General features: G+C 37.8%; 6 protein-coding genes across 11 annotated transcripts in view; 2 read left to right on the top strand and 4 right to left on the bottom strand.

Annotated features, from left to right (window-relative positions):
• The window catches only part of Hsl (hormone-sensitive lipase), a 14787-nt gene extending 7123 nt beyond the window's left edge, over nucleotides 1–7664 (bottom strand). Inside the window, exon 1 of one of the 6 annotated variants that reach the window (XM_067771272.1) lies at nucleotides 7590–7664. The gene's annotated coding sequence lies outside the window, so the exon portion shown is untranslated. Of the gene's footprint in view, nucleotides 1–6371; nucleotides 6510–7373 lie in introns of those variants that run through there. The other 5 variants (XM_067771271.1, XM_067771273.1, XM_067771274.1 and 2 more) reach the window with 5 other exon arrangements.
• A 7661-nt stretch (nucleotides 7665–15325) lies between these two features.
• Nucleotides 15326–19303, bottom strand: Rs1 (Dead-box helicase Rs1). The gene is made up of 6 exons (XM_067771268.1): nucleotides 19093–19303; nucleotides 17884–18105; nucleotides 17209–17823; nucleotides 16260–16992; nucleotides 15636–16182; nucleotides 15326–15545 (listed from the first exon to the last, which is right to left on the bottom strand). Exons 1-6 carry the CDS (start codon nucleotides 19183–19185, stop codon nucleotides 15395–15397), a joined length of 2361 nt encoding a protein of 786 aa, XP_067627369.1. The 5' UTR covers nucleotides 19186–19303; the 3' UTR covers nucleotides 15326–15394.
• A 448-nt stretch (nucleotides 19304–19751) lies between these two features.
• LOC137243477 (small subunit processome component 20 homolog) lies at nucleotides 19752–34831 on the top strand. The gene is made up of 6 exons (XM_067771267.1): nucleotides 19752–19944; nucleotides 20009–22577; nucleotides 22642–25572; nucleotides 25632–27475; nucleotides 27689–28378; nucleotides 34227–34831. Exons 1-6 carry the CDS (start codon nucleotides 19900–19902, stop codon nucleotides 34659–34661), a joined length of 8514 nt encoding a protein of 2837 aa, XP_067627368.1. The 5' UTR covers nucleotides 19752–19899; the 3' UTR covers nucleotides 34662–34831.
• A 7919-nt stretch (nucleotides 34832–42750) lies between these two features.
• Nucleotides 42751–47165, top strand: LOC137243475 (uncharacterized). Its single transcript, XM_067771265.1, has 2 exons — nucleotides 42751–43106; nucleotides 43184–47165. The coding sequence occupies exons 1-2, from the start codon at nucleotides 42894–42896 to the stop codon at nucleotides 44837–44839; spliced, it is 1869 nt and encodes a 622-aa protein (XP_067627366.1). The 5' UTR covers nucleotides 42751–42893; the 3' UTR covers nucleotides 44840–47165.
• LOC137243476 (coiled-coil domain-containing protein 177) lies at nucleotides 46507–50100 on the bottom strand. Its single transcript, XM_067771266.1, has one exon. It carries the CDS (start codon nucleotides 49079–49081, stop codon nucleotides 47261–47263), a length of 1821 nt encoding a protein of 606 aa, XP_067627367.1. The 5' UTR covers nucleotides 49082–50100; the 3' UTR covers nucleotides 46507–47260.
• Nucleotides 50101–50487: 387 nt separating this feature from the next.
• On the bottom strand, nucleotides 50488–53826 carry MED25 (Mediator complex subunit 25). The gene is made up of 2 exons (XM_067771264.1): nucleotides 51409–53826; nucleotides 50488–51339 (listed from the first exon to the last, which is right to left on the bottom strand). Exons 1-2 carry the CDS (start codon nucleotides 53492–53494, stop codon nucleotides 50654–50656), a joined length of 2772 nt encoding a protein of 923 aa, XP_067627365.1. The 5' UTR covers nucleotides 53495–53826; the 3' UTR covers nucleotides 50488–50653.
• Between the last annotated feature and the right edge of the window lie 18263 nt (nucleotides 53827–72089).

Below are 72089 nucleotides of genomic sequence, written 5' to 3'. Positions count from 1 at the left end.
GAAGAGCTTAAGTCTGGGTATAAAGTTTGGCTATTTACCATAGATATGAGATCATCGGTAATTTCAAAGTTATTACAACATTTAGATAAGCGTGTTAACGAGCATCTAATATTAAACAGCGCATTAAGCATTTTAATTTTTAGTTTGTTCCTTAATTTAGTTTTCAGAATTTTCATGCCACTAAAAATTCTTTCAACCTCCGAGTTACTGAGTGGTAATACTAAAAAACTAAATATGAATTCGACAAGTTCTAAAAAAGGAGGTTCGTTTAATGCATTTTTATGTTCTCGGACTTCCGACCAAAATTCCATGGTGGAGTGTACATTTTTCCATTGTATAGTTATAAGTTTTCGCCACTGCATCTCTATTAATGCTATTTGACTTGAAGAATAACTATACTTCTCTTTTTCAAAGTAAGAAAATACATCTGACTTTGAAATTTTCAACGAATTTTCAGCAGAAAAAGAATTAATCTTTTGTAGAGAACTCATATTATTAGGTATTAGGTGTTCACAGGAACTACTGAAATTATTTTATTTTAGAAATTTTTAAAAATACATTCGGAGTAAAAAAGGCTAGAAAAAAGTTACGAAGCTAAACCCAAAATTTCGAGGCTAAAGGCAAAAAAAGGCTAAATCTAGCCTCGAAAAGGCTAACCTGGCAACACTGGAGCGAAAGCTGAGTAAGCAGCAATCAGTTTGATTTAAGCACGCTATCAGTTGCGAAGTATAAGTGTTATTGTGAAGTATTTTCAAAGTAGTCTAATAAAGACCATTTTGCATTATTGAATATTGAAGTTATTTATTCAACAATTTAGCGATACGAACGTTAGTAAAAGGTTGCAAATAAGCGGAGTTCCACTAAATTCGTTACAATATTTATCACATAAACATTTTACGTGTATAAATGTATGCATGGTACGTCAGTACTGTAGACTCATCTTTGCTTTGTCTGGTAAGAGGAACGGGCAATGCATAATATGCATTTTTTCATAGATTTCTCGATAAGAGAAATCTTTCCTATTTGATGATGCAATCTGAATATATATTTAAAACATTTCATAACAAGTTTGAGAATTACCTGAATGGAACTGAATGAAAAATAAGAGTTAAAAAAATAGAGTATAAAAAAATTGTTTTAAAAAGCTTCAGAGTTTGACGGCGATCGAACTCGCGCCACACGATCGCAACCGCAACAACATAGCCGCTGGGCCACTACAACTGCTTCGTAGTTCGTGCCAAATTTTGTATTTAACATTGTAGTGCACACGAATTATACCGTTTCTTTTTTCTTGAACTTATTTTAAGAACATTGTTCTTAATTTAAGAACATTCGTTCTCATTAATAGAACATTTGTTCATAATTTAAGACCAGCCGTTCTCTTTTCAAGAAAATGGTGTCAGTTCAAGAACAAGGTTGTTGTTTTAAGAACAGGTCGTTCGTTTTTCAAGAACAAAAAAGTAAGAACATGAAAAGCTTGAATTGTGTCCGGTGGTGCTGGATTTTAGAACGGCGTTTTTCTCTGAGTGTAGACCATGATTAAATTATGTCGCTGTTTATTATCGAACTCAATGAGCTTATACATGTTGGCAAAATACAACAGACCTGAAAGAAATAAGAGAATCAAAACTCCGTGGGAACTAAAGCCTGCCGTCCGCCGACAATGCAGTGAAAAAACTTGTAGATTCAATAAGCAGAAGCGAGCTGCATGCTGATAAGTGCCGAGAGCTTTTGAGCGCGTGTGTGTTATCAATGCGCAAACCGTTATTGGTACAGTAGGGTGATAGCGTGCTCCGCATACCACACCGAAGGTCCTGGGTTCAAGCCCCGGGCGAAGTAACATCAAACAGGATCGGCATAGGACATGTAGGTCCAGTCCAGACGATTTTTAGAAGCACATCGCAAATTCGCAGAGAAGCTCGGCCTAAATCACGTCGAAGGTAAATCACAACAGGTATTGATTTATTTTCTTAGATGTTTAGCGGCATTTAAAAAATAGTAGGCTTATTAAAAAGTCCAATGGAAATTCTGGGCCCGTATTACGATCAGTGACTGAAAACCATTTTCAGTGAAGCGATAACTATGCAACTGTTAGACTACTTCAAAAAATTTTAATAAGTTATGGATCTAACGAGTACTATTTGTCGCTACTTCGCATATGCCATTAATCCGATCCACCATTCCAGAGCTATTGTGAAATAAAAAAAGAGTTTTGGTCACGGATCGTTTTAAAAAATATTGCACTTTATATAATGTGATAGGGAACTTGGCCCACGCATACATGAATCATTTTCTGATCCGCCAAAATCCGACTAAAGCAAAATTATTTCATGATATGGATGCAATCGAAGTGAATTTGCCGGAAGCGGAATCAGAAGCGAAACTTACAAATTTACCTACTTTAACGGAATCGGAAGAAAAAGTAGTGTTCAATAAACACATATCTAGTGAAAGGAAAATGATAACGAATAAATTATTTTTCATTTTACTAGAAGTACTTAACTCGAGTTAAGAACAAGTAAAGGTGTCTAAGTTCGGGTGTAACCGAACATTATATACTCAGCGTGAGCTTCAATTCCACATTTTATTTCAGATAAATTACTTTTCTACATAACGTCGCTCCGCCCGTTTAAAAAAAATTTCTCCCCATTTCCTCTTACAATAAAACTTAATAAGTGAAATATCATTGATTCAAAACTATTTTTTGCTAAGTTATAACTTATTATTCTAGTCTACGACCCTTTTACTTGTTTACAAGTTGCCGTGGTCTTTAATCGATCCCGTCCATTTTTACTAGAAATATTTTCTGCTATAGGGAAAATTTGTGTACCCAATTTTATTACGATCCGTTAATTTTTCTTCGAGTTATGGCTCCCGAAACATAGAAAATTGCTTAGTCATAAAAGGGGCGGTGCCATGCCCATTTTTTTAATTTGAAGTTTTTTCTATTTATTGTTATAAATGCACTTGGGAAATGAAATACCATTGATATAAAGCTCTTTTTTACAAAGTACAGCTTATTTTATTCGTCCACGACCCTTTTAAAAATTGTTTATATAAAAGTGGGCGTGGTCCCTAACCGATTTCCGTAATTTTTCTTCAAAGCATTCCTTATAGTAAGGGCAACCTCTCTGCCGAATTTTGTTACGATAGGTTTAACGATTTTTGATTTATGATTAATAATATTTGTAAAATTGATTTTATCACAAGTGGGCGGTGCTACGCCCATTTTAAAAAAATTTTTATCAAGAGTCTCGATATCAGTCCGCATGTTAAATTTCAACATTCTATGTGTATTATTTACTAAATTATGAGGTTTTTTGTGTTTTCCAAAATTTTATATATATATAAAAAGTGGGCGTGGTTATCATCCGATTTCGCTCATTTTCAATACCAATCTCTTCTGGCTCCAGATAAGCTAGCGTACCAAATTTGGTGAAGATATCTCAATATTTACTCAAGTTATCGTGCTAACGGACGGACGGACATGGCTCAATCAAAATTTTTTCCATAACTACTGATGATTTTGATATATTGAAGTCTACATCTATCTCGATTCCTTTATACCTGTACAACCAACCGTTATCCAGTCAAAGCTAATATACTCTGTGTGCAAAGCACGCTGAGTATGATAAGGGCATATAAGGGCTTATTAGTGCAAATCTATAAAGATTCTCTATTATGGCCTATTAAGGCCCGGGTTTTCAGTATTTGGTTAAGCTAAGCTTAAACTAAGTTTGTTTAAACTTTAGAGAAATTTAAACTCCAGTTAAACTACTGAGCAGTTTTTCAGTGACAGTTTAAGGACGCTTTTAGTTTTTTTGTACCGCAACACTGTTTTTTTGTTATCTGGATAATTTTTAGATACGGCAACAGCTGAATTTTGCTTACCCAACAAACATGGAAAAAATATTTATACAGCCTTATGCCCGGTTTTTCAGTACAAGTTCAACTCAGTTTGTCAGTTAAACTACGTTTAAACTTATTCTGCACTTTTTCAGTATAATTTAACTGAAGCTTAAGCAGCCGATCTGGCAGGGTTGAACTCTAGTTAACCTATCAGTTATTTGCGTTCAAAATGGCGTCGAATATACCCAACAAGCATTTGGGCTTGAGTACCACTCGAGCTCATGTTGATAAGTAGGCAGGCATACTTCTAAAATCTCAAAGTTGTTTCAAAACAGTGGCTCAACTAGAGAATTATAGCGTACTCAGCAACAGATGGAAATGTTTTATAAAGCAAAAGCTTCTATTACTTAAGTTGAAAAAATTTAATTCCCAACTTCTTGTTCTCTAACTGGACTCAAATGTAAGATTCCATACAAAAGTTTTTTCACGAAAATAAAATAAAATACATATGTATAATTTATTTTTGATTAATTACGCTTCATTACTGCTATCAACTAAGTGTTTATTTCTAACAAAAAACAGCTGCTGGTTTTGATGGTACCACCTTGGAGATTTTTTTCAATTCCACCTCAACTCGATATCCATTGTAGGATATAAACTGGAGAAATATGTTGGATATTCATTTGAGAACTGTACATTTCCCAAAATCTCTCAAAGGTTGGAAAATAATTTAAGAATGGCGGCTTAAGGAATGTTTCGACGTGGGAGATTCGAGAACTATACGTTTTACAAAATTTCTCGAAGGTTGGATAGTGATTGGAGTATAAAGTTGGATATCAACTAGAGAACTATCTGATTTGAGAATAATTAAATAATGATGTTCGATATCAACTCGAGAACTATCTGGTTTAAGAATAATTAAATATTGATGATGGATATCACCTACGGAATTAGATATATATTTCGCTGGAGAAATATTTTGTTCATGTTTGTTGGGTTTGAATTTTGGTTCCGGTGGTAATACTATGTTCAAACAGAAAAATAAATTGAGGCAATTTCGATTTAAATTGAGTAGTGTTCATACAACTCAATTTAGCTTACACAATAGTAAATTGATAGCTGGTTGGTTCATTTCTACAGCAACAACATACCTTTGTTCAGACTCAAAATGTGCGTGTTGGTATTAGGCGAATGCAATGGAGTGAAAACATAAAGCTTTAAAATTTTTATGTGTTGTAAGAAAATGTATTCAATGTTTTGGTTTCATTTTGAGTTTGCCATCTTCCTGTGACAATCCATACTCCAGTGAAATGAAAAAAATAAAATCGGCTAATGAGATGAGCCAACAATATAATTGAGCCATCCGTAAAACTGAAGTTTAAATCTACTCAATAAACACACTTTACAAGGTTGCATTTGCAGTTTGAAACAATTTATTACGCAATATCAATAATACTATGTTCAAACAGAAAAATAAATTGAAGCAATTTCGATTTAAATTAAGTGGCGTTCATACAACTCAATTTAGCTTACACAATAGTAATTTGATAGCTGGTGGGCTCAGCTCTACAGCAACAACGTACCTTTGTTCAGACTGTCACAATGTGCGTGTTGGTATTAGGCAAATGGAATGGAATGAAAACACAAAACTTTGAAATTTTTGTATGTTGTAAGAAAATGTGTTCAATGTTTTGGTTTAATTTTGAGTTTGGCATCTTCTTTTGACAATCCCTACTCCAGTGAAATGAAAGAAATAAAATCAGCTGATGAGATGAGCCAACCATATAGTGGAGCCATGCGTAACTGACGATTAAATCTACTCAATAAACACACTTTACAAGGTTGCATTTGCAGTTTGAAACAATCTATTACGCAATTGTTTTTAAATTGGCAATTTATTATTACAATTTATATGTTAAATTGCGTAATAAATTGCCCAAATGGTATAAATTGCCAATTTGGTGTGTGTTTGTACATAGTATAAGATGAATTGCGTAATAAATTGCCCAAATGGTAAAAATTGCCAATTTGGTGTATGTGTGTACATAGTATAATCTACAGAAAACACAACGGCAACAACATAGTGCTAAGAATATTAAAAAACTTACGTTTTTCTCATAGACGTAAAGCTATAGAGACTCGCCAACGACGGACAGCAATAGAAGTTGTCAAACAGGCGGTAGGTAATTCACATTAACTACTTGAAGATTAGCAAAAAAACGTGGTAATTTCGTTAAAATTTCACAAAAAAGTTATTGAAAACGTTAAAAAATAGTTAAAATGTGGTTATTATATCAAAATAAAATTATTTTGGCGTTGGATTTGGCGAATTTCATGCCACATTTCCCCAATGGTGAATTTCCTACCCGCGATTTGATAGTTTACTGTTTCCCACTATTCGTTCTGTAGGCGGTTTTCTACAGTTCATATACGTTCTCTGGTTTTGCTGGTGATGTCGTTTATTTTTTTGTCGACTTCGAATTTTGCTCAATCCATATTATGTAATTTATAAAAATATTTACCTTTAGGAACTTAAAAATTTGTTATTTCAATTTTCTGAGGACGAAAAATCTAAATTTGAGTTTTCCTTTTGCGTTCGATGTGACAGGAAAAAATCCAACGTGCGATCTTTTAAAGTGACGTCAGCGCCAAGACGACGCTCGAATGTGTTCGGGCCTTTAATATTTTAATGTTTTTTTTCACACGCGACGCTGATGACATCAAAACAAAATATACAAAAAACAAACGAAAATGTTTCCCTTTCTTTCCCCAATCAAACACGCCAGCTAATCAGCTAATTAATCTTTCATTCATTTTTAATTTAACGCTGAAGCCATACAAAATCTGTTTAGCAAATAGAAAGACACAACTATGAAGGTTTGAGGATGGAAAGCGGAAGAAATAAGGGTAATAGTCTAGATGAGGGGTCGACTGCTAATACACTACCAAAAATATCGAGAGAGGTGTCAAACGACGCGTCTTGACATCAGTATTAATAATCCGAAGGCGGAAAATAAAAATTTTAACGCGTTCAAAAGATATTAACGAAAAACCGAAAAAAGACCCGCGGGTACCTCCGAAATCGGGGGTCGGATCCATAGTATTTTTGCGCAGAACAACTCTCTGCGTTGGCGGCCTTCGGCCCTGGGCTACGCCATGCCGAGTCCGGGTGTGTGGTATAACCGTGGCTACCGCCACGGTGATGCACAATTTTTTTTGTGGGTACAAGACAACAACAATCACATGGAAATCGCCAACTTCAAATGCAAATATCTCCGGACAGAGATAAAATTTTTCTTTTTCGCCTTCGGATTATTGTCTCGAGATTAATACGCGTCGTTTGACACCTCTCTCGATATTTTTGGTAGCGTATTAGCAGTCGACCCCTCAATTAGAATATTACCGAAATAAGGAAACCTCCCAAGTTAAAGGACATAAAACAGAAAACAGACTCCAGTCAGTTTGAGACTGGCGTATTTACAACTTTGAGAGATGTTTATATCGATTTTAAAATATTTGCTTACATATGTACATATATTATCCAGCACGTATAGTATATTTGTTTGTTTGGATTTATTTTATTACGCACAGTTGTAAACTTTTACATACATACATACATATTTTCTGTTCACGTCACGCTGTCTCGATTGACCAAAGTACACCAAACAATGGCACTTGAATAATTTTTTCGTATATTTTCCAAAATTTGTTTATTATAAAAAACTTGTATAATTACTCACTGAAAATTTTTAAAGCTTTTTCTGTTTGTATAAATAAAACTACTGCGAAAAACACTCTTTCTTTGCAACAACGCCTTTGTTGTTTACCCAATAAACATTTTTGTCAATGCTCAGTTTGGAATACATTTGAGAATCAGTCCATGGGAAAATTTTAGAATAGCACCCCCCGAGTTCGGGGTTAAACTTAGTATCAAATGAAAGAGGGAGTTCTCCCGATCACAAATATATATAACTTAAAGTGCGCAGACTTATAGTTTACGAGTTATTTGATGTTAAAGTTTGCAAGTTTAGCAAATTTCTATAGCACTTTCAGTTACAATTTACACATCTTTCAAAACCTTTATGCACATAAATATCTATATAAATTGGCAACGATACACTTAAATTTCATTTTAGTATATTTCACATATAATTCTTGCATTGTTTTTACTTAATATAAAAGTTTTTATTAAATCAATCGCGCTTTTGTAGCAACATTCACATTTATGTATATATATATTTTATTGATGACATTACAAAGCTGTGCTGCCACATCTAAAAAACGGAACAAGTGCAGAATCGAAAAATAACTTATAAAGATATCTTTCATCTGATGTATATATATCTTTAACTTTTCTAGTCTTTATTTACCAAAAATTTGAAAAAGCTCTTTTTTGCATTCGTGAACGAGCTGATATTACCTTATAACTCTTATGTTTATTGTTATGTTAGCCGATCCAACAACGGCTGCGCCATGCACAGTAATTCTGCGTAGAACACCTTTCCGCGTAGGCGGCCTTCGGCCGCGCTTATTTAAAATAACCCTGGGCTACGCCATGCCAAGTCCGGGTGCGTGGTATAACCATGGCTACCGTCACGGTGATGTCCTTCCGCATATTACCTTATAACTCTTATGTTTAATGTTATGTTATCCGATCCAACACCGGCTGCGCCATGCACAGTAATTCTGCGTAGAACACCTTTCCGCGTAGGCGGCCTTCGGCCGCGCTTATTTAAAATAACCCTGGGCTACGCCATGCCAAGTCCGGGTGTGTGGTATAACCGTGGCTACCGCCACGGTGATGTCCTTCCGCATATTACCTTATAACTCTTATGTTTATTGTTATGTTAGCCGATCCAACACCGGCTGCGCCATGCACAGTAATTCTGCGTAGAACACCTTTCCGCGTAGGCGGCCTTCGGCCGCGCTTATTTAAAATAACCCTGGGCTACGCCATGCCAAGTCCGGGTGCGTGGTATAACCGTGGCTACCGCCACGGTGATGTCCTTCCGCATATTACCTTATAACTCTTATGTTTATTGTTATGTTATCCGATCCAACACCGGCTGCCCCATGCACAGTAATTCTGCGTAGAACACCTTTCCGCGTAGGCGGCCTTCGGCCGCGCTTATTTAAAATAACCCTGGGCTACGCCATGCCAAGTCCGGGTGTGTGGTATAACCGTGGCTACCGCCACGGTGATGTCCTTCCGCATATTACCTTATAACTCTTATGTTTATTGTTATGTTAGCCGATCCAACACCGGCTGCGCCATGCACAGTAATTCTGCGTAGAACACCTTTCCGCGTAGGCGGCCTTCGGCCGCGCTTATTTAAAATAACCCTGGGCTACGCCATGCCAAGTCCGGGTGCGTGGTATAACCGTGGCTACCGCCACGGTGATGTCCTTCCGCATATTACCTTATAACTCTTATGTTTATTGTTATGTTATCCGATCCAACACCGGCTGCCCCATGCACAGTAATTCTGCGTAGAACACCTTTCCGCGTAGGCGGCCTTCGGCCGCGCTTATTTAAAATAACCCTGGGCTACGCCATGCCAAGTCCGGGTGTGTGGTATAACCGTGGCTACCGCCACGGTGATGTCCTTCCGCATATTACCTTATAACTCTTATGTTTATTGTTATGTTAGCCGATCCAACACCGGCTGCGCCATGCACAGTAATTCTGCGTAGAACACCTTTCCGCGTAGGCGGCCTTCGGCCGCGCTTATTTAAAATAACCCTGGGCTACGCCATGCCAAGTCCGGGTGCGTGGTATAACCGTGGCTACCGCCACGGTGATGTCCTTCCGCATAGTAGTAAAAATATATATTTTCCTTTTTCTTTATTAACTGAAAGGTGGCACGTTAATATTTATATTTGTTTTTTCTTTGTTGATGTGGCAGCACAGCTTTGTAATGTCATCGATAAAATATATACATACATAAATGTGAATGTTGCTACAAAAGCGCGATTTATTTAATAAAAACATTTAAATTAAGTAAAAACAATGCAAGAATTATATGTGAAATATACTAAAATGAAATTTAAGTGTATCGTTGCCAATTTATATAGATATTTATGAGCATAAAGGTTTTGAAAGATGTGTAAATTGTAAGTGAGAGTGCTATAGAAATTTGCTAAATTTGCAAACTTTAACATCAAATAACTCGTAAACTATAAGTCTGCGCACTTTAAGTTATATATATTTGTGATCGGGAGAACTCCCTCTTTCATTTGATACCAAGTTTAACGCCGAACTCGGGGGGTGCTAAACTAAATCGCTGCCCAGTCCATTTCTCACATTTCAAACGTTAGTTTTCAAATGCATTTCAAACAAGGGTAATTGTGCAGGGGCCCACCCTAAAATTGGGCCTTTTTTTTGAGTGAGGTATCAAAAGACGCGTATTCACGTCTAGATCAAGAATCCGAAAGCGGAAGTTAACCTTTTTTACCCGTTCAAAAGATATTAACGAAAAACCGAAAAAGACTTCCGAAACCGGGGGTAGGATCCATAGTATTTTTGCGCAGACACCTTTCTGCGTTGGCAGCCTTCGGCCGCGCTTATAAAAAATAACCCTGGGCTACGCCATGCCAAGTTCGGGTGTGTGGTATAACCGTGGCTACCGCCACGGTGATGCTCAATTTTTTTGTGGGTACAAACACAACAACAACCACATGAAAATCGCCAACTTCAACTGCAAATATCTGCGGACAGAGATAAAATTTTTCTTTTCCGCCTTCGGATTATTGTTCTCGAGATTAATACGCGTCTTTTGATACCTCACTCGAAAATCTTGGCCCAACTTTGGGGCGGTGCCCCTAAACTGCACTACTACACAAACAAATAAGTAAGGCCGAGTTCGGGTGTAACCGAACATTACATACTCAGCTGAGAGTTTTGGAGACAAAATAAGGGAAAATTACCATGTAGGAAAATGAACCTAGGGTAACCCTGGAATATGTTTGTATGACATGGTTATCAAATGGAAGGTATTAAAGAGTATTTTAAGTATTTAGTTCTATAGGTGGACGCCATTTCGGGATATCGCCATAAAGGTGGACCTGGGGTGACTCTAGAATGTGTTTGTACGATATGGGTATCAAATGAAAGGTGTTAATGAGTATTTTAAAAGGTAATGATCCTTAGTTCTATAGGTGGATGCCTTTTCGAGATATCGCCATAAAGGTGGACCAGGGGTGACTTTAGAATGCGTTTGTATGATAAGGGGATCAAATTAAAGGTATTAATTGGGGTTTTAAAAGGGAGTGGTCCTTAGTTGTATATGTGAAGGCGTTTTCGAGATATCGACCAAACTGTAGACCAGGGTGACCCAGAACATCATTTGTCGGGTACCGCTAAGTTACTTATATATGTAATACCACGAACAGTATTCCTGCCAAGATTCCAAGGGCTTTTGATTTCGCCCTGCAGAACTTTTTCATTTTCTTCTACTTAATATGGTAGGTGTCACACCCATTTTACAAATTTTATTCTTAAGTTATATTTTGCGTCAATAAGCCAATCCAATTACCATGTTTCATTCGTTTTTCCGTATTTGGTATAGGATTATGGCCTTTTTTTAATTTTTCGTAATTTTCGATATCGAAAAAGTAGACGTGGTCATAATCGGATTTCAGCCATTTTTTATACCAAGATAAAGTGAGTTCAGATAAGTACGTGAACTAAGTTTAATAAAGATATATTGATTTTTGCTCAAGCTATCGTGTTAACGGCCAAGCGGAAGGACAGACTGTCGAGTGTGTATAAAAACTGGGCGTGGCTTCAAACCGATTTCGCCTATTTTCACAGAAAACAGTTACCGTCATAGAATCTATGCTCCTGCCAAATTTCACAAGGATTGGTACATTTTTGTCGACTTATGGCGTTAAAAGTATCCTAGACAAATTAAATAAAAAAGGGCGGAGCCACGCCCATTTTGAAGTTTTCTTTTATTTTTGTATTTTGTTGCATCATATCATTACTGGAGTTGAATGTCGACATAATTTCCTTATATACTGTAATGATATTAATTTTTTTGTAAAAAAATTTACATAAAAAATCTTTTTTTTAAGTGAGCGTGTTCTTCGTCCGATTTTGCTAATTTTTATTTAGCACACATACAGTAATAGGAGTAAAGTTCCTGCCAAATTTCATCATGATATCTTCAACGACTGCCAAATTACAGCTTGCAAAACTTTTAAATTACCTTCTTTCAAAAGGGGGCGTTGGCACGCCCATTGTTCAAAATTTTAATAATTTTCTATTCTGCGTCATAAGGTCAACCCATCTACCGAGAATAATTAAATAATGATGTTCGATATCAACTCGAGAACTATCTGGTTTAAGAATAATTAAATATTGATGATGGATATCACCTACGGAATTAGATATATATTTCGCTGGAGAAATATTTTGTTCATGTTTGTTGGGTTTGAATTTTGGTTCCGGTGGTAATACTATGTTCAAACAGAAAAATAAATTGAGGCAATTTCGATTTAAATTGAGTAGTGTTCATACAACTCAATTTAGCTTACACAATAGCAAATTGATAGCTGGTTGGTTCATTTCTACAGCAACAACATACCTTTGTTCAGACTCAAAATGTGCGTGTTGGTATTAGGCGAATGCAATGGAGTGAAAACATAAAGCTTTACGTGAACTAAGTTTAATAAAGATATATTGATTTTTGCTCAAGCTATCGTGTTAACGGCCAAGCGGAAGGACAGACTGTCGAGTGTGTATAAAAACTGGGCGTGGCTTCAAACCGATTTCGCCTATTTTCACAGAAAACAGTTACCGTCATAGAATCTATGCTCCTGCCAAATTTCACAAGGATTGGTACATTTTTGTCGACTTATGGCGTTAAAAGTATCCTAGACAAATTAAATAAAAAAGGGCGGAGCCACGCCCATTTTGAAGTTTTCTTTTATTTTTGTATTTTGTTGCACCATATCATTACTGGAGTTGAATGTCCACATAATTTCCTTATATACTGTAATGATATTAATTTTTTTGTAAAAAAATTTACATAAAAAATTTTTTTTTTAAGTGAGCGTGTTCTTCGTCCGATTTTGCTAATTTTTATTTAGCACACATACAGTAATAGGAGTAAAGTTCCTGCCAAATTTCATCATGATATCTTCAACGACTGCCAAATTACAGCTTGCAAAACTTTTAAATTACCTTCTTTCAAAAGGGGGCGTTGCCACGCCCATTGTTCAAAATTTTAATAATTTTCTATTCTGCGTCATAAGGTCAACCCATCTACCGGTTATCATCGCTTTATCCGTCTTTTCTAATGACTTATCGCACTTTTTCCGTTTTTCGAAATTTTCGATATCGAAAAAGTGGGCGTGGTTATAGTCCGATATCCTTCATTTTAAATAGCGATCTGAGATGAGTGGCCAGGAACCTACAGACCAAATTTCATTAAGATATCTCAAAATTTAATCAAGTTATCGTGTTAAGGGACAGACGGACGGACATGGCTCAATCACATTTTTTTTCGATACTGATGATTTTGATATATGGAAGTCTATATCTATATCGATTCCTTTATACCTGTACAACCAACCGTTATCCAATCAAAGTTAATATTCTCTGTGTGCAAAACACGCTGAGTATAATAACCACTGATAGCATTCTCAAGCTAAAAGGCACATTTTTAATATGGAATTTTTCTTTATTTTCAAATTGAGAATTTTTGGATTCTCAACTTTTTTTCAAACGAGAATAAAGCGGAACGAAATGGAATCCACTGTTGTGCCACTTTCGGTAGGCAAATTTATTTTTTGCCTCACTTCACTTTTAACTCGTTAAGATTTATGCATAATGTAGTAAAATATCACTTAATATTATTAAAATGTATAAATACTTCCTTATATTTTCACTTCATGTCCAATTTCACTCAATAAAATCGCTTGTTTACATTTCCAGCTATAGTATGCAGAGATCGACGAATTATCCACGGCACTATCGATAGCATTGCTGTAAAATAAGCATGGTGTACTATGTTTATGTACTATGTATGTACTTTAAAATTTAGACACATTTGCGCAAAGGTTATTATTACCGAAAATATTCCATGATATCGATGGTTTTCAACCAGAATGGAACGAAATGCAAGTATATCTCAAACCATTCTCAAGTTGAAGAACAACGTTTGAGAAAGAGTTGAGAGAATGTTTAGTTTCAAATAATAAATAATGTTGAATATCAAACTGAGAATCAATGTTTTTCTCAACCATTTGAGATATTTGTTTTCAGTGTTTGTTGGGTAGTTGCGCTGATTGCGCAAACAATGAAAATTTGTGGAATGAAGAAATAGAAATGCAGTGCTGCCACACGGCGGGAAACTTTAACTTTGTTTCCTATGTAAATACAAGAGCTCTGTTGAAATAACTTTATTAAGAGGTCTGTTAAAATATGTCATCCATTTTCTCAGATGTTTTTGACACAATGAATCAATGAATGCAGCTGTTTGAAATATAAATAATGTTCAGCGAATAACCCTGCAAAAATCGCGAGTACTCCATGCATGCATGTATGGAGTACTCGCTATGGACCAACAGAGTGCCCCAAAATTTACAATTCATACAAAAAATATGATCCAATTAACATTGCGATGTCCTAGGACTGGACCATATACTCAAACTCCACATTACATCAGAGTAATCCATGGGGTACCCACAGTCCAATAAACATCGTGTAGTGATTACAGTCGTTAAAAACGAGCAATGATCGGCTTACAATATGTTCGTGTAGAAAAATGAGTTGGTCCATTGCTGCATTACAGTGGAGTACAATGGTAAGTACTCCAGTGGACCACATGGTCCAATGATTTTTGCAGGGTAATAAAAGGTAGTGGAGTTCACAAAAATTTCAGGGGAAAATTATTTATCTAACAAGTTTCTCAATAGTGGTGCTAAGATATCAAATCCGGAAGATCTTTTGGCAATCCCGGGGTTTAGGGATTTGAAAATGACAATCCTGGGATCATCCAGAGACTTACCGTTGAATTTTGGTTCAAAAATATTTATGTAACGTATACAAATGTGAGCTGTTTAGCAAAAAACGTATATTAGAAATATATCTCGTTTCCTGTGAAAGCGGATTATTGAAATTTGTAACGCCTAATAAGGCTGTACTTTACCAGTAAAAGAGGATTTTCTGTGGTTTGAAACTTGAAAAAATAAACCAATAAAAGATATTTAAATTTCCAACATGACTTCCCGAATAAATCCCGATTTCCCAGGATTTTTTAAAATGTAATACCGATCTGAGAGCTTTTCATGGCAGAAGTACACAGTGCTTGCCAAGCACTGCCTACGACGCCGTTAAAAAAAATTTCTTCTAATTGAAAAAAACTTTTTTCTAAAATTTTGATGTTCGGAGCGTGAACACAGGATCTTCGGTGTGGTAGGCGGAGCACGCTACCACCACACCACGGCGGCCGCAAAGAAAATATTAAAATTAAATCAAATCAAATCATATGTATTTCATATTTACATAACAAATTGTACAATATGATCACGACCTAAACTATTTATGATTCTTTTTTGAAAATCGTGGACCTCCAAAGTTTTTGCCTTTATTGTATTTATTTTTGCCAGCTTTATTAGCTATCTTCACACCACTTGTCTTTTTCTTTTTAGCAATCTGCGATAGTTTCTTATGACGGTTCGCTTCCGATCTAATGAAATATTAAGAAATAAGAAAAAAAGTTTGAATTCAATGTGTCTAGTAATGACTTAAACAATAGTGCATTTTGCCAGGAACTCACCTCAAACGCAGAGCGCCACTACGGCTCACATCTGTCAAATCATTCGTAAACGCCGATTGACCATGTCGCTTTATAGGTTTCACCTTACCGTACTCATTGAACTGCCTGGACTTCTGATCTGCCACTGCACCTAATTTTCCCGGTCGTTTCTTCAGTTTGGACATTTTAGCACGTACTAGGGATGCCTTTTCAATCTCTCTTATAACCCGTTCCTTTGCTAATTGTTCAGGTGATTTTTTTTTAGGTTCAGGCTTTTTCTTTTTCTTTGCATTAAGCTCTTTTACCGATGGCCCATCTTCACCTTCACCACCATATTCTGGTCGTTTTCTTTTACCCGCACCTTTTTTATTAGAAGTGGCCACAGATTTTGTATCCTCTTCGTCTGGCGTGATGGCCAAACGTGCTTTTTCTTCTTCACGTTGTTTGCGGGATTGGAACCATTCACGATGTTCTGGTTGTGTGCCAAGTAGTTTACGCTCCGTTTTTGACAGTTGCTGCTCCATTTTAGCCAACTGACGTTCAGCTTGCTCCTCGTCCAATATTTGTTCTGTAAAGGTTCATTAAAACAAAAACTATGCGTTTGTATTATGTACAGAAGTAATTTTCAAACAATTTTGAACCTACGTATTTCCGGTTCAAGCGCAATCAACTTTCTCCGGTATTTCTCAATAATTTCTGGGGGTATAATGCGATTTTTCACAGAGTTCTCTGCATTCTTTATGATATCTTTAACAATTTTGCGCTCTTTTTCACCTGCCAATGATACTGAAATACCAGCACGCCCGGCACGCGCTGTACGGCCAACTCGATGAATGTAGTGCTCTGTTGTAATGGGCATAACAAAATTGATGACAGTCTTCACGCCTACAATATCCAAACCACGTGCAGCTACATCTGTGGCTATTAGGACGTCTATTTGTTCGTCCTTGAATTTCTTTAATGACTCCAAGCGTTGTTGTTGGGTAAGATTGCCATGCAATTCGCCAGCGCGTATATTCATTAATCCAAGCAATATATGAAGACGATGCGCCTGCTTTTTTGTTTGGACAAATACCATACAATGATCGTGAAATGTACGACAAATCAAACTGGCTAAAATCGGTTCACGATCACCCTCCTTATCTTCGCGTATACGTATAAATTCTTGACGAAGATTGAATGCTACTTGTTGGTTATTATTAACGAAAACTTTCACTGGCTTGTTGAGTGATACAGCAGCCAAATCTTTTACTTGTTCACTCATGGTGGCCGAAAATAACATAGTTTGACGTGTCTTTGAACAAGATGAAATAATCTCTTTCATCTGCTCAGCGAAATATTCATCCAACATGCGATCAGCTTCGTCAAGGATGAGCACCTGCGGTAGCAAAAATAGGAAATAACAATTAGGTGCTACTTCCTCAAGGAACAAGTCGGTTCCTATCGATTTGAAGACTGCTCAGGTTATGCTTTCAACAAAGCACAACTAAAAAAAATCCACAATTGGCGCCCATAAGACGCTTCAGAGCGCAAGGATAAAATTCATCATATGCATTAAGAGTTCTGAGCATCGCTCTATTCAAACGCAACTCACCTCAATGGAATCCAAACTGAAGCTCGGCGTGTTCTTAATGTGGTCAATGAGACGACCTGGCGTCGCTATAACAATATCCGGGCTCTGTCTTAATACCAGTTCCTGCGCCTTCACATCCAAACCTCCAATTGCTAAACCCACATCGACAGTTGTAAATTGACATAACTGTTTGGTGACTTGATAAACCTGAGCGCCCAATTCACGCGTTGGCACGAGTACTAGTACACGTGTGATAGTTTTATTATTCATCGGTCTGTATAAAAGACGCTCTAACGTTGGCAACATATACGCTGCAGTTTTGCCCGTACCAGTGGCGGCACAACCACAAATATCGCGTCCTAGCAAAGCAATGGGTATTGTAGATGATTGTATTGGCGTTGGATATATATATCCCAGTACACCGATTGCACGCATTAGGGGTCGTGACAAATTCACTTGGTAAAAAGAAGTTATGGACTCATTGCTTTCGATAGCTTCATCGAATTGCATTTTTTCACCTTCCTCTTCTGCTTCACCGTCAGAATTAATGCCTGCTTTCTTTTTTTTATTTTTAGTTGGCTTTTTCTCGCGTAAACGGAGATTATCGTGCTTCAACTCGTCGTCAGAGAGGGGGATCTAAAAGGTGATAGATTACTGGAAAGGTTTCGAGTGTTTTAGTAAAGTGAATATGTCTACCTCATCATCCTCCCTGTCTACAGCTTGTTTAGACCTTTCCTGGGCTTCACGTTTTTTTAAACGAGCTTTAATCTTATCGTCGGTCTTTGTTCGCGCTTTGCGCTTAACATATTTCATAAGATCGTCCCAAGTGTCTTTATTGTACTCCTTTACCGAAGATACAAATTGAAAACCTTTCTCAAAGTCAGCTTCTTTCTTGTGTCGCAGTTTTGTAGGTTGATACTAAAATAAAGATCAATTAAATTTCTTTGTAAATTATGTATATTGTTTTTTTTTTTTTTTTGTATGCACATCACAGTTCCGTGAACGTGCCAAGTTATAAATGTGGTAGAAAATTTCCCCTGAGCCCTTTCTGTGTGAGCGGTTGTTCTTGTAGCAGTGCTTTGCTCTTTCCAAAAAGTGCGACCACTTTCAAATTTTCTTCGGTATCCCTATCGGGAGGCTATGGAAATATGAAGTTTTATAAGTGTTGGACAAAAGAGATACTAGTGTTGGAGGCGTTGATTCATTGTTACGTCCAATTTTTTTGGACGAGTATTAAAAGTACCATTCTGTCTATATCATTACCAAAAAGTTGTTCCCGAAACAGTCAGCCTAGTAACAGAAGGTGCTTGTACCGGATGGTAAACCTTTACATTAGCTCGCAACTGTTATAACTCGTCGGAAGTGGTGTCTAAAAGGCGCCCCCTCAAAGGCAACCCCTCTCAAGGGGTTGCCAGCGCAATATATAGCTTCTCCAACCCAATTGTCAACCTCACCTGCGAGCGGCGAATCCTGCTTCATTAACAGACTAGACTAGTGACCCCAAGCTCCTCAGGGTGAGGAGGGAGGGATGGTCTGAAGGTTTAATATGGTCATATAAATCGTTCCCGAGATGGTCGGCCTAGTACCTAAGGGTGCTTAGTTAAAGGAGCGTACCGGATCTATATCCGGCAAAGGACCATCAACATTGATAACACTCCCCAAAGCCTTCGGGGAGTGTCTTTATCGTTAATACAACAACAACAACAGCCACTTTAGCAGAAAGGTGTTCTGCGCAAAAATACTATGGATTCCACCCTCCGTTACGGAGCGTTTTGGGGTAATTTTTCGGTTTATAGAAATATTTTTTGACAGAAATAGCTTTTTTAGTTCCAGCTTTCATATTTGCGGTCCTATGACCAAAAAATAGACATTTGCTAAATGGCATTTTAGTTATCTGGCTCTTACCTCCACTTCTGCATCGGAGTCAGCAGAGAAATTTTCAACCTCAGCGTCATCTTCTATTGTTGTGATTAAGTCTGCAGTTTTTGTAGATTTCATTCTAAGCGACGTCAAAACTATGATTGCTTAGTAATTTATTATAACAATATAACTCGCATTAATTAATTTTTCACAAACATCAGCTGTTAGCAATTCACTGTGGTTAGCACGTGTTGGATATCTGCTGACAGCTGATTGTTTTCTGTCTGCATTTCAAAGAGTTGAGCTGGAAAAAATCGATGGCAGTCGATATTTTTTTGGTTACACTGAATCTGCACATCGAAATTATCGAACAATTTTAAAAACTTTATAAGTATTCAGGTGTGTTCATGCATATGTTTTTGTGCAAGAAAATAATTTATGGAAACTTTGCGACTAGCAACAAAACGAAATATCGCCAAAGTAATTAACTATGTGTTTTCATGAAAAATTGATATCGGGTGAGAAATTATCGAAAAAATAATTTATCGAAACTCGTTTCCCGTGTCTCTATATATAAACATACTAAAAATGTCACTTAACACGTACTCACATGCATGGTTCAATTATATAATATATAGTTGAACCATGCTCACATGTCAACAAAGCCTCACTAAACATACGCTAAGCGCAACATGTGCGCTGCTTGCAACTGTCAAATTCCTTTTAACCTGGCTGCATTTGGATGGGCTGGGAATGTGTTGATACAATTGTTTTCTTTTCCTCCGAGCAAATATCAGGAACAACTTAAAACTTCCTGAGTTAAATAAAACATATATATGAAAGTAAAACAAAATGGCTGAGATAACGCAAAAGTGCAAGGATGAAAACACCTTCCGGGTAAGCCAAAATCACAACCATTTTCTCTAAGTTAAAGCACCATAAAATTTAAATTTTATTTTAGTTCAAATCTTTTGCTGATCGTGTCAGTGAAATTGATATACGCCGTTTGGCGCTCTACCGCATTGGCCATGAAAATGAAGATCTTCCGGAGGAGGAAAATGAGACACACTTCCATCAAACGCTAAAGAAATGGATTGTACTCAATCTAACCGATGAATTTGGGCAGTTCAGCCGGAGGTGCATTAAAATTGTAACATTACCGCAATTAGTACATCAAAAAGATTTCGTTATCGATTTACTGCTAGAGCGGTTATCCACTGCCACCACCTTATCACTGCAACCGTTGTTGGAGCTACTCTATGTGTTAGCTCGAGACTTGCGCGAAGACTTTTATCCATGCTTTCAGCGTGTTCTCGATCGGCTAATATGCCTGTTGAATACTCAAGACGCAGAACAGCTTGAGTGGACGCTGGTTTGTTTGGCTTATCTATTCAAGGCACTTAAACCATTTTTAAAGAAAAATATTGGCGTAGTCTTTCATGCAATATTACCGCTTTTGGATGAACAACGGTACGAAGAGCATGTCACAAACTTCGCAGTTGAGTGTTTCTCTTTTATTGCTCGCGATGTGCGTGATTACGGCAAATTTATTGACTTTCTGTTGGATACTGTGGCACGTGAACATGTCGATAGTGTGGCGGGGTGTGGACGCCTGCTATTTGAAATAATACGCGGCGTAAAAGGGCAGTTCCACTCTGTGGCCGGCGATTTTTTACATTTTTTATTTGAATGTTTAGTGGACGAGAAACGTGGTAAATGTAGTGGCGACAAGCTACAACTATTGGGTGATATTGTACAACGAACTGTACAGGATTTACTGAATTTCGTGCTACCCCAAAATATGTCGCTCTTTTGGGAAAAACTTTGTAATGTCACACAAAATACAATGCTAGCCGGCGCTGGCGCAAGTAGTCGGCTGGTGCTTATTTTACCTTTATTCATCATAGCCGCTGATCACCGTAATGGACGTTATCTATGCGAAATGGATATTGTCGTGCCAACCATATTGAAAATGTTGGATTACTGTATTCAAATGCCAACAACAAAGGCGGATCTAACATATGCGCTCAAGTTACTTATAAAATTGGTGAGCAATGTTTTGCTAGCAAATAATGTGAATCTAACACAATTAGATACCAGTCGTCTTATGAAAAAAACACTTAGCGTGCAGAACCGTGAGACTTACGGTGAATTTGTGCTACTCGTCACTGCGCATGCACAATTCGAATTGCTGGTATTACCATCTGTGGTGGCGAACCTTGAGCAGTACTTTGATGCAGGGGCATTTGAACTATTAGCCCGCGTTGTTTTGCAGAAACGTCCTCTAGCGGGCAATGCTTTTGCACTGTCATCATGGAAGCAATATACGTTATACATCAAACAACAGAAAACGCTTGAAAAACTACAGCAAAAACTAAAGGAGCTTCATTTTGAAGAAAATGATTTAAAGGAGGAATCATGTGGTTTGTTGGAGCAACTTTTTTTGCTGATCGTAATACCACATATTGCTGGGATAGACACACAAGCATTAGAAAATCGGCTGAAAGCATTAATGATACAAACCCTGGACAGTTTAGGTGCACAAGATAGCTTAGCGCGCTCTTTAGCCATATTTTCTTTATTGCTGGAAACACAAATCCATCTAAAATTCAAAAGTGATGCGAATTTTCTAAATCGTGCTATCGAAGACTTACTACCGCATGCTACCACAAATCTGCAAGCTTTAGGAGCACTGAACCAATTACTAACTGAAGTTGACAAGTTTTCCAACACAGAGGCTAGACGTATTTCTGAACTTTTGGCGCCACTACTCAGTTCACATGCACATGATGTTCGCCTCTTAGCTACACACTGCCTCAAAACATTGCATGGATCAATAAAGCACGCACATCCATACAAAGTATTATACGCTGCCGAATGTATCGAGCCTAATATACATAACTATCGCGAGCAACTCCTGCAACTGCAACAACTAGAGATAGGAGGTGAACTGTATCGCGCCATAGAAAAGGAAGATGAGCAACAACGTCCTATCTATAAGCAGCATATTTTGCGATTTTTGCTAGGCATGTTGCATCATAATTTTAAATTTGTTTGGGAGCCGGTACAAAAATTAATCGAATCATATGCCCAGGTGGTGAGCGTTGCAGACTTTTGGAATATTTATCAAGTGGAATTGCTGCATACCGCTACGCAGGTTGATTACACTGCAGCTATAGCACAAGACTACAATGTTATGGCGGCAAATATAGCCTGTTGGAGGCATGATGTTTTGAATGAATTGTTGCCTGCCGCCCTGGTGCCTAAACAAACACAACAACAATTACTTAACTATCGAAACCTATTATGGATGCGTCTGCCAAAGTTTGGTCAAATAGCACTATTGAAAAATCGTGATCTCGTAAGCATTTTTTTGAAATTCGTAAATGAGGAATATAGAGCACGTTTGGAAAAGCGCGAACTAACCTGGGATCTTACACAAATATCGTCTCGTGAAACGCAAGAACAACTCGCTGAGGTAGAAGTTTTAGATGGCGATGATGAGAGGCATGAAGACGATAAGACAAATGGTAAGATCTCTTTGGTTTTAGTTTTAAATTGAAAATCATTTCTGCGTTTCTCAATTTCTTCCAGAGCGTCCACGCAAAAGCTTACACCACAACAAGCAGCACAAGGATCAGCAAAGTTTCATAGCCAAAAGTATACTTCAGACCTTACAAAATAAACTGGGGGTATTTTCTGCACAACCCAATCCGCGCTCTCTTTATCGTGAACCCGAACTATACGCACTTTATATGGACCTCTTAGCCGGTCCCAATGCTCAACTCCAACGCGCTGCGCTCGATTGCGTTCTCAAATATAAAACGAAAACTTTAATGCTGCACAAAGAACATTTGTACGCTATTACGGATGAAGTCAAATTTAAAGAGGAACTAATTAATTTCAAGTTAGATGAAGTTGTCAGCGCTGAACAACGTCCTGAGCTCATGAAAATACTTTTACGAATACTCTACGGTAAAATGATTACAAAAGGTACACATCGTGCACTGAGCGCACAGGCGCGCAAGTCTTTGATTCTACGTTTTCTGGGGCAATGTACAACTGAAGAGATTTTATGGTTTCTAGAAATGGCTTTTGGAAAGTATGCAAAATATACTGAAGCTGGCGTAGCGCTAGAACAGATACCAGTTAAAGTGCAGATGGACTTCGATTTACATGCTGCATGGTCACCAAAAAAGCTACAAAGCGTCGTAAATTTGCTCGAACTGATACGTAAAGAGTTTGGTGGTTTAATGAAGCGCGATTTTCATATATACTTGCTTAAACTCTTGATATTTGTTGGAAGCGCTTGCAATTCAGTTTTATTATTGTCAGAAGATAAACGCGCGCTTATGCATCCTAAAATGATTGTCGTCTACAAAAATGTACGCAACGCCGCATTACTAAGTTTAGTCAATTTCTTTGCTCATATCGATGAGTTTGAATGGGATCTGATACATGTGCGTTGCTTAAGTAACATCTTTATTTGGCCTGTGATTGAAAAACTACCCCAAGATGCAATTCATTCACCAACACCATTACTTCGACTGCTTCTGCAGTGGGGAGAGAAACCGCAGCATTTCAACTACCTAGCGCAATATCAGACGATTGCGCAAGATACGTTACCTGTACGCAATATATTTAGCTATGTAGTAACGCTGCTGCTAAATGAAAAATCAAAGCCAGCGGTGCGACGTCCAATTATGGTTTTAGTAGAACGGCTCCTGGCATCCGCGCAAAATGATGAAATGGGTAAAGAGAAGTCAGTAATAAGTGGTTTGCACATCATCAAACCATATATACCTGAACTGCTAAAACGTTTACGTATGAACTTTAGCACGCGTTCCGCTAAACAAGCCATCGATAAACGTGATCTTAATATACTTTCGTTGCTGACGGCGCATGTGGATGATGCGGCTACGTGTGATAGCTTACTACAGTTACTATTGCCCATTCTTATTGCCAAGTCTCAACGCATCTCTAGCGAAGAAGTAGTAACACAGGTCATAACAACGCTTGCTAACCTTATAAAGCAACTCGATACACCGGAGATTTATTTGGTTAAACTTGCACCACTATTTGAGCAAACGCAAGAGGTTAATGCACGCAAATTGCTTTGTGAATTAGTCACGGAAATCGCCCGGAAACGGCACAAGCAGGCGAAGCAGTCTGAAGATAAAACGCTTTTGAGCTTGTCGATGCGTCTGCAACGCACTGCGCGCTTTGTCAATATGCTAAATGCATGGGATAAACGGTGGGTAGAACAACCTGATTACGATAAGCGACTCGATGCGCTTAAAGAAATTGCACGGTTGTTAGACGCCGAAAATGATGGTGTGGACATTGAATTGGGTGTTCTTACTATTTATAATTGTGTTTACTTCATCAAATACGACAAGGACATGGGATTGCGCGATAATGCCGGCGAACATTTGCGTTTTCTTATACCGCGCCTAGCTCAGCGTTATGCTACTAAACCTTTCGGAAAGGCCTCTGTGGACTATTTAGTGGGTGATGTTACCATTAATTTGCTGAGGCGCCTAATTCGCGACCACAACGATAACGTGCGCTACGAAGGCATACGAATATTAGGTGCAATGGCGCGTCAAGCGACTGCAACGCATCCGGTGCTACAAGATTTGGCCCCGCTTGGTGATGGTAAAGATTCCGAAGTTGATTTCTTTGAAAATCTGACACATTTACAAACACATCGTCATGGCCGCGCGTTACTAAAGTTCTGTGTGAATGCGCAGTCATTAACTCGCCGCCCATGTACGCGCACACTAACAGAATTCGTGCTTCCGCTTGCCCAGCGCTATTTGCTGCAAGAAAAACATGCTGGAAAGCATACATTGATAGATGCGGCAATCGAAACTGTAGGTGTGGTATGCCAACTACTACCATGGCAACAATATCATGCTCTCCTGCGCTACTACCTAACAAAGTTACGCAGCGCGCAAGAGTATCAACGGCAGTGTGTGCGAATAGTGGTCCGCATACTCGATGCATTTCATTTCGATTTAACGCAGGCACATTCAGATCCTCAAGAGCTACAGCAGCTAAAGATTAGTTTAAGCAAAGATGACGAGTTAACAGAGAACGAAGAACAATTAGTGAAGGGGAAAAAGGAAGCAGAAGGTGATAAAGATAGTAAGGCAAAAGATGATGAGGAAAATGAAAACGACGATGAAGATGAGGACACCGCCCTTGCTTCTGAATTGGCAACAACAGACGCTGAGACTATCTCAGATAGTGCTGTCTCTTCCGAATCCATTCTCAACGCGCCAATGTTGCTGTCAGCCAGTGCTGCAAAGAGAATAATGCTAACCATAACAGGCATGCTCATACCAACCCTAAATCGTGCGATCACCGAAAAAAGCTCTTACGATAGTAAACATAAATTTAATCGAAGGCGTTTTAGTGTTGAACGCGAAGAGGAAGAAATAATGCGTGTCCCCATAGCTCTTGCATTGGTCAAATTGATACAAAAGCTGCCGATGGACTTAATGAATAGCAGTATCCCAGGTGAGATAAGTTCATTATTTCAAACTTTTCTTTTTTTAATTAACTTAAAATCCTTTCAGGCATATTCATGAAGGTATGCACATTTTTGCGCTCACCTCTCAAGTCCGTGCGTATGCTCACGCGTGATATTCTAAAGAAAATTATGCTCACACTTGGCGCCAGCTATCTTTCAATGCTTATGGACCACTTGCAATCCTTGTTGACACGCGGTTTTCAAGTTCATGTGCTTGCGGTCACTGTGCATGGAGTACTAGATGCGCTGCGTGATAATCTAAAACCATCCGACATTGAAAGTTGTTTACACAATCTACTCGATGTTGCACTCAACGATATATTTGGTGATATTTCCGCTGAAAAGGAAAACGACAAAATAGCTGCACACACACCAGAGGCAAAACCGAGCGCTAAAAGCTATCTTGTATTACATATACTAGCACGCAATATTCAGGAAACTTGTCTACTTGATCTCCTTATGCCCTTTAAAGATCATCTAGCGCGCACGCATTCACGCAAAGTTACCATTAAAATACAAGACTGTTTCGCCAAAATCGTAAGCGGTTTGGTAGAGAATGCTCATATATCGCGTGAAAGTTTACTTATTTTCATTTATGGCACAGTTTCGGAAAGCATCTCTGATTTGCTACCTGGCACGCAAAAGCGCACACTCACCGAACAAGAAAAGGAGCGTATGCGTCGTGCACGACCCGACTGTTTCATTATACAGCCAGCACCGCGTACGCGTTCTGGTGCTATTAATAAACGTATAAAATCGAATGCACAAGCAAATGCCCATATTTTAATTGAGTTTGGTCTGGAATTGCTACAAATTGTATTGAAACGGAAAAAGCTTTTAGATGTTGATTATCAGCCCTTCTTGAATCCCTTGCTGCCACTGTTACGTGATGCGCTGAAAAGTACACATGTGCGAGTAGTGACTTTTGCATTGAAATGCTTTGCTGCTATCTGGAATGATGCTTACAAGCTATCGGAACTGCAACAGCAATATCTTGGCGATATTGTCGAACATATGTTTGAAATATTGAAGAACATTTCAATTTTTGGTGCCATCAAGCAAGATGAAAACTTGCAATTAATAAAATCGTCGTATAAAGCTATTGTGGCTCTATTACGCAAATGCACCGATTACACGGCGACTCAGGAGCAATTGGAACAATTGGTTCTCTATGTCGAACAAAATCTTCTCGAAGGCGAAAACCAAGCACTCTCGTTTTCATTGCTTAAAGCGCTCATTACAAGACACGTTCAGGCCGAACCTCTACATCAAATAATGAAACGTATTGGCGATTTATCAGTAATTTCACAATCAGATTTTGTACGTAATGAAGCGCGCAACATACTTCTCACTTACATAATGGAATATTCACTTAAGAAGCGGGTCGATCAAACTTTGAAATTCTTTACGGTGCAATTGTTTTACCCCGTGCCTACGGGACGCCGCTCAGTTATAGAATTCTTGCACACTTTAATAAAGAAGTTTCCCTTGAAAATGCTTTCCAAACAAGCTGATTTCCTTTACATTTCACTTGGACCCCGTTTGGTCAACGATGATGATCCTGGCTGTCGCAAAGCCATTGCCGAATGTATTGAGTTGCTAATCATACGTTTACCGAAAGCTGACAGGCAACGCTTATTCGACATGACGCTATTATTTTTCGATGGGGGTAATAAACCGTCTGTGGTGGAAATGGCAGCATCTCTTTGTTCACGCTTTCTTAATGCGGAAAAGCAGTCGTTTGCAACGCGCCTTAAAGTCTTACTGCCATTAATTGTTGCACGCCTTACATTGAATAATCCAAGTGCCCCGGGAAGATTTGTACGTGCACCAAAAGCGCTTGGCTTTGATGTGAACGAGGAGAAACTTAAAAAGCGAAGAAAGTATCATGTAAGATTATAAGGCCCACTTTCAGAACGTCAAAGTATTTTTTTTAGCTCAGAGTCAGCTTAAAAAATGTGTCGAAAATGTATGAGTTTGACTCGCCTTGCCAGGTTCAACTCTGAGTTAAAAGGTTTACTTGCCGTCGACCTAAAGCATTTGTCTATATATATATGAATACATTAACTTAAAATAATAATTAACTTGTTTCGATCTCTACAGCAACTGAAAAATGGCCACACGCAATTCGAGGAAATAATTCTCACCGAAGAGGAAGTCGATAAAAAGGCCGAGGAGCACCAGCGCGCAATTGATCATGAAATCATACAAACGCAGTATTGTTTGTTGAAAATTTTGGATTACTGCCAAGTGGAGCTGCTAAGCGACAAGAATTCAGAACTCAATCATGTAGTCGATGAGTTGGCTTATGAATCACAAAAGTTACTCGGTCATGAGCATGTATGGGTTCGTTGTAATGCAGCTAAGATTATTGCGAGCATTCTAAGCCATTATAACTACAACTGTGTTGGTCTACAGCTTTCAAAAAAGCAACAGGAGCCCACTAACACAAATGACAACAACATTGACGCAGATGCGCCTAAGTTTGATTTTATCTATGCCAATCCTGCTTACGATATAAAAGCATTGGTATTGGATTTGTGCGCACAAGTGGTACCCGGTGATACCCAACAAGATATGATCGATGAAATTGTGAAGATATTACTCTTTATAGCCAATATGCTACGGGATGTACCTTTTAGCGTAAAACAAGAGAAGCAAGATAATGATGAATCTTTAGAACGGACACAAGAGAAAAATGCGAGCACAAAAATTAATTTGTATTGGTTGGTGCGCAATATACGTTTTCTGATTAACAAGGAATTGGCCAAAGCGCCACATTCTATCATAGTGGTAAGTAATACTTCAATCTAAAATATTTATTTATTTATTTATTATAGCATTTTCAGGTCAAATAAAACTTTTTTTCATTTTAAATGAAACTTTTCATTTTAAATGAAACTTTTTTCATTTCAAATGAAACTTTTTTCAAGTCAAATGAAACCATACTACTAAGGTAATTGTCGATATATTTATATCGTACTTTATAACGCTATTTATCAAATTTTTCTTTAATACAACTATTTCTAATTAGCCACATTGAAGGCAAAATTTTTGCTTAAATTTTCTTTGTAAATTTAAGCTGCAGTTAAGGTCGGCTGAGTTTAACCTTGCCTTTTTATCGTTTCAATTTTTTAATATTTTATTATTTTTTTTTTTTTTAAGTAGCAGGGTTATACGCTAGGCAACTTATATACTACAGTTTAACCACCCACTGAAAATAAGCACCTATATTTTTTACTTGCATCTACTCTTATATATAAAGCACATTCTTCTTCTACATATACTTCGTTAATAACGTAGGAGCAAACGTAGAGAAAGCAACGTAGAGAACAAAGAGAAGGATCCAAAGAGCATGATGTGAGCGTATTTCCTATTCACTGTCTGACACCAACTAACACATCGGTTGAATCCTCTGTATTATGCTTTTCTCTTTTACCAACGTCTTACCAAACAACATAGAACGATAGCAAGGTATTGAGAGAAACATTACTATATAGTAGGGCATGTGGACTGTAGAGAGATCTTTTTTAACTATGCTGAAAAACATAACTGTAAAAAGTGATCTTTTCTACTCTATGGCGCAGTTACATTGCACTTCACTTATTTGGGCCTTTTAAAACATATATATTTTTATTCCATTATTTTTCATTGTATTTAAATGTAATACTTAGAATATATATATTAGAATGGGTCGATTTATTAACCGATATCGCGCCATCGATTTTTCGATAGGATTTGGGGTCAGGAAAAAAGTTTCCCTACGCATACCCAAAAAAATAATTTTCGAGCCTGCGAAATTTCATTTTTCTTTTACTTTTTTTGACTTTGATTTTTAAGGGTTTGTTCATGACCTACTAAAAAATTTTTCGGAAATTAAGTTTCCTTTAAACTATTATATAAAGTACGATATAAATATATTGACAATTACCTTAGTAGTATGGTTTCATTTGACTTGAAAAAAGTTTCATTTGAAAGGAAAAAAGTTTCATTTAAAATGAAAAAAGTTTCATTTAAAATGAAAAAAGGTTCATTTGAAATGAAAAAAGTTTAATTTGAAATGAAAAAAGTTTCATTTGACTTGAAAAAAGTTTCATTTGAAATGAAAAAAGTTCCATTTAAAATGAAAAAAGTTTCATTTGACCTGAAAATGCTATATTATGGTCTTTAAGACCTAGTTTAGGTTAAAATTAAAAGATTAACATAAATACTCATGTCACATTTAGTGACGTGCAATATAAAACAGTTTTTCTTTGAACTTACTACTATTTTCACAGTCTTTTATCTCAGAAGGTAACTTATTGTACATTTTATACCCTAAATATTCTAGAGACTTTTTGGCGCACTCAGTTCTTATTCTTATTCTAGGCAGTCTTATATTATTGCAATTTCTAGTTCCATAATTGTGGATTTCATGATTATAATGTATTTTACTACTCAGGTAATTCGGTAACATTCCTAACCTAAGTTGGTGTATAAATTTCAATGTGAAATAACTAACTGACTGTTTAATACTAAGCCAGTTTAATCTATTGACCATTACAAATTTTGGCGTTCTTGGAGGACATATTAAAATAAATCGCATTGCCTTGTTTTGCTGTGTTTGAAGTTTCTTAATATATATATCATTACTTAATAGCAGAATAGTAGGACAATAAATAAAGTGTGGTTCAATAATTGAACGATAAACCAATATTTTATGACTTTGACTTATGTGTTTACATGTTATATACATGAAACCTATTTTCTGTGCAATTTTCCTTTCCAGATAAGTTACATGCTCTCCAAAATTTAGATTATCATCAATCAAAACTCCTAAATACATAATTTTCAGCGTAATATTATTTAAATATTGTTACCCATGATATTAGTGTTTTTAAAAAATATCATGAACTTAGTTTTTTCGATCTTTTTTTTATTTATTTTTTTTTTTAATTTCAGTTTTCTAAGGCATAACCATTTGTATAGCGAGTCCAGGTCTTCTTGTACTTTCAGCATGGCACATTCTACATATTTTTCACTTATGATAAGCAATGCATCATCCGCAAATAGACGTATTTTACAATATTTTAAGCATCTTCTGATATCATTGATATACAATGTAAACAATATTGGCGCCAAGACCGAGCCTTGTGGTAAACCAATGTTAAGATCCACCACTGATGAAACTTCCTTTCAAATTATCGTTCTCTGCTTTCTGTCGCTTAAATAACTCCGGAATCATTCCACCGCCTTTCCTCTTATACCAATTTTAAGTCCAAGAATACAGACACCGTAAATTGTTTGTCCGCTATGTCTTCTTTCCAATCTGCAATTACCATATTCAACGCTGTTTCACAAGAATGGCTTTTCCTGAATCCCGATTGTTCTAGGATCATCACATTGTGCTTCTCTAAGTATGCCACAAGGTGATTCTTCACCACTGTCTCCATAATTTTTTTATCTGTAGGTAACGTGGTAATTGGACGTAGTTCCTCAGGTTTCATTGTATATTTTACTTTTTCCACAGGTATTATTGTTGAACTTTTCCAGTAACTAGGTACAGTACCGCTGTTTAAGGACTCGTTAATTAGATCTTTGTAGAAATTAGCTGTATATATCATGACATCTTTAAAGACACCCTCCGATAAAAGCTTGCGCCGACATATTTGTTTTTAAGTGATTTTGTGATAATAATAATATCGTCCACTACAATGTCAGTAAATTTAAATGTTTCAAATGGATTACTGTGATTTGCGCTTCTTTCATCCCCATTTACAATTTCTTCAATGCTATCATTAATTTCAACAATACAATAAACAAGTAAGGAGGGCTAAGTTCGGTTGTAACCGAACATTACATACTCAGCTGAGAGTTTTGGGCACAAAATAAGGGAAGATCCCCATGTAGGAAAATGAACCCAGGGTAACCCTGGAAGTGTATCAAATGGAAGGTATTAAAGAGTATTTTAAAAGGGAGTGGGCCTAAGTTCTATGGTGGAAGCCTTTTCGAGATATCGCCATAAAGGTGGACAAGGTGACTCTAGACCCCAGCGGGTTAGGCGATCAGAATATACCCGCGGTAGGTATGCCTGTCGTAAGAGGCGACTAAAATACCAGATTCAAGGGGCTGTGTAGCGCAACCCTTCAGGTTGCCAGCGCAATATATAGCTTCACCAAACCCAATTGTCAACTTCACCTATACGCGGCGAATCCTGTTTCACTAACAGACGAGGCTCTGGCGACCCCAAGCTCCTCATGGAACTTGGTGGTGGGGAGGGAAGGAAAGGCCTGATGGTTTAATGTGTCCACATAAATCGTTCCCGAGATGGTCGGGCTAGCACCTTAATGGTGCTGTGGTACCGGAGCGTACCGGATCTGTATCCGACAAAGGACCATCACATCGATAACACTCCCCAAAGCCTTCGGGGAGCAACCTTATCGCTACAACAACAACAACAGGGGTGACTCTAGAATGTGTTTGTACGATATGGGTATCAAATGAAATGTGTTAATGAGGGAGTGGGCCTTAGTTTTATAGGTGGACGCCTTTTCGCGATATCGCCATAAAGGTGGACCAGGGATCAGGGGTGACTCTAGAATTTGTTTGTACTATATGGGTATCAAATGAAATGTGTTAATGAGTATTTTAAAAGGGAGTGGGCCTTAGTTCTATAGGTTACGCCTTTTCGAGATATCGACCAAAATGTGGACCATGGTGACCCAGAACACCATCTGTCGGGTACCGCTAATATATTTACATATATATGTAATATCACGAACAGTATTCCTGCCATGATTCCAAGGGCTTTTGATTTCGCCCTGCAGAACTTTTTCATTTTCTTCTACTTAATATGGTACCCATTTTACAAAGTTGTTTCTAAAGTTATATTTTGCGTCAAAAAACCAATCCAATCGCAATGTTTCATCCCCTTTTTCGTATTTGGTATAGAATTATGGCATTTTTTGAAATTTTCGATATCGAAAAAGTGGGTGTCGTCATAGTCGGATTTCGCCCATTTTTAATACAAAGATAAAGTGAGTTCAGATAAATCGATTGTTGCTCAAGTTATCGTGTTAACGGCCGAGCGGAAGGATAGATGGTGGACTGTGTATTTAATCTGGGCGTGGCTTCAACCGATTGCGCCCATTTTCACAGAAAAGACTTAGTGTCATAGAAGCTTTGCCCTTTCTAAATTTCACAAGGATTGGTGAATTTTTGTTCGACTTATGGCATTAAAAGTATTCTAGACAAATTAAATGAAAAAGGGCGGAGGCAAACCCATTTTAAAATTTTCTTTTATGTTTGTGTTTTGTTTCAACATATCATTACTTGAGTTTAATCTTTCCATAATTTACTTATATACTGTAAAGATATTAAATTCTTTGTTAAAATTTGACTTAAAAAAATTTTTTTTATTTTAAATTGCGCGTGTTCGTCATCCGATTTTGCTAATTTTCATTTAGAACACATAGTAACGATCATGCCAAATTTTATCATGATATCTTCAACGACTGCCAAATTACAGCTTGCAAAACCTGTAAATTACCTCCTATTAAAAGTGGGATGTGCCACGCCCACGAAAAATGACACTGGAGATGGAAAATCCCGAAGCTAAGTTGTCTTCAAATACAATTTTACAAGGAATGACAGAATCGTTCCAATATCCATCAATTATCTAGCCTGTCGGAAAATCAACAAATCAAAATGAATTGATACCGAAATGCTTATCACGCCCCGGGATGAATTCGGAAAATTTCTTTGGCACTGTAGTACGTCAAGGATCGTTTTGGATTTGTATTGGGGTCAGTTTGGGACCTTTTCGGAATTGTTTCGTTGTTTTTAAAATCATGCCAAAACTGTTTGAGGATAGTTTTTGTGCTGATTTCAGGATTATTTTCAAGCCATTTTATAATTATTTTTGGGGTAATTTAGTCATTTTTTAAGCACTTTGGGCTGCTAATGGATCAGTTTCCAAGTTACTGTTTCAAGATAGCGAGAACCCCTTTTCTTGTCTATCTGTGAACGAGAATTCATCAAAACCCCACCACTCTCTCTGGTACGATTCATCCGCAAATGCAAACATCTTGTCACCCAGACATCCCGTTAGTATTTCGTGAAAATTTCTTTCGCTATTTGGGATCAGTGCGATTATTGAAGGCGGTAAGATAGATAGTGCAGCGAATAAAATCCCAAAAACTTCGCTGGCTAGGTCATTTTATGCGAATCAACGAATGAGCTCCGATAAGAAAGTATTTCTAACGCCACCTTATCTCGTTATCTCGAAACTGGAACAGCTGACATGACTGGTTATGAACAGACCAAAATCACCTAGGAGGTTAAGGTTGTTGATGATTTTGGGTTCTTTTCAGGAGTACTGCGAATTTATATCCTTTCTGGCCTAGTTTGGGATGATTTGCGGATTGGTTTTGGGGATATTATAGGAATCACTTCAAGACCATTTGGATATGATTAGAGAACTTATTCATTTTCGGGATCATCAATGGACTGTATCGGGACTATTAGCGTTGTCATTCTGCACTTCTTCGCTATAGTTTCGGGGTTGTTTCATAGACCAGGTCTACAAGAAAAACTAGCTACAGTGCCCAAGTATTTTTAAGTGTAAAACAGTGTAACATTTAACATTTTTTTTACTTTACAGCGTTCTGCACTGTTTAATCTAATTGAGGGTCTCATCACATTGCTGAACGTGGAAACGTTGGTAAAGCTTGCACCACTGCTGCTCGTCTCTTTAGTGCGTGAGATGTCTGAGGAAGATCAAAATGTTGATAGCGATTTACGCCAACAAGCTTTACGAGTAGGCAGTCGGTTGCGCAAGCGTATCGGTACTGACCTATATGATAAATTGCGTACACGCTCACAAACTACTCTAATGCGTCGTCGTGCTGAGCGCAAAAAATTAATTGCACAAGAGAAAATTCACGATCCTTTGCGTGCTGCAAAACGCAAAGCTGCTACGCAGGAGCGAAAGAAATCAGCAAAGCGATTAAAAGCGGACGTGGTACGTGGCAAAGCTGCGGATACAAAACTGAAGATGAAAAAACGCAAGCGCAAAGCTGAGGAAGATTTATTTTAATTTCTGTATTTAGTAGTGTATAAGTGTTTTTTTTAATTTTTAAATATCTACATTTAGAAAAATAAACCACGCTAAAGGTAAAGCTTGTATAACCCAATATAAGAAAGTATCAGATAAAACTGTGGAATGCACGTTTTTTACGTTTTCATGGAATTGTTCTGGATAAAACGTTTTGTGTTTACTTATCACTTTGAAGAAAAAAGGAGGAGAAAAAGGACTGTTAGTCAAAGGGCGCATTGACACTTAACCACCTACTTTATTTTGGCTGTCACCTCATCTATATATATAACAAGTAAGGAAGGCTAAGTTCGGGTGTAACCGAACATTACATACTCAGTTGAGAAAATAAGGGAAAATCACCATGTAGCAAAATGAACCTAGGGTAACCCTGGAATGGATTCGTATGACATTTGTATCAAATGGAAGGTATTAAAGAGTATTTTAAGAGGGAGTGGGCCATAGTTCTATAGGTGGACGCCATTCAGGGATATCGCCATAAAGGTGGACCAGGGCTGACTCTAGAATTTGTTTGTACGATATGGGTATCACATGAAAGGTGTTAATGAGTATTGTACAAGGGCGTGGGCCTTAGTTCTATAGGTGGACGCCTTTTCGAGATATCGCCATAAAGGTGGACCAGGGGTGACTCTAGAATTTGTTTGTATGATATGGGTATCAAATGAAAGGTGTTAATGAGTATTTTGAAAGGGAGTGGGCCTTAGTTCTATAGGTGGACGCCTTTTCGGAATATCGTTATAAAGATGGACCAGGGTTGACTCCAGGATGCGTTTGTACAATATGGGTATCAAACGAAAGGTGATAATGAGTATTTTGAAAGGGAGTGGGCCTTAGTTCTATAGATGGACGCCTTTTCGAGATATCACCATAAAGGTGGACCAGGGGTGACTCTATAATGTGTTTGTACGATATGGGTATCAAATTAAAGGTATTAATGAGGGTTTTAAAAGGGAGTGGTGGTAGTTGTATATGTGAAGGCGTTTTCGAGATATCGACCAAATGAGGACCAGGGTAACCCAGACCATCATCTGTCGGGTACCGCTAATTTATTTAGATATGTAATACCACGAACAGTATTCCTGCCAAGATTCCAAGGGCTTTTGATTTCGCCCTGCAGAACTTTTTCATTTTCTTCTACTTAATATGGTAGGTGTCACACCCATTTTACAAAGTTTTTTTCTAAAGTTATATTTTGCGTCAATAAACCAATCCAATTACCATGTTTCATCCCTTTTTTCGTATTTGGTATAGAATTATGGCATTGTTTTTCATTTTTCGTAATTTAGATAGGGGTCATAGTCGGATTTCGGCCATTTTTTATACCAATACAAAGTGATTTCAGATAATTACGTGAACTGAGTTTAGTAAAGATCTATCGATTTTGGCTAAAGTTATCGTGTTAACGGCCGAGCGGAAGGACAGACAGTCGACTGTGTATAAAAACTGGGCGTGGCTTCAACCGATTTCGACTTTTTCACAGAAAACAGTTATCGTCCTAGAATCTAAGCCACTACCAAATTTCACAAGGATTGGTAAATTTTTGTTCGACTTATGGCATTAAAAGTATCCTAGACAAATTAAATGAAAAAGGACGGAGCCACGCCCATTTTGAAGTTTTCTTTTATTTTTGTATTTTGTTGCACCATACCATTACTGGAGTTGAATGTTGACATAATTTACTTATATACTGTAAAGATATTAACTTTTTTTTTTTAATTTGACTTAAAATTTTTTTTTTAAGTGGGCGTGGTCGTTCTCCGATTTTACTAATTTTTATTAAGCATATATATAGTAATAGGAGTAACGTTCCTGCCAAATTTCATCATGATATCTTCAACGACTGCCAAATTACAGCTTGCAAAACTTCTAAATTACCTTCTTTTAAAAGTGGGCGGTGCCACGCCCATTGTCCAAAATTTTAATAATTTTCTATTCTGCGTCATAAGTACAACCCACCTACAAAGTTTCATCGCTTTATCCGTCTTTGGTAATGAATTATCGCACTTTTTCGATTTTTCGAAATTTTCGATATCGAAAAAGTGGGCGTGGTTATAGTCCGATATCGTTCATTTTAAATAGCGATCTGAGATGAGTGCCCAGGAACCTACATACGTACCAAATTTCATCAAGATACCTCAATATTTACTCAAGTTATCGTGTTAACGGACGGACGGACGGACATGGCTTAATGAAACTTTTTTTCGATACTGATGATTTTGATATAAGGAAGTCTATATCTATCTCGATTCCATTATACCTGTACAACCAACCGTTATCTAATCATCTAGGGATTTTCCAAATAGATGCCTTGGGCAGGATGTATACGGTACATCCCAACAATACTGAATGTTTCTATTTGCGAATGTTGTTGGTAAACGTTCCAGGACAAAAATCATTTCAGGATTTAAGAACAGTTCACAGTCATTTTTGTCAGACATATCGCGAAGCATGTCGGCTCTTGCATGTGTTAGAAGATGACACTCATTGGAACGCAACACTTCATTATGCATCGATTTCATCTCATCCACAGCAAATACGAATGCTATTTTCGATTATAATATCCAACATCACCAAATTGAACAATCAACAAAAGGATATATATGACAAAATCATGCAAGCTTTTTCTGATAACACTGGTGGATTATATTTTTTGGATGCACCTGGCGGCACCGGAAAAATATTTGTGATTTCATTGATCTACTGAACTATTCGATCGCAATAGAAAATTGCTTTGGCACTCGCTTCTTCTGGAATTGCTGCAACTTTATTGGATGGAAGACGAACAGCTCATTCAGATTTAAAATTGCCACTGAATATACAGGTGGTTGAAACACCAAACTGTAACATACCCAAAAATTCAGCGATGGCAAAAGTTTTGCAACAAGCAGCGGTCATTCTATGGAATGAGTGTACAATGGCAAACAAAAAATAATTAGAAGCATTAAATCGTACGATGCAAGATTTACATGGAAACCGAAGGCTTTTTGGTGGTGCTTAATTTTATTGAATGAAATCAATCACATTCTGAAAAATTGCCAGGTGTGGTGACAACATACAAGTCAGTGGATAGCGCAATGAATCAAGATGACGGAGTGAAATATCCAGTTGAATTTTTCAATTCATTGGAACCGTCTGGTATGCCACCGCGTTGTTTAAATTTGAAGGTCGGCTCATCAATTATTTTATTACGGAATTTAAATGCACCAAAATTGTGTAATGGAACAAGACTGAATGTAAAAAAGTTGATGACCAATTTAATTGAAGCAACAATACTGACCGACAAAGCGAAACGTGAAATTGTGCTTATACCGCGAATCCCACTGATACCAACAGACATGCCATTTGAATTAAAGCGTTTGCAATTTCCAGTACGCCTGTCATTTGCCATGTCAGTCAACAAGACGCAAGGACAAACGCTTCGAGTATGCGGATTGAATTTGGAGGAACGGTGCTTTTCGCTTTGCCTGTTCCAGAGTAGGCATTCCAAATTGTTTGTTTATTCATATCCCAGATGGAAAAACGATAAATGTAGTGTATCCAAATGTTTTGGATTAAGAATTGAAATAAAGATTAAAAAAATTCTATAAGATGTTATTCACATTCGCGTTTTCAATCTCGTAGTGAACGGTTCGCTGAAATTCCTTGCAGCTCAACCATATGGAAAGTTGGGCTTTATAACATGTGGTTGAGTACAAATCCAGACCGCAAGGAATTTCACAGCGTTACGCGTGAGTAAAACGTGTTTCGTGTCAAAATCAACATTTTCAACAAATAAAATTAAAAACACTAAATAATTGTGCGTGTTATGAGTTCGTCGTAAAAAAAAGAAGGCAAATTGTGCAAAAAGATTATATTGCTATCGGGCAAAAATCTGAAAAAAAAACATTAAACTAAAAATATGCATTTTGTGCAAAAAATACATATAATTGCTATCGGGCAAAATCAAATTTAACATTAAAATGTTAAATGAAAAAATATAAGTAAAGCTTTCGTTTTACATAAATTCATACATATATGATAAACGGAACATATTTATTTATTTATTTATTTATTATTTAAAGTCGACGACAAACTATGGTCGACTGCATAATATAAAAGATATATAAATATACAACTCAAAAGATAAAATTTAAGATATATCGAGATTTCAACAATGTTATATTACAAACAAAGAAATATTAATGAACATTACTATTTAATTTCAAAATATAATAATAATAAAAAATATGAGTAGAAATAAGATCTTATGCCGAAATCTTATACTGGCGGAATGCATCAGATTCCGCTCAGCATGATATCGGAATGCAGTGGATTCCAATCTCCCTGTTGGAATGCAACAAGATTCCAATCAGCATGTCATGGGAATCCGGCAGTGCTAAGAGTAGTGTAATGAGGATACGCCATCACAAGGCATAAAAAAGTAACATGACCTGTGTTGTTGGAATGCACCGGATTCCAATCAGCTCGATGCCTGACCCATAAGATTATACTGCCGGAATGTATACGATTCCGGTCAGTGACTCATGAAAAAGCATGTTTTTTACGTTGTTGGAATGCACCAGATTCCAATCAACACAGTACTGTCTTGTTCCTTCTTAATGATACATGTTGATAAATTTTCCTCCATCCTTAAGCGAGATAGTTCCTGTTTTTTATCGAAGGAATAAAATGCCGGCAAATCAAATTAGCTTGCATCTCTTAAATTAGATAGGCAAGTATTGCATTACGTATAGTGGCAAAAGTACATTCAAGACTGATGCAGCTATACAAGTCATTGTAGTGCGCGCACCAGATAAGAAGAGGATTATTTTTAGCAAAGTTTCGTCGACAAAGGGGTAAATAGAAAGGAACGTAGTGTCTGGATACTCTAGGGGGAACCGCAAAAAACAAGCGGCTGAGGAGGTCCGCGGAATCAATTTCTCCAATAATGAGCTTATGGATGAACAATACCCCCAGTAATATTCTCCGATTTTCCAGAGTGGGTAAGTTAATAAGAAGAAGTCTACTTCTGTATGGAGGAAGGTGGAGACTTGAGTCCCAATGAAGGCCGCGCAATGCAAATATCAAAAATTGCTTTTGAACTGACTCAAGACGCTTTATATGCTTTTGAGAAACAGGGGACCAAACGCATGAGCAATACTTGAGTATTGGTCGAACGAGCGATGTGTAAAGAACCTTAGTGAGGTACGGATCATCGAACTCTTTAGCCCATCTTTTAACAAATCCAAGTAGATCATTTGCAATAGATATACGCTCCAAAGGCGTACCATCTATTACATAAGATTAAGAATGCTGGCTTCACTCGGTGAAATGTCATATGCTTACATTTAGAGCAATTTAAAGCTAGTAAATTTGTTGTGCACCAACATTGGAACGAGTCCAAGTCGGCCTGAAGAAGATCCAAGGAACTCAAATCGGTAGGACAGTAAGTGTCGCAAAGTTTTACATCATCCGCATACATTATAGTATGGGAATATAACATTGTTTGTGGCAAGTCATTAATGAAAAGGGCAAAGAGCAAAGGGCCTAGATGACTTCCCTGGGGTACGCCGGAGGAAACTCCGAACGATTCCGACAGATTGCACTTGAACAGGACTTTTTGGGTCCGGTTAGAAAGATAGCTTTTCAGCCACATTAATAGGTGAAACGGAAAGCCCAGTAAATCAAGCTTATGAATAAGCAACTCATGGTTGACGGTATCAAATGCTTTGCTGAAGTCCGTGTAGATGACATCCGTTTGCTTGTTCGCTAAAAATCCTTCCATAACTATAGAGGTGAATACAAGCAAATTTGTAGTGGTTGACCTTTGACGAATAAAACCGTGTTGGCATGCAGATAAAAGACTAGAACACTGATATTGCAGTTGACTGGTGACAATCTGTTCAAAGACTTTAGGAATGACTGAAAGTTTAGCAATACCCCTGTAGTTTTCAACTTTTGACCTACTACCTTTTTTATGCAGGGGTATAATAAAAGACTGTTTCCAAAGTGCCGGGAATGACGCAGATCCCAGAGATAGCTCAAATAATTTTAAAATAGGCTCATACATGTTTTCGGAGCAGTACCTAAGCACGCAACTAGGAACACCGTCCGGTCCCGGAGAAAAGGTGGGCTTCAAAGATTGAAGACTCTGAAGAACAATATTACCATCAATAGCAGGATTCCTAATGTAATTTGAGCTATCTAAGTGATAGGGATATTGACCGGAATGAAAACCACTGGATGAATACGTGGACTTAAAGAACTCAGAAAATAGTTCAGCAACGTCGTCATCAGTGCAAGCTTTTTTACCTCCAAAGGTTAATGAGGAAGGATATCCAGAAGTTTTCCGCTTTGAATTTACGAAACTGTAAAATTTTTTTGGATTTCTAAAAAATTGGGCTTTACAACAACTCAAGTAATTTTTATAACAAAGCTGATTAAGACGGTGAAATTTAGAACGAGCTATTAGATATTTAGATGCTCCAGATTTCTTGAACCTCTTATAAAGCCTCGATTTAATGTTATTAAGTCTGATAAGTTGCCTTTAAAACCAAGGGGGCTTATTCGAACATAGGGTATAGCGCGTAGGAATGCAGGTATCAAAGAAGCCATCAAGCGTACTGTAAAATATAGGGATAGCCGAATCGACATCAGTGCAAGCATAGAGATCCGACCAATCATGGGAAGCCAACAGATCATTGAGCATAATGAAATTCGCTTTGTAGAAGCATCTAGATCGGGGACGAGACTGTACTTGAATCCTACGGGGTAGGCTGATATCAAGTGATATCTCTAGCGTAGGGTGAAGAGGGTATTCTGGAAGGGATAAAGGTGGTATTCGCGTAAGGGCAGTACCCACCGAGCCATCCACAAATACTAAATCCAGCATTTTATTTCCACTATTTGGAACATTGTTAATCTGTAAAAGAGATGAGTCTAACAAGGAATTGAGAAACTCATGTTGAGCAGTGGGAGTTAAAAAGTTTGAATCACTTATATTAACCCAACTAACTGTTGGCAAGTTAAAGTCACCAACAACAACAAGTCGATCGTTATCTCCCAACTGCGAATGCAAATCACAGATGGCCGAGCTATGACTAGCATAAACATCCATATCCGAACGAGGTGGTATATACGAACAGCAAACAATTACGCTATAGCTACCGAATGAAAGCCTAACTGCTATGAATTCGATATGAGAGATATTGTCCAGCGAAATCAACTCAGACGATAGGTTAGATTATATAACGGGATAGGGATTACCTTATATAACGGGATAGAGATTACCTTATATATAAACTGCGATAAAATAGCGATAATATACATATAACTCCACCAAAGGACAAAAAGAACAAATAACGGGATTGAAAATTTATTATATATTAATGTACAGTCATGTACACATAACCAGAATGAATATAAACTCTTTAAAATATATACCTGAGACGACGAAGATACTTTTACAAACCGAAAAATAACTACCCCAATTGGATAAACGTCAAATTGAAATAAATAAGAGAAATTGAATATAACATGGTGTGGTGCCAAGTAAAAACCAACCCTAATTGAAAATACGAACAATTATAATAATTAATACCAAATTGCAAGCTGCTACACATGGTTCTGGCCACCTTGGTACTACCATTGTGTATTAGTGGAGCTAAAATTACATATACAACAATCTGAAAAAAGAACCATCCGACATACAACCTGGCGTTATGGACTAGCGTCCGTGCCATTCAACCAAACCCAAAAAAAAAAGATAAGATGTTATTCTTTTTCCAATATTTCTATTGGTGTAGCGAAGCATACCGGGGTCCCGCTAGTGTTTCTATATATTCGTCAGCGCAAAAGGGCGTCATATGAGGTTGAAATTTAGGGAAACTTTTTTGGCTTAATTTTGACCCAGTCTAGCGAAACTGAAGTACTCTGCATTTCTTCCTCTCTCAACTGTATTTAATTGCAGCTGGCTACATGTTTCTATACTTTCGCCAGCATAAACATTTTTAGCGACATGTTTAAGGTTACCTGTCTTATCGACTTATGTAGAGACTGCCTTATTGATATAAATGTCAGATTTCAAGCCCAATTGACAAGTTTGCTTCTCTCAATTGTTTATTAAACAAAAAATTGCATTTAGTGAAAATAAAGCGGTAATTACAACAAAAACAACGCTTTTACGTTTTTACTAATAATTCAGTTTCGAAAAGCGCGCAAAATTTGCGATACGCAATGCTGCGCTGCATTCGTTTTGGTGAAGTGTTATTGGATGAAACTTTTAGGACGTTCCTTATTTGCAATCAATGTCGGACGGAATTTGTGGAAATACCAGAATTTCGAGTACATCTTGCTACCAGCTCTTGTGGACAGCGGCTCTTTAACGACGATGTGGTCGCATTGAAATTTGGTGCGGCACAGGTAACAAGAGCCGGCAAAGATAAAACAGTAAGTAATGCAGCGAGATGGGACGCCCTATTTTATTTTAAAAACATTTTTTTTAATGCATTCAATTTTTTCTGCAGTATTTGTTGTATAATCCAGTAGATGTGCAAATAGCCACAACGGAACCAGTGACAACAACAAATACGGATGGTGGCGACGATGCCTACCTGGACTTGATGAAAATTGAAGAGGAATTGCTTGATCCACGTTGGTACACCGATATTGGAAATGCCGAAGTTGAAAGTCCCCAGCAGACATCATCGATACAAACGTCAGTACATAATAATAAAACTTTAGAGTATAAAGAACTCGTAGAGGCTGTGGGACCTTATGTACAATTCAAAGAGAGTGTACCGAAAGCAAAGCAAAATATTGTGAGACGACTTTCAAATAAAGTCAATAGACCTGCTGTGGCTGTCCCTACCACAACCGTTGCTCACCCACCACCTCATTCTACTGGTGCTATGACCAAAACCTCGGTGTTACCAGCGAAACGTGACACCAGCACCGATAAATCATCAACGCGTTTATTAAATCCAGCGGTAAAGCGTAAATTAGATTTATCACCAAAGCAGGTGCACTTCAAAGACAAGGTTAGCGTCAAATATTTAATAAATGAAGATTGTACAAATGCAGTATATAATAAGCGCACTAGATCACTGGGTAACGAAAATAATGAAAAGGCATCTATGGGCGATAGCTCAATTCTTAAACGCCGCAAAACAATAACAATACCAACGGACGCTGTTAATATTCAGCCAGATTTCCAAGGGCAATTCGTCAGGGCCACCTCAGAATTACGGAAGGCACCCGTGGAAAAAGTGGGCACAAATGCCGCAGCGGTAACAAAGCGAGCCATCACAGAGGCCAACTCAAAATCTGCGAAGACCAATAGCTTGCTCTCCTCTGCCGGTAATTGCAATACAAAACCGGTTTCCAACAATGCAACTGTATTGAAGCCTGCTTCACAAGCAAACCCTAAAATCTTAGTGCCAAATACAAAAATAACACAAAAACAAATTAATGGCACTAAAAGTCAAAATAACAATAATGCATCTTTGCTTGTTAAAAACCCCATCACATCCTCTAGAGCAAACATGAATTGTACGAAAAGTGAAATACCGTTGCAATCTATGAAGCCTACATCAACAGCAATGAAAGCGCCTACTTTAGTCAAACAGACAATCGCACCAACCATGACAAGACCACAGCAGCGCTCTATCACAACAGCAACCAAACCGCCGATAGTACAAACTAGTTTTGCGGCCAGTACTCAAAAAATACCGCACGCGTTGGCGCCATTATGCAGTAATATAGTTAGTAATCCTGCAGCCTTAGTTGCTTCAGGATCGGCGCCTAAAGATGTGCAACAGCAAACTAATGATATACTGAACAAATTGCAAACGCGTGGCTTGCAAGTGAAGCGCACACAGCCACCAATGCCACCACCGACTAAGCTCGTAATTGCTGCAGGCCAACAACATAACAAGACCATGGAACTATTACAAAAATTACAATCCAAAGGCATGAAAGTGAAAATACTCAACGGTAAGGAGACAACGCAACCAACTGGCGCAACAACGACGCATACACATGTCAGTATTAATTTGCCAATTACGGGAGTAAACACAAAAATAATGAGCAATGTAGATAATGTGAGAAATGGGGCAATAGCCCCTGGAACACAAAATCAAACGATTTTAAATAATAAGTTGATTATTAAGAAAGTCCAATAGTATTAGAACAAATACAAAAATGAATCGTCATTGTAAACGTGTATTTGTCTAAAACGGCGCCAAATTTGGGTTATTTTCAAAAATCAGATGGAAAAAGTTTGCCTATTCTCGCAAGAGGCAAAAAATTATACACTTTTCTAGTTTAAGTTCAGAAATTTACAATTCAAGTTCAGAATTTCCAATTTAAATTCAGAAATTTACAATTTAAATTCAGAAAACTACAATTCAAGTTCAGAAAATTAAAACTCAAGTTGAGAATTTTCATTTCAAGTTCAGAAAATTACAATTCAAGTTCAGAAAATGACAGTTCGAATTCAGAAATTTATAAGTAGGGTGTTAATTTTCAAAAGTTATTTTAATTAATTAATTGTATACCTATATGTTACTTGCGGATGTGTTGATGCTTCGTTGACCATGTTGCCAAAATGGTGGCTTTGGTATAGTGTACCCCAAGTTTTCTTCAAGGTGTGTACATCCCGAACCATGAAATCAAATAGAGGATAATTCTTTCCACCAAGTGCACGATGACGCTACGGCCAAGAAAGTTCTTCAGTCGAAACAGCAGTTTGGAAGCAGTGGAAGGGAGAGACCTCCACAGAGTTGCGAAGGTGGGGGAAGACTTGACCTCTCATGGTGATCCCAATCGCCGTCAGTTACGCGAAACAGGGAAAGCTGGTATGATTTATTACGAAACTGCCAAAATCGCGATTAAGTGCCAATTCATGATGAATGATGATGATGGCGGATAAGTTGAGATATTTCGACAAATGGCGCCAAGATCTATGCAGACAGTACCTATACGTTACTTCTGGGAGTGTGGACGCTCCGTTGACCGTTTAAGTGGTCATATCTTCGTCATCACTGCTGTCATACTCAGTGCAGATCAATGGTTGTGACGCTAAGAATATAGGTGGATGCCATTGCAATCTTATGAGCGTGAGTTTTTTTCTTCGCCATCTCGCAAAATTGATTTAAACGAGTTAAGATGTTCAATGCTTCCTTAACACATAGATACCATTTTACATACATTTATTTCCATTGGATGAAAAAAATACTCGACAAATTTTCTGAACTTGAATTAAAAATTCTAAACTTGAATTGTAATTTTCTGAACTTGAATTGCATTTTTCTGAATTTAAATTGTAATTTTCTGAACTTGAATTGGAAATTTCTGAATTTAAATTGGAATTTCTGAAATTTAATTGTAATTTTCTGAATATGTATAGTGAATTTCTGAATTTAAATTGGAATTTCTGAACTTGAATTGTAATTTTCTGAACTTGAATTGAAAATTCTGAACTTGAATAGCAAATTTCCCAACTTGAATTGTAAATTTCTGAATTTAAATTGTAATTTTCTGAACTTGAATTGTAATTTTCTAAACTTAAACTGGAAAAGGTGTAGTAATATTTTTTCGTTCGAAAATAAAAGTAGAAATTTTTTTAAATTTAGTCAAAAGTAATTTTTAAGTTTGATAGCTTGTCCCATTTGCTATAAGCAAATCAGGCGAATATAAAGCGAAAAAAGATCGACATATTTGTTACGTCTTAAACCTGTCGGGAATAGAATAAATTATGTACCCCTTTATTCATAAAAAAAATTAATTACTCTTAAAAATGACATTTTCGTACAAACTTCAAATTTTATTTTATATGAATAAGGGGGAAATCTTTAAATAATTTAAGTATTGCGTTTATTTTCTTTAGATCAAATAATTTAATTGTTTTTTAATACTAAATAAAAATAAAATTTTAAATTTTATTCCCGAAGAAGGAAAACTCAAATTTTTAATCTTGACAAACAAAATTATAAGAAAAATTTTTCGGTTTCTTTTTTAACAAATCAAATTAAGTGACTGGAAAGAGTAATTCAGAGTTTAACTTTTATTTTAAAGCTCATAACCATTACGGCCGCTAATATGTAATTATTTTAGAACAAAGAAGTCCTTTTAGAAAAAACTGAGTGCCGTAATTAATTTCAAGTATATCTCAAATACTTTTCTTTGCATAAAATTGTGTTTTGTTTTTATGTCATATTCGATTTTTAGTTTTTAGAATACATAGTTTTATATGTATTGTCTTAATTTAAGCAATCAAGAATGCGTAAACAAATGTTAATTGCTCTTTGTGCTTTATATAAGATTTTTACCAGATTCACTCACTCAGCTTTTACTGCATAAAAGTTGCGTAAAACGGTTTTCAAAAAAAATAAAATATAAATATAAATAAACAACAAACACCTTTTTGGCCTAACCCTGTCAGAGCTACATATATACATATGTGTTTCCTAGGCATACTGAAAATATTCGCTGAACAAAAAGGGATTCAAATGAAATATCATATATTAACAACCACTATTCGAAAACAAAAAAGTAGCTTTTATTTAGTTAAATCATTTATGTATATTTCCCAACAAAAACAATTAAGATTGTAACGACTGCTTGGAGTATGGTCTCTCTAAAAGCACTTTACTTAACATTGCTGTATTTCCTATACTCACTGCATCACTACCTACACCGCTCAGGCCATCCACAGCCCCACCACCATCAGGCGTCACCGAATTGCGAACTAACTCCCGCAAACTGGCAGCAAGTTTTGCCTTACGTGTAATCGCTTGCTTTCGACGCTGACGCGCTTCAATGAAACGTTGTGATTGTTCACGTTTCTGTTGTATATGGTCTGCAAGCTGTGCGCGACGTTGCCGCTCAAGCTTCTGTGCTTCAAGCCACTGTTCCTCATGCACCAATCCTTCCATATAATTATCGTAGCGTAAACGGCGCAAATAACTTTCCAACATTTCTGTACGTATTTGTTCGGCGCGCTGCAAACGTTCATTTGAACGTGTACAAATCTCTTCTTTCTTCAACTGCTCATCTACTTGTTGGCTCTCTTGTTGCACAGTTACAGCCTCGACGCGCCTTAACTCATCACAACGACGCTGACATGTCGCTATACCGCGCTCAACGCGTAGCGCATCAAGCCGGCGGTTGGTGTTCACATCTTTCTCCTCCAATGCATTACGTAAACGCTGCAATTCACTTAAATCACGTTGTGCAATCTCATTTAGGCGCGCTTTTGTCAATAAATAGTCTTGGAATTGTTTATCACGTATGGCACGTTTATACTCCTCCATTTGCGCACATTTGAATAGCTCACGTTCATATCGTTCATTCTCCCAGTATTTGCGCGCCAACCATGCATTATCCTTGGCTATAGCGCGCTCACTACGCTTGTGTGCCATACGGTTCAGTATTCGTTTATCGTGTGATGGAATTTGTTGGTAGGCGGCACGTACAGTTGGTGCCAGGCATAAGCTAGCCACGGAGGCACACAGCTTTTGTGATTTCAAGCAGTTGTCATCTGTAATTTTCTCGGGTTTAGCTTTAACAGCACACCGTGGCAAGGTATGGGATTGAGTTGAAGCTAAAATTTTCGCCGTGTCGTCCGGCTTTGCGCGCGTCACTTCACTTTTACCCTTCAGGACACTTTTGCCGCTCACTTGCAATGATATAGTGCTAATGGCATCCACATCGTCGTTATGTGCGCTTAGTACGTCCTGCAAAATTTTACAATCCCGACCCTTGTATTTAGTATGTTTTGGGCGCGTACGTTTCAGTGGCGCCAACAAAGGGGTAGGCCTACGACTACGTAGACTACACACACTTCTGGAACGATTGACGGAAGATGAAGAGCTATGCTTCGGCACAGCGCCATTGCTACTGGCGGCGGTGGGCGCAGGACTAGTGCGCCCCGAATGTATTGGTGTATTTTTGGCGCTTTTGGATTTGCGAATTATTGCGTTTGTGGCATGTGTACTGGAAGGCTTTGTTGATAAGTTATAATTGGTTGGAGATGCTTCGCTTGCATTTTTGCGTTTAGTACTTTTTGATTTACGATTTAAACGTTTTTTGCTTTTATTATTATCAACGGAAGTGCAAGGCGTATTTTCGGTTCTTGTTGGTTGCTTTTTTAGACTTAGTGCACTAAATTTTGTTGTTGGTTTCAACTCATCACATGCTTTGGTTTCAAATTGGCATGAAGGCAGCGTTAAACTTTTATCGATCTTTCCACAAGTCTTCGCACAAATTAGTGGATCGGAATCGGAACTGCTGCGATGCGAACTATAACAATCACAATGGCATATCTCACAGCAACTGTCATTCAAATTTAATAAGTCTAATTGAGCTAAGAGTCGCCAATGCTCCTCTGCAGCAGACGAGCGTGCAGTAGCCCGTGCCTGCATTGGTTTACACGCTTGCTCATTAGAATTCTGCACTATTCCTTTTTTATCTTGGCACTTAATATTTTAAGCTGTTTTTTTTTTTTTTGGTTTTTGTTTTAACAGTAACATTTGCTAATGATTAGCAATCCTTTTGTTCTTCCATTTGTTCCAAAATAGCTATGTAGGTCACTTTAACCAACCATTGAAATACTCTAACCAATCGATTTCCTACAGTCCGTTAATTTATTGTTGTCGTCTTCATAGGCCATCCAAATTGTACTCTTTGCTTACATTCTATTGTTGTGTTGCGCCGTTGGTATGGTTTCCATGGAGTTGTGGTTAATGACAGTTGATGTCATTGTATGCGTCGGTATTTGGCTGAGGTGAAGCAAGCTAATTTCTTTATATGTGTATGTAATTGGATTTTAAATCGAGGAAACTTTGAAGGAATTGCAGCCAAAGAAAAGATAATCGTAAAAGCTATACCGGAATGTATATTGTTAACGTATACCAAAACATTTTTTAACTTAAAATTATTATTATTATTATTATTGGTTAGGAACTGTATGAATATCAGAACTAACTAAAAGAGCATTGGCTACTCAGGCCATCAGCTCAATTTTGATGATTAATTTGTTTTTTTGTTTTTTGTTAAGATTTTGGTTCTTTAAAAAATCATATCTACGATTTTGATGAATTTTGCAATTTTTTCATTATTTTCCTGGCTAGGTGTATTTAGGATGCTGTTTAAGTTGTCCGTGTTGAAAAGCGTTATTTTTAAGTTGCGATGTTTTGTACATTGGTTGAGGATGTGATCCAAGGTTTGGTAGGTATTGCAGCTTGTACACATTGGTTGGTTTTCTTTTTAAGATATGTTGGTGAGTGTTTGTAGTGTGTCCAAGTCGGAGTCGTGAGAAGATTCTAGTTTTGAAGCCGTGAATATTTGTTGGGTAGAGTGGGACGGTCCCATCTTTGTTGACTATGGAGTAATGATCGTATCTGTTGTTTGCTCGTGATTGGCGTAGTTCGTCCATTATGATGCATCTGATGTGTCGTTTTACATCTACCTTTTCGGTTTTTGATGTCTGTATTATTGGTGCATTGCAAGCAAATTTTGCTGCTTCGTCGGCGTATTTGTTGCCACTGATTTCTGCGTGTCCCGGTACCCATAGTAGTTTTAGTTTTTTCTTATTTTTTATTATTAAGTCTCTTATTTGATTAACTGTTTCCCAATTGTTGCAGATTGGACTTTTGACTGCTTGAAGCACCGACAGACTGTCGGAGCATATCACGTGTTTTGTTTTGAGTGTAGATGAAGTTACATTAAAATTATTAAATCTTACATCAATTTTAACTAAGAGGAAGGGTTTTTGTGTCAATATATTTAATTTTTATAAGTGTGGCTACGTGGAAAATTAAAAAAAAAATTCTTTTCTAGGCGGCTACTTTTAATTATTACTTAAAAAAATGCATTACATTATCAATTTTAGACAAATACTAAATGAAAATTAATATATTTCACATGTGTTCATACATATATATAAGCAAAACACATACACACAAAGATACACATGTACTTTTCCTTGCGTCAATTTACATAAAATCGAAATTGCTCTCATCATATGGACGATTGCCACCCATTGGTACACCTCCGCTTGGTCCTCCTCCCATCTGATTTGGTGGTCCACCACCCAGTTGGGTACCGACCGGGCCGCCTGGTCCACCGACAGGTCCACCCCCACCACCCATTTGCGGGCGAAATTGATTTGTAGGGGCCGATTGCTGTTGCAAAAGTAAACGTAAGCCCGGATTATTACTCATCATTGGTCGCACCATACGCTGCTGCTGCTGTTGTTGTTGCTGCATTGCCGCAGCGGCTGCTGCAGCGGCAGCAGCATGTGGTGAAACTTGTTGCATTTGTCCGTTTGGACCGCTCATTATTGGCATTCGTTGCTGCTGTTGTTGTTGCTGCTGCTGTTGTAACATAGACATTTGTTGCTGATGCTGCTGCTGCATCGAACCGCCGCCACCCATTTGGTCAGCCATTTGCATACCTATAACACCCGGTGGTGGACCACTTCCACCCGCCAAAGGCCCACCTGGTCCACCAGGTACAGGTCCACCCATTTGCATATTCATTTGCTGAGCATATTGATTATAGTTTTGCTGTTGTTGTTGCTGTTGCTGCTGTTCCATTTGATGTTGGACATCCATTGGTGTAGGTTTTTGTTGCTGTTGTTGTGTCATCACATTTGGAGGTAGGGAATTTTGCATTTGATCTATAAAAGATTTAAAAATAAATAAGAGTTTTGGAAATGTTTAGTACAGATTTCGATAAGTGTACATACTCATAGCATTCTGCATTTGCTGTTGTTGATGTTGTTGCTGCTGCTGTTGTTGATGTTGCTGCTGCTGTTGTTGTTGTTGTTGCTGCTGCTGCTGCTGTTGCTGTTGTTGCTGTCCATGACCCATCTGCTTTTGTTGTATAACTTTTCTAAGACGTTCCACAAACATTGTTTGATTATTCGGTATAAATCCAAGAAAAGCGTTTTTTTCTTGGGTATAAAGTAAAATCAAGACCTTAATGTCACATGCCGGACCACTCGGATTTGTAAAATGTACACATCCTGCAAAACCAGTTGCCATTACTTTTGAGAGTGTATCCAAGGCTTCACATGGTGTTGGCCTGAATACAACCATTTTAGATTCCTTTAGGAATTGTCCGCCTATGTTGCCAACGAGGTGTTTTGGCATTAGTTGCATTAATAATTTTGCTGGCCAATTATCTGCTTTTATTTCTGGTTCGCCATCTTTAATATTTGTAGCCACACTGCATTGTAAGGTACGTGTGACCTTTTGTTGATCTGGCTTAGTTTTTTCATTCCACTCAAGTACACCAGACCAAATCTTTTCACGATCTCGTGGTTGCTGTGTTGAGTCATTAGCACCTGCGCCAGTTGTCGTCGAAGGCACTGGTTGTTGCATTTGACCAGGTCCGACACCACCAGGCGCGTTCTGATTGGTCCCTTGTCCACCACCACCAGGTACATTGCCCATGGCTTGCTGCTGCTGCTGTTGTTGTTGCTGAGCTTGATTTTGTTGTTGCTGTTGTTGTTGTAATTGTTGTTGTTGCATTTGTTGTAGCTGTTGTTGTTGATGTTGATTAATCATTTGAATGCGCATTTGTTGTTGCTGTTGTGTCATTAATGAATTCACATTTTGATTTGGTGGTATACTTAGCTGTGAAATTAACGCCGAGTTCGGATTTTGTCCAGGACCCATTGGTCCTCCTTGCTGAGGTCCACCCATCGGTCCACCAGGTCCCATACCAGGAGGTAATCCACCTGATCCCGGCATGAATGGACGTGGTTGACCAGGTTGTTGTTGCTGGTTTGCTTGAAATAGCCAACGGTTTTGTGCATTCATATTAGCATTTGGCTGGAAGTTGGGGTTTTGATTGGGATTTTGATTAACAAACTGTTGTTGTTGCTGCTGATGTTGTTGTTGCATAATTTGCTGTGATGCTAAGTTAGGTGGAACACCAGGGCCTTGTTGCTGTTGCTGCTGTTGTCCTGGGTTCATACCACCAACGTGCTGTGGAGCTTGTGAAAGTTGATTAGGCCCCTGCTGGTTATCCATTTGCATTGGTCCACCTTGCTGTTGCAATTGTTGGTTACCGCCAGCACCGACTGGTGCCACCATTTGATTTGACATGACGCCGCCAACGCCCACATTAACTCCATTGGTGTTTGGACTTGGTGGGCGCTCTTTAAGATGGTAGCCTTTCAAGAGCACTAAATGTCGTATATTTTTAGCATAATTTTTTGCAGCTACTGGCTGATCACCATCCGCCTTCATAAATAATTTGAAAAGTATGGGCATTTTACGTGGTGCTATAATTGAGAAGTTGATTTTTCGTTCATGAAACAATGCCGCCAGTTGCTCGACAGTTTTGGCCATATGTTTCCAACATTCCATTACCGGTGTTGAATAAGGTGGACTATTGCAGATAAGTATGCAATGGCGCTGTACATTTAATGCATCAATCATCAATCGCGAGCGTCTCTCCTTCATGTCCTCGAAGCAACAGTGAGCTGTAGCTAAACCTTCACACATATTTGCACAAGAATCCATACCACCTCCAACCAAAGGTAGATGCTCAATAGTTTCCAAAACTTGTTTGGGCCATACAAACGGGCCATAAGTAGATACTGCAGGATCTAACAAATTGGCTGCAGTGCGATAAATGACTATACCGTATTGTGTTGCATGTCTTTCAGATATTAGATATTCGCCATCATCTACCTGCCAGCCTTTAGTAAAGTGTTCAATTGTTGGTACAATATAATTACCCTTCAACTCACTCATATATGCACCATTCACTGCTGTAGCCTCAATAACGAACACCACGTCAGCAACTACGTCTAATTCCATGGTTTTATTTAACTTATACTTGTTCTTTGCACAACTATTGTTAGAATTGCGGGGTCATTATGTATTGTTGCAAAAAGATAAAATGATTCAGAATTCTTCCATTATTCCTTTGCAAGCAACTAACCCAGGAATAGCGATGTTCAACAGCCAATAACAAGCAATTGTTTCAAAGTCATGCTTAAAGATTTTAACAATTTAATTCTCAACACCCATGTTGATTCCAAACGGGGTAAAATGTAATTTATGCAAATAACACAAATCCTGCGAAGTAAAAATATCACGAAGGAAAATATCTTTTCCGAACAGCTGATTGCGCCAGAATTCATAACCTATGCTGCCAGAGATTTTGAGTTGTTGGTTTGTCATTTTTCTACGAGTTCAGCCGGCTATCAAATAACTATCCTTAAATTTTAAAAGGGTTCTTGGACTCATGATGTATTTTGGAACGATTTTCCGTCATCCCTTGTCAAATTGTCAAACAAACCGCCCTACAAGACAGGTATCCGTTCCCTAATCGATTACTTAATCGTCACCAATAACTTGTTCACCAATTATCGTCTTAATGACTTTTACATTGCTGTCGTGAAAAAGGTAACGCATGCGCTCTCTCAAAATAGTGTACGTGTGACTCGCTTTCTCGCTCTTACCTATTGTGTTTTCGACATTCCTTCTCGCTCGATGTTATTTACATTTTTAAGTTACTTCATCAGTTATGTTTTCGTTATCGCTAACCAAAACATATGCAACAACAACAACACGGGTAACTGACGTATCGGTTACCCGTATCGGTTACCTTCTGTCAATTCGCTTTTTATATGAATGAAACGCGTCCTTTTTGTTTAAATAATATTTACATTCGGACTTTAATCGTGGAGTAAAGTGGATCGTCCCGCGTTTTTCTTTAAGTGTTGCGTGTTAGTGACTGACAAGTTTTGTGTGTGACAAATATATTTAGAACTGTTCTCAAGTTGAATTTATTGTGTACGATACATATATTAAATTGGTATTTTGGTTGTGTGACAAAAAATATATAGTATACTTTTGGATAAATTAATAAAAAAAAAAAAAAGAAAGAAGCAATTTATTACAGTGCCCAAAGAAAAAAAGGCAAAGGTGTCTTACAAGGCACCTAGAAATCTTAAAGACACTATGGCGTCGCCGACCCGACGGTCGGTGACGTCCACGGATGCAAAGGATGTACCTAGTGCAACCGGAGCTAACAAAAAACCTAAAATAGAAAAAAATGAAAATGTAACTGGTTTCTTTGAGCTTAGTAGTGAGGGTTTGGTGAAATATAAAGGTGAGGATTCCATGTGCAAGGCAATGTCCAAAATCAATGAAAAATCGAGTGTTGCATCCATCAAAGCAAATGAAAATTCTAATGTTAATTTCAACATGGCTCAAGCCATGGATATAGAATCGAAATTTGGGGATGATGAAAGCAAAAAAGGCGCCAACAACGCCAAAAATGGCGGGAAAGAAGAAAGCAACAATAGTAGTGTGACATTAGGCAATGCTAGTGGTAGTGTAGAAATGGAAGGAAATGAAACAGACACAGCTAAGGGCACGAACCCAAACATAAGTACAGTTACAACCACAAATATAGGTAATGCACAGAACAGTGCAAGACAAAAATATGAGGACAGACCATTAATACAATACCCTCAAAATTTCCAAGGTGAAATTTTTGTGCTAGTAGACTCTTCGTCACATGCCACATTGAAAAATGAAAAAATGACAAATGGTCTCACACTATTCAGTCAAATAAGAGACTTGCGTATAAAAGACATTGACCACATCCAAGCCATTGGAAGAACGTTATATAAAATTATCTTCAAAAGTACATATCATGCTAATAACTTTGTTATAGACCAACGTGTCATCCAAAGAGACTTGAAACCATTCATTCCAAGAACTGCCTTGGAAATATATGGAATTGTAAAAGGAGTCCCACTCTGCTTCTCAGATGATGATGTTGCCAAAGAAGCAATCACGACTATACCTATAGTGTCGGTGAAACGCTTTACACGAAAAGACCCCAACACTGACAAGTATATTGCGACTATGACTTTAAAAATTGGTTTTTCAGGAAATAACATTCCTACCCACATTATATACAACTACACAAAGCTAAATGTTGAGTTTTTCATCCCACCCCTCAGACAATGTGAAAATTGTGGCAGAATTGGTCACACAAAGATGTCGTGTAAAACGAAGACACGTTGCTTAACATGTGGTAAAGCTGAATGTCAAAATCCAAAATGTGTATCTAACACCTGCATTCTATGCAACAATCAGGGCCACTCTGCCAGAGATAGGAATATATGCCCACAGTGGGAAAAAGAAGCAAAGATTGCCCGCGTCAGGGCTGTCAAGAAGCTAACAAGAAAGGAGGCACTGGATTTGTACTACCCTCGTGGTGGTAACAGATTTGAAATTCTTGAAGTTGAGGAAACAGACTTCCCTGCGTTGGAAAATGAATATTCAAATATTGTTGATAAAGACACTGAAATAAATAGAAATTTCACCAAAAAACAATATAGCCATGTGGCCAAAAAGGGCAATGAAAGATACAAAACCCCACCTCCCAGAGAATCTCCTCCCAAAATAGTTAGACAAAAAAATCCAATTAATCCTGTATTCAACTCTCCTGAATACCAAAAAGGATTAGTATCCCAATTTGAAAAGTTCATAAATAATTAATTAAAATCTCCCAAAAAATATCTCTAGAACATAACAATTCCAACGCTCTTGAAGAAATTCAAGGCCTCAAAGGCCAATTTGAAGCAATAATTGCTCAAAAAGATACCCTCCATATTCAACAATCAAATCCCTTCAAAAATCATGAAAATAATGCAATATAATTGTCAATCATTAAAAGCTAATATAAACACAATAGAATTTTACCTAAACAAATACAATTTTGACTTCGCTTGCTTAAGCGAAGTATTTTTATCCAGAAACACATCTCATAGAAAAATACTCAATTATAATTTATGTAAAAAACATAGGAATGATGGCTATGGTGGCGTAGCCATAGCTGTCAAAAGAGAAATCAAATTCCGCAAAATTAATTTCAATAGTGAATATGATGTTTTAATTATACAAACAAAAAACTTAAGTCCAAACATAATAATTTGCAGCGTATACTTCCCTCCAAATATAAATACCAGTAACTTCACTGGTGAAATTTCCAGAATTTTAAATTTTTTAGAACGATACAACAATGTTTTTTTAATTGGTGATTTTAATGCAAGATCCACTGCTTGGGGTGACACATGTGAGTCAAATAAGGGAAAGCACTTAAATCATCTCATACAACAATCCAACTTTACCAATATAAATGATGGCACCTACACATTTAAAAGTGACATCCGTACAAACAACGGATCAGTACTCGACTTATGTTTCGTCAATAACAATTTCATATACAAATTTTCTGTAGATCAAACCAGAATTGGAGGAAGCCATCACTTTCCTATTACAATAGAAACTAACAACGTTAGTACATACATCACTAAATTCATTTCCAAAAAAAAACTTATCAAGTCACTAAGTGAACTCGAATGCGACTCGTCTCTAGGTGTTTTTGAAGAAAAAATCAAAGATGAAATCAAAGATGCTACATATGTTGTTAAGAAAAACAGAATCCCCAAATCTTGGTGGAATGAGGAAATAAACAAGTCATACAGACTTCTTATTGTGGCATTCAAGAAGGCCAAACTCATCCCCAATCCCGAAAATTTTGAAAATTTAATCACAACCAAAAAACAATGGAAAAAAGATGTGAAAAGGGCAAAAAAAAACAATTTCAATAATAAAATTGAAGAATTAGATCTGAGTAAAGGCAAAGGTGCGTGGAAATTTGTAAAGGCCCTTAGAGGTGACTTCAGTCAAAATATCTCTCAAACATGGTGTGATAACTACAATCAAGATTTCTTGAATATGTTAAATGACCAAGTACCAAGTAACTCTGTAAGACTTGCAATAAACACCGAAGTGGAACCAAACCTTGACTTAGCTTTCACATTTGAAGAAATCCAACTAGTTTTGGCCAATAAAAAAAAGGACTCTGCTGCGGGTATTGACGGCATCTCATACAATATGATCAAAGCGTTACCAGAGCTGACACTAAACAATTTAAAAACAATACTAAATGACCTTTTCTTATCAAATCAAATTCCTGATCATTGGAGAGCAATTAAAGTAGTTCCGATTCCAAAAAAAGATGCTGATCTCAGTCAATATCAAAATTTCAGACCGATTTCCTTAATACCTGTACTCTTAAAAATTATTAATTCATGTATAAAAAACAGATTATACAACTTTCTAGAAACCAACAATTGCCTTCCCAAAAATTCCTTTGCTTACAGGAAAAACAAATCATGCTCTGTATGTCTAAATTACATCCTACACAATATCAGTGTATCAAAAAATGATAAAAAACATGTAATTCTCTGCTCCACCGACATATCCAACGCATACAACTGCGTCAACATAAGCGCTCTTAAAGATATGCTTTCTGAACTACAAATTGATCAGCTATACATTGAATGGATAACAAACTTCCTAGCCCTCAGAACTCTTAATATAGGCAAGGAGGTCATTAATATTTACAATTATACATCCATTTACACACATTCATCCATTAATACATCCATTTATACATCCAAACTTCATGATACTACTAATACCAACACTCAAATATATCAATTCGCAGACGATTTTTTCTTTGTTGCTTCTGGTGAAACCATAGATGCCGCCAAGATAAATCTACAATATACCCTAAACCGGTTTGCAGACAAGTGCTCTGAACTGAACCTAAGCTTCAATTCAAGTAAAACAAAAATTATGCACCTAAATAGAGGCCCGATAAAAGATATTCAAATTAGTGTTCACAACCAAACACTACCACAAGTTCAAAACTTAAAAATATTGGGAAGAATCATAAACAGTTCCCTCACAATCAAAGATCATTACGAGTCTGTAATTAAAAAAACAGACAACAACATTAACTTTTTCAAATATCTCACCAATATTAAATCAGGGCTACATCCACAAAAAGCTTTAAATATTTATAAAACGTTAATTAGATCAAAAATAGAATACTGTGGTACCACGGCATCCAATAGCCCTAACTCAAGTACCAAGAAAATAATTACTTTGCAAAATAAATTTCTAAGAAGGTGTTTAGGAGTCACCCCTTCCACACCCATTCCCTTGCTTTATGCAATTGCAAATGAACTTCCTGCCTCTGAACGTGCAACGTGGCTGACAGCTAAAGAGTTGGTAAAAATTTTTGCATATGATGATCCTATCAAGGATTCCATTTGCAATAATGCTAGTCTCAATTCTAGCTACTCCAAAACCTACAATCATTTCTCTGCGATTCTTGACAGCCTTGACGTGGTGAATCCCCATGTACTGTGTCCTATTTCTGACCTGGTGGTACTAGATAAATTGTTTTCTGGAAAGAAAGCAAATATGACAAGTGAAAGTGTTCAGGCCAATTTCTCAAGCATTCTAAACGACTACAAAGCCAATCTTTTTCACATAATGTTCACCGATACATCTCTTTCACACAACACGACTGGATGTGGCATATATAACTATTCCTCGAATCTAGAACATAGCTTTAATTTTAATTTTAAATCCTCATCTATTTTTGGCGAATTGATGGCTATACAAGAAGCCATCAACATAGCCATAAATAACAAATGTGATAAACTGGTGATATTTACGGACAGTTTGGGTTCGTGCCAAGCACTCCTAAACCCAAAAGCAACCAATAGCATTGTATATAATATTCATCAAGACATCATGAATTATAGTTTTAGACAGATCCACATTGTCTGGATACCTAGCCATAAAGGTATCCCAGGCAACGAAAAAGCTGATGAAATAGCCAAAACAGCAACGATTAATAGTCCGAATAAAAATTTTAAACTTACAATTGACGAAGCTCTCAAGCTAATAAAAACTAATATTCATGATGACTGGTATGAAGAATTTTTAAATTATGCGAGTGATAAACTCAACTTATTCGCAACAACATACCCCATTAGAAAAAACAAAACTTGGTTCAAAAACATAGATATACCTACTACAGAAATTAAAACAATAAATAGAATCCTCACCGGTCATACCTATGACAAGCAATACTTACAAAAAATAAAGGCAATCAACTCGACACGGTGTAGCTGTGGTCAAACAGACAGCTACTATCACCAAACCTTCCTATGCAGAAACCTAAATGATATAAGATCTGAATTCAATTTATTTAACAACAACTTCAGTTTTGAAGATATTTTTAGTGGTAACAACACAACCAAAATTACTCAACTTGCCTCATTTTTAAAAAAGGCACAAGTTAAATTCTAAAATCTGTGATCAAAAATTACAAGAGCAATATACACTTTTGTATACTTTTCTCATTTTTAATTATATTATTGTAATATAAAACTTCAAGATACCAATATCGATAATTATATGTATATGTACATACAAAACTTTCATTTAAACGAACATGCCAAAATGGGCATTCATACGTATCCACTGATCTCATTCGCGATACAGTATAAATTCAAAGCACTTAAAAGTCAACATATGTGCTTTCGCTTTAAGACAAAAACCAAATCAATAAAACAGATATAAAAAATGCAACCCTACTTAGTACATGAAAGCTATCGTTCAACATACAATCTTTGTAATTTCGTTACAAAGGCAAAGCAATCATTGTAAAGATTCATCCTTGCAAAAATAAACCAACCTCTACAAAGAAAACAACAAACGGAAAACAGGAACAATCTGAAGACAACAACAAGCTGAAGAAAAAACAATCTGATATATAACCTGGCGTTATGGACTAACGTCCGTGCCATTCAACCAAACCCCAAAAAAAAAAAAAAAATAATATTTAATTCATAAATAATGCATGTTTAAAATAGTTTTTACATTTAAAATCATGTCCTATTATTCTAGTAATATTTACATATTTGCATTTTTATATTCATAAACTATATAAATACACTATTCATGCGGTGGTGGTGTTGCTCATTATCAGTTTACAGAGTCATATTAGTTTGGTAGGTATAGTAAGATCAGACGTAGCGGAATATAGGCAGCATGTCAGGAGCATCACCAGAATCCAAATAAGCACTGTAATTCATTTCGTCATTATAAATAACTTGTAGATGCCACATAGGTGTAACCATACTCTGAGGATATTTCCGTTCAGATCTTGTAGTGTACAACGAGCAAACTTTTCATAAACATGCACACGTAAACTTGTATTTGTTCTAAATTCTTCACCACATTCGAAAAAAGATGTTCTTTCATCCATTGTTTTCTCATGTTCCTGTGTTTGCGTAGGTACCATTGTGATGCAAGTTCTTGATTACAATATGGACAAACAGTTAATTCTAGACTTTTCGTTGTTACATCAATTGTTTCAGCGTGTTGTGCATGTATACTAAAATTCATACTTGAATGTGCTTTAGTCCCAATGGCATAATTTACATTTTAAATACTGACTATTGGGCATATGAGAAATCTCATGGTCCAATAATTTGTTGAAGCTTCGTGTAGCTGTATGAAAATCCAACAATTTTTAAATTGTAAATGTTCTAGCTTCTCTAGACGATAATAATAATAATAATTTACATATAACGATGTACCAGTGGCTTTTTATGCAGCTGACGCTGGATGAAGCATTGGATTTTGTGTTGCAAAGTAGGCGACATATGTTGCTGTTGATGGATGCGCATATTGCGAATATGTTGGTGGTTCACTTGTCATTAATTGATTAGAAGTTTCAACTTGTTGCGATTCTTGTTGTTGCTGCTGGCTGCTGATGTGGTGTTAACGTCTGTTGTACAAAATTTATTGTTGGTGTTGTTATGGTGCTGGAAAGCCTTCCGATATTGAAAGTCGTTGATTAGTGTAATCTCCACGTAGTGAACTACTCCCACGGCCGCGTCCCCGGTAACTATTACATTTGAAGGCCCTTAAGTTACAGGCATAGTTGACATCGCTTACATAACCGGTTGACTCTAAAGTAAAAACCAAAAAAAATATTAGAATCAGTGTTAATGAATAACATGTTTAAAGTAAGCTCTTACAACAACGTGATTGGCGGCTACATCCTGGAGTGCAGGATAGTGGTTCACTAGTCATTAATTGATTAGAAGTTTCAACTTGTTGCGATTCTTGTTGTTGCTGCTGGCTGATGATGTGGTGTTAACGTTTGTTGTACAATTTATTCGGGTGATTGCACATATTGTTGGTGTGTTATGGTGCTGGAAAACCTTCCGATATTGAAAGTCCTTGATTAGTGTAATCCCCACGTAGTGAACTACTCCTGTGACCGCGTCCGCGGTAACTATTACATCTGAAGGCGCTTAAGTTACAGGCATAGCTGACATCGCTTATATAACAGGTTGACTCTAAAGTAAAAACCAAAACAAAATATTAGAATCAGTGTTTATGAATAACATATTTAAAATAAGCTCTTACAACAACGTTATCGGTGGCTACATCCCCGTGAAAGTAGTGTGGTGTTCCTCCTTGTATAAACGTAGATACTGGATGTGCTCAACCGTGCAGTTTTCTTCTAATTTGAGCAAATGTATGTTCTTACAGCCACAGCTGGAATATTTGGGATATTTCTATCCTCACATCGTCAAAATCAAATTACCTAGAATGAAAAAGAAACTCATATCAGTAAGAATAGATTAAAAGTTTTTAATATAAGCCGAAAAGTGTTCCATAAATAGGGCTCCACACATAGCTCTTTTCCAAAGACACAAGAGAAATTTCAGATAACTAGAATCAGGACCTGGTAAAGTAACTTCAAAGGCGATTTAGTCGTCACTACTTCGTATGCGCATTTCTCTGCGCTCCCTTTCGGCATGCATCATTAATTTCGTCATTACTATAAAGGCCATCTTGCTCACAGCAATCCAACAATCTATTTGTCCGCAAATTCGTGGAACTAAATTCCTAATGGAAGGTTCCTCTCCAAAAACTCTGTTTACAGACAGTCTTTCGCCGTGAAAACGAGGGCAGTGAAATATTACATGTTCTGCGCTTTCCAATTCGGACGGACAGCTTGGACAGAAAGGATCCTCCTCTATCCCACGCTTATGTAGATATTCCTTGAAGCCACCGTGCCCGCTCAATATCTGTGTGAGATGGTAATTTAGTTTGCCGTGTTTTCGCTCGTACCATTCCGCTATATTCCGGACTAGCATGAGGGTCTAGCGCTCTTTTCTCGAATCTTCCCACCGTTCTCGCCACCTAACTATTGTTCGTGACCTTGCGCTTTTCTTAGCATCTTCAGATGGTCGGCTGAATCCAATGGCATACAGATCGGCCATTTCACCTGAAAGTAGATCTACTGGGATTTTCCTGGATAAAACATGGATCGCGTCGTCGGAACAGCACATGCTATTCGTATAGCAGTAATGCGGTAGGCTGCTAGTATATCTTTTTGGTGGACCATTTTAGATCTGTGCCATACTGGTGCTGCATATAATATTATAGAGCTGGTTACGTTGGATAATAGCTGACGGGTAGCTTCGCTTGGGCCGCCGATGTTGGGCATTATTCGCGTTAGGGTTCCACTAACTCTAGAAACTTTATCCCACACCGCCCTGAAGTGCTCCCTAAAAGTTAGTTTTGAGTCAATGATTACTCCTAGATATTTCAAGGAGGGCTTTGAATTTATTTGATAATCTCCTATGGTTAGGACCAACTCTTCCACAGTCCGCTTTGAGCTCATCAGAACCACTTCTGTCTTATTGCTAGCCATCTCCAGCCCCGTGTTCGTCAACCACTCCTTTATTCCTCCCACGGCGTCATTACATAATGCTTGGAGCAGATCAAGTTTCTTGGCCACTGCTACTACGACAATATCATCTGCATAGCCGACAATTTCCGTGCCTCCGGGAAGGTCGATTTCTAGCACCCCGCCATACATCGCATTCCAAAGAGTTGGACCTAGAACAGATCCCTGAGGGACACCGCCCGTAGTGTTGTGCTTTCTTAGTCCCTCATCTGTATGAAAAGGGAGTACTTTGTCGCTTAAATAGCTACAAATTATTCGGAGCAGGTACGGAACTTGTCTTGGGACACCCAAAGTGCACTCACGCTTCTCATGGCTCCAGCGGGTTAGCTGCTTCCTAGAACTTAAGCCACTTGCTGCTTCTAGATCTGACATCTGTCAGCTGGAGTCTTAGCCCGGCAAGCACAAGGCACGAGCACAGAATGAAATCGATCGTTTCTTCCTCCAACCCGCACTTCCTACATCTGCTATCACTGACCAAGCCTAATTTAAAGGCATGTGACGCCAGAAGGCAGTGTCCAGTAAGAATACCCGTCATGAGTCTAGTCTACAATTTAATGATAATGAAAATATAAGAATCAGTGTTTATGAATAACATATTTTAATTAATCTCTTACAACAACCTGATCGGTGGCTACATCGCCATGTAGGTAGTGTGGTGTTCCGCAAATTGACATTAGCAGTAATATTATTTACATAAACATAGCTTGGTATTTGTGCAGGCCTCAATATAGCATACATTGGTTCAGTTCGGTGTGCACCAGCCACTGGTACAAACACTTTTGAATGCATAGCTTTCATATAGGATGGATGTCCAGCAGTGCTCCGGTTGTGCCAATATGTAATGGGCTGCTCCGTCTCTTGGTACGGCTGTATAGGTATAGGCGGGTGCAATGTATTACTAGGCTCAAGATCGTATGGTACATAGATGGCTCGAAGACGCCAGAGGGAATTGGCGCCAGAGTTTTCGGACCCAGAACCAAAATATCAGTAACTCTAAAAGCACATCCGAGCATTTTCGAGCGGAAGTATTCGCCATAAGTTAGTGCGCTAAGCTGAACCTTCAGCGCTGATACCCCAATGAAACAATTGCCATACTCAGTCAGGCCCCACTAAAGGCATTTGCGGCGTTCGAAATAAAGTCAGCACTGGTCCTTCAGTGCGCATAAAAGCTAAATCAATTAGGAGCACACAACGTAGTACTGTTGCCCTGGGTCCTATGCCACAGGGGAGTAGGGGGTAATGAGCAGGCGGACTCAGTGTTTAATTTATTGCGTCCCTCCCACAAATTGTCATCCTCCCAGCAGATCCTTGCAGCGGGTCTGCGCCATACTCTCCTCTTCCGGGAAGGTATCGACCCCAATCCGGGTCCTTCTCCTGACCCCAGTACTGAGAAATGGGTTTGCTGCGTTTGCCGGAAAAGAATCTTTTTAGGACGGTCATATATATAAGGGCCTGAAATATTTCAATGAACTTCCTAATCACAGAAAAAGTAATAATAACTTCAATACTTTAAAAAAAAAATTTATTGGAGCATTGTAAAACCCTTCCAATAAGATAAAGTTTTTGTCATCTTATTTTTTACATGATATATCCGATACTGGAGCGCGAAAAGGGAATGGTAATATTAAAAATAAAATAAATGTAAGGCGCGATAACCTCCGAAGGGATCTAAGGCCGAGCTTCTCTTCCAATTTGCGTCGTGCTCCTCTTGATTTTTCCCTACAAATTGGCCGGACGGGACCTACATGTTTTATGCCGACTCCGAACGGCATCTGCAAGGCAGATGAGTTTTCACTGAGAGCTTTTCATGGCAGAAATACAATCGGAGCGCTTGCCAAACACTGCCAAGGGGCGACCCCGCTTAGAAAAATTTTCTTCTAATTGAAAAATCTTATTTCTAAAATTTTGATGTTGCTTTGCCCGGGATTTGAACCCAGGGGATACGGTGTGATAGGCGGAGCACGCTACCATCACACCACGGTGGCCGCCAGAATTCGGTATTTCCAGATGATATTTACTGTTGCTGATCGGCATCACTCGCATTCCGACAGCATTAATGTAGGACTTACCTTCTCAAGCCCTATTTCCTTTTATTCACACAACACTGTTTATAAAAGTAACACATTTATTTATAAGAATATTTAATAGTAACATTTAGGTTTTAAAGGTTAAATTATATTAAGTTTAAGTAACGAATCGATTTTAGTATGCGAACGCGAGTTTAACGGCTGACGACAGATTAACGACTGACTTCTATTCAATTCTATTATATTCTCTACTCCTCATTCGTATGACGCTTGCTCCGCCGTGGTGTTGCCACACTGTCAGGATTAATTCCCACATTCGGCCGTCCTGATGGGTTATTGGACCCCAATGACGAACTCCAAGGCTTCACAAACTCGCATACGGTGGTTGTTTTATTTGGTCCCTCGCCATTCCCTAGTTTTTTCACCTCATATCGCCCGTGATTTAACTTAGCGGTTATCTCATACGGTCCTAAATACTTGGCTTTTAACTTCGTATTGGTTCCAAATTGTGTTTTCTTTATGGCAACCAATTCTCCCACTGTATATTCTTTTCCTTTCTTTCGTTTCTTGTTAAAATTTTTCTTATTTTCGTTCTGAATTTTATTTATATTTTCCTGCGCTTGTTCTCTTATCATTTCCCTCTCTAAATTTAATTCTTCAATGTTTAACTCATCATATAATTCCCTTAAATCTGGATAATCTGTTCTACGCATCTCTAATCCTGTGAGAACTTTAAACGGAGATGCTTTCGTACTTCTCGGAGCTGTACTGTTTATAATCTGTTGAACTTTGTCGACATGGCTGTACCAGTGAGCTGGGTCGCTGTGACATAGTTTTGAAATCATGGGTATGACTATCTTGTGAACCCGCTCCACCTGCCCGTTACCGCGAGGTACCCCCGTCGCTATTTGCAAATGTTGTATATTCTCACGCTCACAGTACTCTCTAAACAAGTTCGATGTAAACGCACTTCCCCTATCCGACACGATTCGCTTCGGGTTTCCGAAAGTCGCCGCCTGTTTTTGTAGCCGCTGAACTACTTCCTCTGCCCCAGTGGACTTTGTTGGATATAACCAAACAAATTTGGAAAATCCGTCCACTACTACGAAAATGTGGTTATATTTCTTCCGCGTCTCAGTCAGTGGACCTACGTGGTCTACATGATACGTACCTAGAGGATCGCAAGCTTTGTTGATTGTCGTCAACATCCCTTCCCTTTTCCCTGACTTAGCATCCGTTATGATGCACTCAACGCATCCGTTCACCACCCTACTGACCTTACCGCTCACGTTTGGTATATAATAGTATTTTTCGACCAACTCTTGTGTTTTTTTGGCTGCAAAGTGGCCTTGCTTGTGTGCCAGCCGTATGATCTCATTTTCCATTGACGCAGGTACCACTAACAGCTCTTTGACTACATCTTTGTACAATACGTCGTTTTTCAAAAAATAATTTTCATATTCATCTTTTTCTAAAACTTTCTTAACAGCCCTAATCCAGTCATCTTCCGCCTGTGCGTCTCGTAATCTATATTTTAGTGAATCTTCGATTATTAGACAATATACACGGCTGAGAGCATCAACATGTCTCATGCGAGTCCCTGCTCTGTGTTCAACTGTATAGTCATACTCCTGCAAGTACATGGCCCATCTCATTATTCTGTCCGTCACGTCTCGTTTGCTCATGGTGAGAGCGAAAGCATTGCAGTCCGTTACAATTTTAAATTTTACGTCTCGGAGATAAATTCTCCATTTCTTCACGGCTGCTATGACCGCCAAAACTTCGAGTTCGTATGAACTGTATCTCTCCTCCGTTGATGTTGTTTTCCTACTCATGTATTCCACTGGGTGTAATAGCCGATCTTCTCCATCCCTTTGCAATAGCACTGCTCCATATCCATACTTCGAGGCATCTGCGTGGACCTCAGTATCCGCCGTCGGATTATACAGCCTTAAAGCGGGTGCGTTCGTCAGAGCCTTCTTCAACTCCTGGATAGCTATCAGATGTTCATCAGTCAAAACAAACTTCGCATCATTTCTAAGTAAATCTGTCAATGGCTTAGCTACCGTTGCGTAATTACTCACAAACCGCCTGAAAAATGACGTAAGCCCCAAGAACCGTTGAATTTCCTTTTTGCTTGACGGTATCGGAAAGTTTTCAACTGCTCTGGTTTTTTCACTAGACGGTAGAATTTTCCCCATTTCAACGATGTAACCCAGGAAATTTATTTGTCGCTTCAGAAATTGGCATTTTGCCCATTGTATATTTAACCCATATTGGCTTGCGCGCTCTAGAACCAACTTGAGTTTTTTTATACCCTCGTATTCGTCTTTAGACGGAATAACAATATCGTCCATGTATATAATTACCGTACCGTCCCTCAATAAATCATGAAAAATTGCTTGTACGTACCGACAAAATACCGCAGGTGAATTGGATATACCAAAAGGTACGAAACAAAATTCATACTGGCCTGTTTGTGTCACGAATGAAGTATATTTTCTGGAAGCTGACTCTATAGGAACGTGAAAGAATCCATCTTTCAGATCCAAAGTTGTAAAAACTAACGCATCGTACAACTTGTCAAGCACTTCATCGACAACTGTCATAGGAAAATTATCTCGTATTATTTTTTCGTTTATTTTCCTATAATCTACACATAATCTCTTTGATCCGTTCTTCTTAGTAGTGAGTACTATCGGAGAGGCGTATTCGGACGAACTCTTTTGTATAATACCTTCTTCCGACCAGATAGTAATTTGCTCATCTACCCATTTTTGGTCTGCAAAAGTCATTCTACGTGGACGCTGATAAACTGGTATTTCATCTGTTAGTATCAGTTTCATTTCCACTGGTGAACTTCTCGATTTCCTAGGCATATAATTGCTTATCAATGCCTCGATTTCTTTTACGTAATTTTCCCCAATGTTCGACAGATCGACATTCTCCTGCTCGACGCCTTCTGTCGCATCTTGTGCCAAACATAACGTTTCAAACTCCTTAAGCCAAATCTCATTGAAGTTAGTGTTATCCCCACCATCTTCAATCACACGCTGATCGTCCACAGAAGTGATGTTGCTACCAACTACCACAGCAGATGGCACGACTGATACCTCCGTATCATCTATCGCTCTTGGCCTCACCACCTCTTCCTGACGCTTACATTCCACCGCAACCGCAGCTACGGCACCTATCAATGACTTAAAATGGATTTGGTCTTCCTTTATTATGAACTCAAATTTCTTTAAAACGTCGCAACCAATAATCGCCGCATATGGTACGTCTCTTTCCCTAACCACATGGAACCGTACTTGTAGAACTGCCTCGTCTACATTTATTTCCGAATAAAAGCAACCCAGTGTCGTGAGTTGGCCTTTCCCTACCCCGCTTAGATGTAGTTTCTCCCGGTCTAGCTCCACATCACCTAGCATTAGGAGTGTGTCATACCTCATTATGCTATATTTGCTACCGGTATCGACCAAAGCAGAAAACGTAATATTATTCATTGTAATATCAAGAAAATAAAAATCGTTAGCTTTCTTTGCTACATTATCAGCTCTACCCTCTTTTATCATGCTCATAGGCTCGCTTTTCACATCTTTAGCCTTTTCTTTGCACTCGTACGAATAGTGTCCAATTTGTTTACATTTGAAGCATTTTACATTGCTTTCTTTTCCACAGCCCTTTGCTATGTGACCCTCTTTGTTGCATTTAAAACAAATTTTTTTAGAACTGTTCTGTTTGTCTTTATTATCACTAAAACTCGCTGGTGATTGAGGTGCACTCGCCTTATTTACCGAATAGTGAGGCCCTTTCACCCTTTCATACACGCGCAATTGTTCTTTTAATTCTTTTAAATTTTTTGCTTGGTATAACATTATTTTATTAGCCCTGGTATCTGGAATTCCCTCTACAAAGTACGAAATAATACTTTGATCATCCAGCGATATGGGTTTGCCCATTTCTATTAAAACGTATAAGTACTCATTCAAACTTTCTTTTGTTTGTTTACGTCTATTTCTTAAAGCGTGATGAATTTCTGCAGCGCATATCCTTTCACCGAATTCGTCAACTAGAGCATTTTTAAGAGAAATCCAATTTCTTACCCCTACTAACCCACGCGCAAATATTTTAGCAGCACCAGTCAAAAGTTGTTTCGCATAAACAAACTTTTGCAACTGATTCCAGCCCACTGTATCAGCCACGTCTTCAAACTCAACAATCCAATGTTTCACGTCAATGGAATTGTCACCGCTAAACGCAGATATGCTCTCTTTGATATCACGAAGTGTGAAAGCAACCCTATCTGTTCTATTTATTTGCAACGCCCCTGCACCTGCATTTGCTACTGTTGTAAACGAATGTTCACTACCATCATCACTCTGATCATTTACTTCATTCGAATTGAAATGTGCTAATAACCTATCTTGCAAATCTCTCTTTAACCCGTTTGCATTCAAATTGAGCTCTCTCAATTTCTCTCTTAACTCGTCAACCGTCAACGCTCTTATTTCACTTGCTTCCATTTTCGCAATATTTTCAAACCCAATACAAATCAAATCAAAGAGTAAAATGAAAATGCAAAATTAGATACATACATTAGCGCATACAAATATTATTCTTACGACTAGCTGCTTCTATTGTCTTCTGCTGCGCTATCGGCTTCGCCCTTCGCTGTTGCTCCTGATGTTCTTGTTGTTGTTGCTGCTACTGATGTCTTCGGTTCTGGCTTGGTGTGATATTTACTTTGTTTTTATGTCTTGTGTTTGTTGATACTTTTCTTCAACCTTTAGTTTGAATTATTTTACTTTTTGTGTTACCACTATTGTCTTTACTTTTTGAGTTTGCTTTATTCTCTAATTTTTATTTTTTGTGGCTGCCGATTTGATTTTCGTTTTCACTTTGTCTTGTTTTCTATGTTTACTTTATTCTCTCATTTTCCACTTTTGTCGTTACTGCCGATTCTATTTTCGGATTGCCGTTAGGACGCTAGCTTGGCTTTGCATTGGCTTCGCGGAATTCAAAAATTTACCGGCCACTGGTATTTATGTATGTACATATGTTGTATGTACTTATCCATATAATTATGTACACATGGCTTCCTCGCTTTCTTATGGAGATAACTGTACACTTTCCAACAATTTTTCCCCCGGTTTTCTTCCGAGAAGACTACAAATTTTTTGCATACGTGCTTACAAATTTTTGAAAACGTTTTCTACACTTCTATGAGGTACTGTACCTCTTACAACCCTTTTTCCGCACTGAATTTTCTTCGAGAATATTTCACATTTACATACATAAGTGCGTTAGCTTGCACTTCGTCCAAATTCACTTCACCTAAAATTTTCTTATAAATGCATTTCATGCATTTTGTCCACGACGCTGCACAATACAATAAATGTATGCGCACTCGCCCGTTCTAAACTTTTTATTTTTCAATTCACTTACACGGATTTTCGCATCGCGACCGTTCTTAGCATCTTTTTTTTTTTTCACCGCGTACTTATCAAAAATTTGGCTATTTTTCGTAGTACAATCGCGGTTGAGCCCCCAATTTTGTAGGACTTACCTTCTCAAGCCCTATTTCCTTTTATTCACACAACACTGTTTATAAAAGTAACACATTTATTTATAAGAATATTTAATAGTAACATTTAGGTTTTAAAGGTTAAATTATATTAAGTTTAAGTAACGAATCGATTTTAGTATGCGAACGCGAGTTTAACGGCTGACGACAGATTAACGACTGACTTCTATTCAATTCTATTATATTCTCTACTCCTCATTCGTATGACGCTTGCTCCGCCGTGGTGTTGCCACACTGTCAGGATTAATTCCCACATTAATATAACAATAAAATTATATAATGTGTAACAAAAATAACGAAAATAAGGCCAAACAAAAGTTGGAGCAGGGGGATTGGAAACACGCCCTTTTCAACCTCCCATTATATGTTGAGCTGTGCTGACCGGAATCTTCATGCATTCCGACAGCGTCTTTACTAAAAAAAGTTGAGGGGTGATTGGATACACGTCATTTTCAATCTCCAACATCGAAAGACATGTTTAGCTGTGTTGATCGGAGACTAATACATTCCGACAGCTTAAAATACAAATATAATTGAAAAATATAAGTTCCAAATTTTGTTGCCTTAAGCTGGGAGCACTGGAGGATTGGAAACGCGTCCTTTTCAACCTTCCTTTAATGAGTGGCTCCCAGACTCGTCCCTCTGTCACGCTAGTAAATATGCTGATCGGAATCACATGGCATTCCAACAGCATATTCAATAGAAATAAGTGATTATAACAATGAATTGTACTTAGTAGTTTAAGTTTTAGGCCTAAACAGCCGTAATAATAAATAAATTAAATTAAAAAAATTAATACTCTTGTCAGTGTTTCACGTGCAAGGGATGGTTGCATCGGACAGGTTGCTCTGGGCTAGATTCCAAAATCCAGCGTCCTCGTAACTTTTATAAATATTTGTGGCTCTTGCTGTTCACGGCCTCATTACATTATGAGGAAATACGGCACCTGAGAACACAGCCGTATGAAGCTAAAAAACACAAGCATGTCTTCAGTGAACTCCACAAACAGGCGTCGGACCTCTATGCCGGTGATTCCTGTACTCAAAGAACAAAACTAGCAGAGGAGGAACGCACTCTCCCTAGGGAAACGAGAGTAGTCACTCTAGCTTAACTTCGAGCTGGATAACGTAACAG

The sequence above is a fragment of the Eurosta solidaginis genome, chromosome 3, assembly GCF_040869045.1.
Source record: "Eurosta solidaginis isolate ZX-2024a chromosome 3, ASM4086904v1, whole genome shotgun sequence".
Taxonomy (NCBI): domain Eukaryota; kingdom Metazoa; phylum Arthropoda; class Insecta; order Diptera; family Tephritidae; genus Eurosta; species Eurosta solidaginis.
Note: the sequence above shows the minus strand (reverse complement) of the source record. Positions and strands in the feature narration are given on the sequence as shown.

Coding starts and splice junctions, on each gene's coding strand:
- Rs1 (XM_067771268.1), bottom strand. CDS start 19,185: ATGAAATCTACAAAAACTGCAGACTTAATCACAACAATAGAAGATGAC. Junction 16,183..16,259: donor TGCGCTTGAACCGGAAATAC/GTAGGTTCAAAA, acceptor GAACCTTTACAG/AACAAATATTGGACGAGGAG. Junction 15,546..15,635: donor AGTGGCGCTCTGCGTTTGAG/GTGAGTTCCTGG, acceptor ATATTTCATTAG/ATCGGAAGCGAACCGTCATA.
- LOC137243477 (XM_067771267.1), top strand. CDS start 19,900: ATGGCTGAGATAACGCAAAAGTGCAAGGATGAAAACACCTTCCGG. Junction 25,573..25,631: donor AATGAATAGCAGTATCCCAG/GTGAGATAAGTT, acceptor AAATCCTTTCAG/GCATATTCATGAAGGTATGC. Junction 28,379..34,226: donor CGCCACATTCTATCATAGTG/GTAAGTAATACT, acceptor TTTACTTTACAG/CGTTCTGCACTGTTTAATCT.
- LOC137243475 (XM_067771265.1), top strand. CDS start 42,894: ATGCTGCGCTGCATTCGTTTTGGTGAAGTGTTATTGGATGAAACTTTT. Junction 43,107..43,183: donor GAGCCGGCAAAGATAAAACA/GTAAGTAATGCA, acceptor TTTTTTCTGCAG/TATTTGTTGTATAATCCAGT.
- LOC137243476 (XM_067771266.1), bottom strand. CDS start 49,081: ATGCAGGCACGGGCTACTGCACGCTCGTCTGCTGCAGAGGAGCATTGG.
- MED25 (XM_067771264.1), bottom strand. CDS start 53,494: ATGGAATTAGACGTAGTTGCTGACGTGGTGTTCGTTATTGAGGCTACA. Junction 51,340..51,408: donor GCAAATGCAGAATGCTATGA/GTATGTACACTT, acceptor AATCTTTTATAG/ATCAAATGCAAAATTCCCTA.